Source organism: Camelus ferus, chromosome 17, assembly GCF_009834535.1.
Source record: "Camelus ferus isolate YT-003-E chromosome 17, BCGSAC_Cfer_1.0, whole genome shotgun sequence".
NCBI lineage: Eukaryota > Metazoa > Chordata > Mammalia > Artiodactyla > Camelidae > Camelus > Camelus ferus.
The window spans coordinates 7743715-7814855 of NC_045712.1; the positions used below are offsets into that span (position 1 = coordinate 7743715).

Here is a 71141-nt window from a genome sequence, read left to right on the forward strand (position 1 = left end):
CCGACTCCCTTGGAAGCCTTCTCTAAAGTTTCTGGACGGGATTTTGCACACCTTCTTGGAGCTCTCCTACATTCCTGTGTGTCTGTCAATTCACTAGCACCCTTGTAGAACAGTTCTCTTTTGATGGGTCTGTCTGCTTGCTTGGAATGTTTGTTGCCTAAGGGCATAGACTTTGTCCTAACTCTCATTGCATCCCATGTGCCTGGAACAGGGTCTGGCATTAGTAAGTGCACAATAAATTCTCACTTGCTGACTGACTGAGTAACGGTTGCTTCACTGTTTGTTAAGTGAATGAATAAATGTTTGCTGCCTGATCACTATTAAGTGAATGCATATACAGTAGGTGCCCATTGCTGGAATAAATGAATGAGATAATAAGTTCTTTATACATGTTGGTTGAATGAATGAATATAATGGTAGCTATTAATAAATGCTTGCTGGATATATTGATGAATATATGAATGGCTAGCAGGTGCTCATTAAGTGTCTATTTGCCTGGCTGGGTCAATGAATGGCTTGGCTGGTAGAGGCATGGTTGGGTTCCTTTGGTAGATGGATGGATAGGTAACGTTCAGTGGTAGAATGAGTGGATAGATAAGTTGGCTGATGGATGGATGAGTGAATAGGTGAAGAGACGTGTGGGTGGGTGAGTATGTGGGTAGATGGGTGCATGGGTGGGTAGGCTGGTGTATATATAGTTGGATGGATATGTGAGTAGATGCATAAATGGGTGGGTGGGTTGGTGGGTGTATGGTTAGACAAGCAGGTAGGTGGGTTGGTGGGTGGGAGGCAGGGCCATGACTTTGGCCTTGTTAGCACGGGGCATGCCCTGTGTGATGCCACTTTGCTAGATACATGCCGCAGAGCAAGTTATTCGCGGAACCCCAGGGCACGGGGCATCTGCAGGCAGCACGGCAGCCCGAGGGTTCTCTGGGCCACCAGCTATGACTGGGGAGACCAGGCATCTCAGCATCGGGAGTGGGGAACTGTTTTAAATGTCAGGATGTCAGCCAGCCATGGGACCGGGTCTTGACGTTTGTCATGTTCCTGAAGCACTTGTTTTAATGACTAATTATTTTCCCTCTTCTGACATGGCTCCATTGGAGGAGAGCAGGGGTGCTTGGCTGGAAGCTGGGGATGTGAGCTCAGCAACTGAATTCACTAACGAGCCAGAAGTGAATTAACCCTGATCTGCCAGGTGTGGAGCAGAAGCTGGGGGGCCTGACTCCCAGGCCCAGCCAGGTGCCACTCAGCTGGGAGTTCCTTCCAGGGCTGGCAGGCACCTGTGAAGAATTCAGAACATCTAAGCCAAAACCCAGGTGGGCATCTGAAAAATCTAGGAAAAGGCCGATTGTTGGCTTGAAAATTACTAGATTTTGATCTAAATGACATGATTAACCATATGTTTTTTTTAAATACTTACTATGTATGTATTTAGTATACATTATATAAATAAAAGCATTGTATAAATACTTCACCTGAATTATCTCATTTCATCCTTGTGATGGCCCTTTGAGGTGGACTGTTAATATCATCATCTTTTCCATTTTACAGATGAGGAAATTGAGGGACAGAATTTGTTACAGTGGTTTTAGAACATGCCTGAAGATTCTTTGATGCTCCCTTCAAGAGGTGAAGCCGGGTTCCCTTTGCCTTAAAATATGAACTGGGATTAGCAATCGGATGCTGAAGATGAGAATGAGGTAGAGACTGCTCCTGTGACTTCTGAGACTAGATCAGGATGGTGGTACAGCTTCCTCCTGGCTCTGTCTTTCTTGAGACGTGTGCCTTTGGAGCCCTCAGCTCCAAGAAGGAAGTCGGGCTGCCTTGAAGTTGCCATGCTGGATGGAGAGTCCATGTGGGGAGAACACATCTACACAGAAAGAGCCCCAAGGACCTCCAGCCTTCCAGTCTCAGCAGTTCTGAGTCTTTCTCACCCTGGGACCAGACAGGTGAGTGAGGAAGCCTTGGAGGTGACTCCATCCCCAGCCCATGTCTGACTTCAGCTGCAAGAATGGTTCTCAGGGAGAACCAACCAGCTGAGCCCAGCCAGCCCCCACATCATGAGTGACCACGATAAAATGAGTGTTGTGAAGTTTGGGGTGGTTTTTTATGCAGTCCTGACTGGAGAAATGGTAAAATCAGCTGCCCTGGGTGATCCAACCAGAGAATGGGGGAGCCGAGATTTGAACCGGACAGGCTGGCTCAGGAGACATACGCTTAACTGGGAAAGTGGTCCAGCCCTGCCTCCATAGTCTTACTTCTTTAATCTACCCATTGCGTGGACTAGTCTCAAACTTGTAGGTTTGGAAGAAGATTGAATTAAACAATTTGTTCAGTGCTTGGAACACAGTCAATTAATAATCTTAGTTAAATTCACCGACTGCATCCTTACAGATACTCAGCCATAAACCTTGCCCTTATCTGCAAATTGCTCTCTTTCTCTCACATCACACACCTAACATGTCTCCAGAGCCACTTGGTGCTACTTTCTTTGGATCCAGTAAACCATTCCCTCTCCCGTCCTCCCTCCCCCCAATCCCTCTGTTTTACCTAGTGGTCCGAGCCCCCACCCTCTCCTGCCTGCCTCACTGCAGCAGCCTCCCAATTAGTTACCCTGCCCAGTTCTGGCCCCTTCAGTCTCCTCTCAACAAAACAGCCAGAGAAATTCTGATAAAATTAAGTCAGACCTCTCACCTCTATCCCAAACCTTCTGGGACCAGCCCATTCTCTCAGCATAAAAAACAAAGTCCTTTCAATGGCCCTCAAGGTGCTACATGATCTGCAACTCCCTCCCTATCAAGTACCTCCCTGATTCATCTCCTGAGATGCCCACTCGGCTCTTGTACTCATTCCAACCACAGGAGCTCTGTGCTCTTCCTAAAATAAGCCGGTGTCTCCTGCCTCAGGGCTTTGCATCTGCTGTTCCCTCTGCCTGAATTGCTTTGCCCGCTGATGTCCACATGGCTCACTTCTTCACCTCTTTCAGACAGTGGCTTAAATGTCATATTCTTTTTGCAGCCACTCCTCACCACCTGTTTAAAATGGCAGCACCTCTCTCTCCTTCCTTCCCCTTTTCATTCTTCTCCATAGCCCCATCACCTTCTAACACTTGAATCCTTGTTTTCGTATCTCCCTCCACTAGAGTGTGAGCACACGAGGACAGAGATCTTGGTTCATTTTGGTCGCTGCCCCTGGGAGAGTGCCTGGCACGCAGTAGGTGCTCGATAAATACTTGCCAAATGCCTGAATGAATGGCTGTTATTCTCAGGTGGGAAGCTACTGAGCTACTCCAGGTGAGGACAGACTGTGCCCCAGAGGTGAGGGGCTGTGGAGTCTGGTGCAGGGAGGGAGGGGTGGTGGTGAGTCCTGGTGCTCTGGTTCACGCGGGGAGACTTCCATCCCTGGGGACGTGGTGGGAGGAGCCGACTGTGGAGGGAGGGGAGATGGCGTATTGGTGCAGGACAAGGGGGCGGTGCTGCAGGGATGTCCACGTGAGGCCCAGGTAAGTGACAGAAATGAGGACCGGGGGTGTGTGGAAAGTCTGGCATGAGAGCGTCCTGGGAACCCCAGGAGAATGGAGCCCCGAGGGACGGGACAGTGAGAACAAAGAACAGTGGGAATAGAGGCCCTCACTTTAATGTCCATGAGAGCCAGGCTGGTCACATTAGGGAGGAGCATGGCCTGTGGCAAACGGAAGTGCCCACATCACTGCTGGAAGAAGATGCAGCCTCTCTCGCTCCCACTGGCTGGTCACCAGGTAGGAAGACAAGCCTGGGCTTGTTAAGAGCTCCCGGTTTGTTGAGGGAAGCTGGAAATCTGGATTTTTATGTGAAATTTATTGTTGTTTTGGGAGAGTTTTTCCAAGCTTCGTGAAAGTACTATATGGGCCAAAGAATCCACATCTGTGAGCTGGATTCAGCCCATGGGCAGTCAGCTGACAATCTCTGGGGAGAGTGAGGGAAAGGGCCAGGATGGGGGTTGGTCTCAAGGGGTGCTGTCGGGCCGAGGGCCCAGGAGGCTGGCGGGTGTTCTGTAGGCGGCGGGCTGGAGTGTTGAACGTCACAGGAGGGACCCTGGGTCTGAGTACGGAAACTTGGCCCTCACGACATCACAGGGGGTTTCTCACAGAGCAGGTTTATGGAATGGCAGGGACAGAAGCCAGACTTCACTCGATTTCAGAACCTACTGTTGCTGTACCAAGGGGAGACAGATGGCAGTTTCTTTGCTTCAGACCCAGGCTGCCCCTGGAAGAGAGTGGGGCTGGGACCCACCAGCCAGTGTGAGGCCAGTGTCCCCGCCCACCTGAAGGGCGGCTGAACTGTTGACGTCCTCCAGAGGCCTCCTGCCATACTGTGAATCACAGACACTTTGAAATTAAACGTTAATGATGCTCAGAAGAGAAGAGTCCAGTTTGTCACTCCCACCCCCAACTCCTGTACCAAGAACAGGTCTGGGGAGGACACCGCATCCCTCCACTGGGAGTTATTGTGAGAGCCTAAAGCAGCATTGCTGCTAGAACTTTCCACGTCAATGGCTGTGTTCTCCATCTGGGCCGCCCAGTAGGTGAGCACCGGCCACAAGTGTCTTCTGAACACGTGAGATGCGTGACTGTGGCTGGACAGCTGGATCCCTTATTTAATTTAATTTAAGGCAATTTAAATGTAAGTGGCCTCATGGGGTTAGCAGCTGCCCTAGTCTACAGTGCAGGCCTAGAGATTTGGAGGAAGCTGTGTTGGTTATAAGGACAAAGTCTGCTGGCCTCTGCCTCGGTTCTCCTCCCGCGCCTGGAGTAGGGGATGTGAGTAGGGAGCCGGGTTTCCTGGTGGGCGGGGCATTCACGGGGGGCGTGGCTTCCCCCTCATGGGTGTCCGGGGTGGAGAGCCAAGCAGAGGCTGAGCCCGTGTGCCCACCTCCCTCGGCCCCTCTCTTTTCCATTTCTCATCGGCATCCCTGACACTCTGGTCGCCATCAGGCCCAGCAGAGAGCTGGACACTGGCCCCGGGCTCAGCAGAGAAGCCCGTGTGTGTCATGGGCCTGCGCCTCATGCTTCAGCTCGGTTTCCTGCCCCAGGGCTCTGCCTGCCTGGGCACCAGCCCAACTCATAATAAAAAAGCCACTTTTAGTGTTCTTTCCTGATCTCTCCTGGGAGTTTGTCTTCCAAAGAGACTTTGTGGCACAGAAGTGTGTATGGCCGGCGGGGAGGAGAGAGGGTGGCCCTGGTTTGGCAGGGTTCTAGCATTCCCGAATCCCCAGAATATTTGCGTGTAATTAGGTCTTAAGCCCCTAACAATGGTATTTTCATATTCTTTTCTTGTGGTATTCTAACCAGAAAAAGAGAACTTCATGTATAATATATAAACATATTCCCTGTGTAAAAGATTACAAGAATTCAGAAAGTTTTCCCTACAGGTAAAACTGCCCATGACCATCCTCCTAGTCTTCCTTCTATATACACACAGACACAAACATACACACACAGACACACATATACACACACATACACACATATACACACACACATACACACAGACACACATATACACAGACACAGTCACACAGATACACATACAGAGATCCACACGCATACACAGAGACACATACAGACACACAGATATGTGCACGCACAGAAATACAGACACACAGACACATACAGGTGCACACACATGGATACACAGGTGGGGTGTTTTCCCTCTAAAAGGGATCATACTGAATCTGTTTTTCTGTGACTTTCTTTCCTCACTTACCATATCTTAGGGAATGTTTCTCTATCAGTTGATGGAGACAGGCCCTGTTCCTTTTGACTGCTGCATAGTATTCCACTGTAGCCACGTAGTGTCATTTATTTAATCACTCCCTGTTGATGGGTTTTTCTCTCTAGGTTTCAACAGCACGAACTCTGCTGCAGCAAACATCCTCACACACACAAGCAGACATGCACACATGTGACAGAGTTGTCCAGACTAGATTACTGTTTAGGATGTGTTCCTTCCTCCCTTACTCCAAACTTTGTGACAGGACGATGCCTCCTTGTCCCACTGACTTGGCCACAGGCTTGGCCACAGGACATGCTTTGCCCAGTGGAGCAGGGACAGGGGTGATGGTAGCCTGCGCTGAGCCTAAGCCTTAAGTGTCCTTGAGTGTTTCTGCTTGTCCTTCTTGTACCTCTGCCATCACCACAAGAAGGACATTCCCCAGGGAGCCACGGATCCAAAGAGGACAGGAGACATGGCCTGGACCAGTCCAACCCCAACTGAACTGCAGCTAAGTGAGCTGAAAAATAAAGGCTTATTGTTTTGGGCAGCTCAAATTTCAGGGTTGTTACCCAGTAAAAGTTGCCTGACATAGGAGTGAAAACTGGGAGAGCTTTTAGGATCCATCAGAATGTTTCATGGCATGCCCTCTGACCCATGTTTTGCTTCCAGGTGTCCAGCCTTCTGAAACACTCCACGCTGAAACCTATGAACAATGATCTTTAGGCGGACGCCCACTTGGTAAGAGCCTGTGTCCCCCTCCCGTTGAATCGATAGGGCTGTCCAGGCATAGAGCTGTGAAGCCACTTAGCAGCTCATCCTGGGCGCCCATGGCAGGTGGGGAGCCTCTGGTGCTGGCTCCCCTTCTACTCAGAGCGACAGCCCCAGGGCCAGCAGCCCTTACCGTTGTGCATGTTTGGGCACCACCTGGCCTGTCAGGGAGACTTGCAGTTTTATCATCTTGGGAGCCTTGTCCCAGCAGGCCCCGCGGCCCCGCACAAGCAGTTCCAACCCCCGGAGGGCTGCCTGAGGGCTCAAGATTGGCCGAGAAAAGTCATCAGATAGAATGCCTGGGGAAAGAAGAATTTCCCATTGGATTGAAGTTGACTGTTTTCCATTCAGCTTCCAGACAGTCAATCTCTTTTCTCCTAAGAACTGCATTTTTCAGACTCCTTTTATTCCCCTGGTCCTCCAGCGGCCTCTTGGATGGGATCGCAGGAAGTCTTCCTTGGGGCGGGGAGATGCTGAGGGCTGCAGCAAGGGGTCTGCTAGCTGGAGTCCTCCTGCCTCCTCCCTCAGCCCCTCGGCAAAGGCCTGGGGAAGAATATTGACTCCACCACAAGAGCCTGTGGACACCTCCGCTGAGAAATTCATCTTTTGTTGTGGGGGAGCCCAGATAGAATCTTGGAGCTGGGAAATAGATCTGTTTGCTGGCTGTCCCCACTCACCTCTCGGTCCATCTCTCACTGTTAGCTCAGTGCTGATAATTCTGCCGAGTTGGAACACTCGCTGGGCTTGGCAGTAAATTCAAAGGAGAAGCAGTTTTTCCCCAGCAGAGACTTGTGTGTCCATGGTTATTAGTGGCAGATGCTATTGCTGGAGTCAGGGCGGCAGGAGTCGAGGCTTCATGCAGGGGGTCGGAGCCATCAGCATCTCATGCTCAGCCAAGGTGATGGGCATCTGGGCATCCGCCTGCAGTGCCTGCCCCAACAGGGAAAGAATAGATGAGCCGAGAAAATGGTACTCCTCAGCCATCCTGGACGTCCACAAGCCAGTCCAGAGGGACCTGCTCCATCTTTCCGTATCAGGCCGTGGAGGAAGGTCTTGTTCCATGTCACACTGTATTCCACTGTAGATCTGCGATGTGACAGCTGTGATGGGGGAGGGGGCGGCCACTGATTCCATCAGTGTGGGCACAGGGCTGATTGTCCACAGGCTGGTCAGCGACTTGGGAGGTGGCACGTATCACAGCGCTCAGCCTCGGGGCCAGACGCACCCTTCCCTCTGCTGTGGGGTACAGGGAGTACCTCATTTCATCCTCAAAACACTCCTGTGAGGTAGGTAGCATTATCACCATTTTACAGATAAGTAAACTGAGGGACAGAGAAGTTAAGAAACTTGCCCAAGATCACACAGCTAGTAAATAGCAGAGCTGGGATGCAAGCCCAGGCCTGACCCACCCCAAACACCGCCCCTGTGTAACTACTGCCTCCTTAGATGGCCTGGTTCTTGGGAAATTTGTGACGTCATGCTGTTGATAGGGAAGCTAGGAGAACACAGCTGTGCCTTAGACCCTGGGCCTCTTAGGGTCCCAGGTATGACAATGACCCTCCCTGCCCACATTTAGCAGCTTTAAGTAGCCAAGGTAGGGCTCTAGTTTCAGTCAGCAGTCTGATCTGAAGCCCATGGCTTTTGGTTTGCTTGCTTTTGCCTAAAATAACCAGATCATTGCAGCTGAAGGAAATCACTCAGCCTGAGTTGCAGAAGCCAACTGCCTCCCTCCTGGACTTGGCCGTCCCGAGGGAAGCCTTTGCTTTTCCTTTGCCTGCTCTGGGCTGATCACTGTCAAAGCCATGATCCTGGACCCCAGTGTCAGCTCTTGTTCCCCTGCAGTCAGACACCCCAGGCCTGATGCGGACAGACCCTGGATGGGGGCACAAATGTTGCCAACTGAGTTCTTCCCAGCCCGGACCTCCTGAAAGCAACCTGGAGCTCGGGGAGGCAGGGCTAGGGGGGGCCCTCTGCCTGGCAGCTCTTGGCAGATGTGCTGCCTGGGCTCCCGCACGCTCGCTCTCTGCACCCAGCACTTCCAGGCTGGGCCAACACTAATATTTATATTTGAAGGCAAGGCTGCGGCTTGAGGCTGCTTCCCGTCCCCGTGGCTCTCCTGGGCCCAGGGGACGGAATTGCAGAGTGGGGTGTTGGTGACTGCTTGTGTGGGCTGAGCGGGAGCCATGAGATGGTGGGCAGGGAATTAGGCCCGGGGCCTCGAATAACAGAAATAACCATGGTGATCATAATAGCAATTATTTAGAAAGTTCCTACCCTATGTCAGATGCTGAGATAAATCTTTCCCATGCATTTTAATTTTAGTTCTCAACCTCATTCTTTAAGGCAGGCCTGTCATAGTTTTACAAGCTGGAAGACAGAAGTATCTTGCCCAAGGTCACGCAGCTAGTAAGTAATGAACCGAGGTGGCCAGCTGAGCATCTGGGCCTTGGCGATTCTAAGGCTCAGGGTCTACAGGGGCCAGGGAGTGGAATGTAACAAGTGAAGGCTGGTTAAGTGCAAGGCAGTAGGGAGTGGTGGGGACTAGGGTGCACTGGAGGGGAAACCCCTTATTAATTCTCAGCTCAAGCTAGCTGTTGCCACAAGGAAATGTGGACCCAGTGGGGCCAGCTTGTCTGATTTTTAAGAGGAAATCTTGGCATGTTTGTCTCTATAATCGGAGGGGGGAGAATACATATTTATACATCTACAGGTTTTTATTTGAAGTATTCTGATTTTTAAATGTTGGCAACACATTCCTTTTCTTAAAAAAACACAGTAGGAGCCAAGTCAAACATGGCTTCAGGCTCTCACTGCAGAGCCCGGCTTGTTCACTGGGCCCCTTGCTCCTCCACCCAGAAGGCAGGAGTGAGAATTTGGCTCAAAGGCCCACAGTCTGGACGGTCACCCCTGAGCCACCTTTGGGCTGGGTGCCTGGGGGCAGTGTCACCCTTAGACACAGAGACACAGGGCCACCTCTATCCAGCCGGGCCCCTCCCCATAAAGAAGAGGAGGGTCTGCTGGCAAGGGGCCTGCCCACCCAGAGCTTGTATCCCCTCCTCTCGACCAGCCTCTGGGTCCTGGGGACCCCAGAATTCCCTCTCCCAAAGGCCTGTGCCCACTTTGGGGACAGTGAATCTGTTTTCCTTTGCTGTGAAAAACTACCGAAGCTGCATAGTATCTTATTATCACCTCTCGCGGGTCTGGGGTGGGTCTGGGGCCAGCTGGGTCAGCGCAGCGGCGTGCTCTCAGGTCTCTCCTGCCGTCCAGTCCATGGTGGCTGGGGCTGGAATCATCTGGAGGTTCTTACCCACACGTCTGCGGTCCATCTGGCTGTCGGCTGAGGCCTCGGCCAGGGCTGCCGGCCAGCACATCTGCATGTGGCCTCTCCAGGCTGCTTCCTCCTCATGTGGCAACTGGTGCTCAGAACAGTTGTCTGCCCAGGTTCAGGGGGAGGGATGGCAACTCTCCCCTGTGATGGGGGCAGGGAGGGCAAGATGACACAGTAAGAAGGGCCTGTGGAGTGGGAGATGCTTCCGTGGCCGTTTTGGAGAGTGCTTTCTGTATCCATCTGCACATTTGTCTTCCCTAGGTGACTCTGGGGATGGGCCGGCAGCAGGGGAGGCCAAGGGGCGGCCGCAGGGGCTGGGAATGGATGGACAGGCCGGCTGCGCACACGCCAGCCCATGGGGCCCTCTGACCTGCCCTTGTCGGGGGCAGGCTGCCTGGAGGGCAGGGCAGGCCTTCTGGATGTGCTTTGAGGAGTCCCCACCGAGAGCTGCGTGTGGACAAGGCAGAGGCCAGCTCCTGGGGGATCGGAGTGACGGCCCCCGCTGAGCAGGAAGGGCGGAGGGGAGGAGAAGAGAGACAGAGATAAATGACCCCTTGTGTGTCCACCAGCCTCCTGGCCGACCGGGCCTGAGTGAGTGTGGGAAGGAGGGTCAGCACTTGGCTTGCTGGGAGTCGTGAGGGATTCCACATGGTGCTTCCTTGCAAGAACTTGGTTTTGCTTGGGGCATGAGACAAAAACATACACAGGCCAGCTACCAAACAATGAAAGGCACTGGGCAAATGTGGGTCAAACTGCAGGCCTTTGTCACTGGTTCTCCAACCTGCCTGCAAATCAAAGTCACCTGGGGGAGACTGACGACCTAGTGAGCCAGGGCCCTGCTCCACTCCATTCTGAAGCAGGCCTCCCTCAGGGGCCAACGTGTGGGGATTTTTTAAAAACTTATTTTTTATTGAGGTAACATGAGTTTCTAACATTATAAAAGTTTCACACGTACAGCCTTCTATGTCTCCTTCTGTAGGCACTACAGCGCGCTCGCCGCTGAACGTCGAGTTTCCACGCGTCACCCCACAGTTGATACCCTTCCCCCGTTCCACCCTCTCCCCTGCGCCTTCCCCTCTTGGTAACCACTCCTCTGTCCTCTGTATCTGTGCCTTTGGTTTGGTGTGTGCATTTATTTTGTTTTGTTTTTCATATGCCAGGTATGAGTGAAATCATGGAGCATTAGTCTTTCTCCATCTGACTTACTTCACTTAGCATCATGCCCTCAAGCTCTCGCATGGGGATTTTTAAAAGCTCCCCAGTGATTCTAATTTGCAGCCGAGTTTGAGCCAGTGGAGACATAGCTGGAGGGGAGAGAGTCCCAGGCTTTAACGAGGGAACGGCTTGAATAGACAGAGAAGGCATCCCAGGCGGGAGGAACAGCTGGAGTAAAAGAGATGGGGTGGGAACATGCTTTGCAGTATTAGGGAGAAATATCACATGAGGTTGGACACTCTGAGGTACCAGAATTGGTGACAGTGACAGTTTAAAAAAAAAAAAAAGACCGACGTACGCCAGACACTGTTATGAACTCACTGATTCAACCTCATTCAATCCTCACTACAACTCTGTGAGGTAGCTATTTTAATTCCCGTTTTACAGATGAGAAAACAGAGGCTCAGACAGACTATCTGATTTGAATGTACCCACGTGGTGGTGAGCATGGCAGGGCAGTGTGGAGGGCAGAAGGTGGGAGGTGTGTGTGCAAGAGACAGGAGCCTGTGAGCGAGGGAGCCAGTAGGGATGGTGGGGCAGAGTCCTGGGGGAGGGAGAGCAGCTCTGGTCACAGCTCTGGGGGCCGGAGCAGCCCTGTCCAAGCTGTCTCTCCCTGTCTGCATGGGGTGGATCTGTTGAGGCCTGGGCAGCCTCCCCGGCCCATGTGGCCTTCCTAAGCATCTCAAGCCTCCTGGCCTTTGCACGTGCTGTTCTCTTTGCCTGGAGCTGTCTTGCCATCTTCTCCACCTGTCTCACTGAGCATCCTTCCATGCACAGCCGAGATACCACCTCCAGGAGTCAGACAAACTGAGTTTTGAGTTTGAACTCTGAAACTTACTGGTCCTATGTCCTTGGGCAAGTTATTCAATCTCCCTGATTCTCAGTTTCTTCATCTGTAGAGTGAAAAAAGTAAAAATAGTCCTTACCTCAGAGGCTGCTGGGAGGGTTAAACGTTCTCATGCCCGTAAAGCTCTTAGCAGAGCATCACGATTGATCGCTCAGAACTAGCTCCCGAAGTCAGCACCCGTACCGCCCTGGTGCCTTCACATCTGCAGTTATAGTTGCTATTTGTCTGTTTCCCTCTTGAGACTGTAAGCTCCCTGTGGGCAGAGGCTGTCCTGGCCTTCCTGGAACCCTGTGCCCAGCATAATGGGAGGGTCCTTGGCAAATGTGGGGACTTCTGGACTTGATCTAGAGGTGACCTGATCTAGGTGTGGTAGAGATTGCCAAACAGTCACGCCCAAGATGTTACCTCTTCTCTCTTACTTTTTTTTTTCATTTTATTCAAAGATTTCTTTCTTTTTAAAAATTTATTTATTTTTATTATTTTGGGGGGGAGGTAATTGGGTTTATTTATTTTTAGAGGCAGTACTGGGGATTGAACCCAGGACCTTGTATATGCTAAGCATGTGCTCTGCCACTTGAGCTATACCCTCCCCTTCTCCCTTACTTTTTTTGTTTTTATTGAGTTATAGTCATTTTACAATGTTGTGTCAAATTCCAGTGTAGAGCACAATTTTTCATTTATACATGAACATACATATATTCATTGTCACATTTTTTTTCACTGTGAGCTACCACAAGATCTTGTATATATTTCCCTGTGCTATACAGTATAATCTTGTTTATCTCTTCTGCATATGGCTGTCAGTATCTACAAATTTTGAAATCCCAGTCTGTCCGTTCCCACCCTCCGCCCCCTTGGTAACCACAAGTTTGTATTCTATGTCCATGAGTCTGTTTCTGTTTTGTATTTATGTTCTTTTTAAAATTTTTTTTAGATTCCACATATGAGCGAATCTCATATGTTATTTTTCTTTCTCTCTGGCTTACTTCACTTAGAATGACATTCTCCAGGAACATCCATGTTGCTGCAAATGGCATTATGTTGTCAGTTTTTATGGCTGAATAGTATTCCATTGTACAGATATACCACAGCTTCTTTATCCAGTCATCTGTTGATGGACATTTAGGCTGTTTCCATGTCTTGGCTATTGTAAATAGTGCTGCTATGAACATTGGGGAGCAGGTGTCTTTTTGAAGTAGGGTTCCTTCTGGATATATGCCCAGGAGTGGGATTACTGGGTCGTCTGGTAAGTCTATTCCAAGTCTTTTGAGGAATCTCCATACTGTTTTCCACAGTGGCTGCTCCCTTACTTGTTGATGGGAGCACTAAAATATACATTTAAAGGATCACACCTTCCAAACTCTTGCAGCCAAAGTGATCCGGTGATGCAGTCTGACTCATCAGGCTGTCTGAGTTTGGGTTCTCAGAAGCAGAATCTTTAAGGCAAAGATATAAGAGCCAACAGTTTATTTGGAAGATGACTCCTGGAAGGATTCTTACGGAAGCAGAGAAATAAGACTAAGAGAAAAGGCCAAACGCAGGTCCTAGAAGTGAGAGAGTTACTGTTAGGGGCAACTGGGGCTCAAGTCGCACCAGGAGCCTCTGAGAGGTAGTGTAGAATAGGCCCCAGGCTTTCCCATCTGCTGGTGGGAAAGCTGGAGTATTTTCCCACCAGCTGCTGTGTGTTATTGGTTGAGGCTGCTCCTGGGCCGCATTAACTCTGGCACTTCAGGCCTGCTCTGTGTGGTAACCTGAGCAAGCTACTGGAGCCAAAGGAAGTTGCTTGTAGAAGGAAATTCTTGCTGCCTGACTGATGAGTGTGCCAGGGACATGGGAGGGACAGGCATCAACAGTGTCTGTTACAGAAGTGTAAGATGTTGCAAAGGACTTCCTGAAAAGCCCCACAAGGGGCTGATTTAGCTGATAAGGGCTCTTTTGCTCAAGACCTCCCATTTTCCTCTTGCTTAGAATATAGGTTAATGGCTGGAGCTTTGGCAGCCATATTATGTCCATGAGGAAAAGACCAACAGAACCATCAAGATTGTTCTCTGTTAGAAAACAAATTATTACTAGACATAATGTCATAGAAGGGAAAAAAAACCCCTAAACTTTATAGTTTAAGGTAGCCATTGACATTTGAGTTTCATGTTACTTGCAGTCTAACCCAATCTTAGTTCAATAAATTGTACATGTTTAAAAGTGAATGAGTAAACCCTGGGCGGGGGGTGGGGGGTAGGGGTAGGGTAGAGAGCACCTTTTGTTTACAGAGATGCCCAGAAGGTTGGACGATATTCCTGGACGATGAGGCTGGATCATGATTATTTTTGCTCATTATTTTATCCTCAGTCTGTGCTGAGGGGACTTGTAATAATTGTTTCCTGAACAGATAAATGGCCAATGTTTCTCAGGGAGGAGAGGGAGCTGCAGATGCTCTAGACAGAATTTATCTGCAATTACATTTATGGAACATCTTTTCATATACCAGATTGTATTCCTTTTTTTTTTTACTAAGGGGGAGGGGGAAGAGTTGGGGAGGGGAAGGAAGGGAGAGCAAATGAGCTAGGATCAAGTATGGGCAGACCTCGGAGATGTGCAGACTCAGTTCCGAACCACCGCAATAATGTGTATGTCACTGTAAAGCGAGTCACACGAAGTTTTTGGTTTCCCAGTGCATACAGAAATGATGTTCACACTCTCCCACAGTCTGTTAAGTGTGCAATAGCATTATGTGTGAAGAAACAATGTGCATATCTTAATTTAAAAATAATTTATTGCTAAAAAATTCTAACCATCATCTGAATCTTCACGAATTGTAATCTTTTTGTTGATGATGGGGGTGGGGGTGCGGGTTTAAATATTGCTAGAATTACTAAAATGTGACACAGAGGCACGAAGTGAGCAGATACTGTTGGAAAAGTGGCGTTGATAGACTTGCTCGATGCAGGGTTGCCACAAACCTTCAATTTGTTTTTTAAAAAGCCCAGTATCTGTGAAGCGCAGTAAAGTGAAGCACGATAAAACGAGGTATGCCTGTATTAAAATCAAGTAGGTTAAAGTTCTTCTCTCTGAACCTCAGTCTCTTCATCTGTAAAATGGAAATAATAACCATACTAAACTGAAATTTGTTGTAAGGATTGAACAAGATAATGTGTGGCCAGTGATTAGCGGAGTTCCTGGCACATAGTAGGTCCTCAATAGAGGGTACTTTCATTATTGTGGTCCTTGTTATTACTAATGGGTACCTCTCCGGGGCCCTGGGGAAGATAAATAAGACATGGTCTTTGTCCTCAGATGCCTGATGATCTGATAGGAGGGACTCACTGCGTTATGAGAGAGGATATGTAGAATTATTCCCATTTTATGGCTGGGGAAATAGACTTGGAGAGGTTCTAAGATGTACCAGAGATCAGCTGACTGGTTTGTGGAGGGCTCCTCACCAACACCATGCGGGAACCCGGGAGGAATACAAGAAATGCTGTTACTTTGCGACAAATTCAGCAGAGAAATTCTGTGACTTACCCTTGCACTGAGGACCAACATTTGGGTCCCGGTGCGCCGCTCTGTGACGGCAGCCCCTGCTGCATCTCATGGCACCTGGTTCCCTCTTGAAACTTGAAAATGCACTTGTTGAAAGGAGTTGAACTGGCATGGAACGACTGAAGGAGGTGTCTTTTAGGAAAGCTGTGGATGGAGATGTCTCCCAAATTTGCATGAGGCGCTTTATTTTCCAGCTTAGTCCCTGAACAAGTTTCTTCATTCTCAGGGCTGTGCCGGTGCTGCCGATGGCAGAGTTACTCTCATCGAGACCGCAGACCACGGTGCACTGTCTGTCGGTGGCTGGTCCCACAACCAAGGAGGAAAGAGAAGACTTCCCCTCGTCACCTGGCTGGGAACCTTCCCCAAGTGGGTGAGGATGTTTCTGAAATATTTTTATGGTAATCGATGGCATTATTAAGATTCATTGTGTAAATAATGCTCCTGTTCGGAAGCTCAGGTCTGAAGCACCTCTAACTTCCCTGGAAGCGGCTTCCTTTGAGCATCAGAGCCCTGCCAGTTCCCACGGTCTCCATCACAGACTTGTGACCATCGCACTCTCTCAGATAAAGGGACTTTCCTAAGGATGAAGGTCTGGGAGGGGACAAGGACAGGGGCAGGGGGGTGGAGAAGCCTCTGTCCTCCAGCATCTTGTCTCCTGAGAGAGGCCGCCCTATGGTTTTCCTATGGTGACACATACCCACAGGCACAGCTCTACTTTTCGGGAAACAAGTAAACAAAAATCATCCTCTTAAATCTTGACAGAACTCTTTGGAGAGCATGTGGTGAGAGGTGATGTGCTCTTTGCTTGGGGTGTTCCTACCTCGCCTTCTCTTTCATGCTGCCCGGTGCGGTGCGTTTTGTACTTACTGCCTCGGGGAGGGGATGACTCAGCAGAAACTGAGAGCAAAGAGTGTCAGCTCTTGGCTTTGGAGTTTCAAAAGCTTAGGGCTCAGGGGGATGGGAGGGACTGAGGGCATAAATAATAGATGTGGGAGAAGGGTTGGGAAGAGAGAAGCTTCTGGGCAGGGGGAAGGGAGAGAGATGGAGGGATACAGTGAAGGGCAGTGGACATGGGGCCATGTGGGCATGGGGAAGGTGGGGGTACTCAGCTTCCAGGTACTGCCCGGCCCCCTGAGTTGTCAGCCAGCGATGCACCAGGGAGCTCAGTCAGGGCCTCCAGACCCTGCATCCTCTTTCTGTGGTCATCATACACCATCAACACACAGAAACTATAAACTAGAGGTGGGCGGGGCCCTGGACACCTGCAGGGGTGATAGTGATGGAACAGACACAGCCCTTTTCCCCGGACCCCACCCCAACTGGACTTGCCAGGATGTACTGGCTGGGGTGCCACTGGGCAAACCTCACGGCTCTTAGAAGCTCTTTAGCTTACAGGGCAAGAAGGGAGAGATTGGATGGTGCATGGCTTCATGCACATCCCTGAGGACCAGCTGTATCTCCACTTTTTCTGTTCCTCTCTGGAAAGCTTAATGGGGTGCAAATCTAAGAGAGAAGCCCCTCTTCCTGCCTCCCTTGCAGAAGCTCTGAGGACTTGGTCTGTTTTCTCAGCCCGACACTTCTCCCCTGGGGACTCTCCTCCCCAGCCGGCCGCCCCAGGGGTGGAGTCTCCCAACGGCCCTGCCTGGCCCTGCTCCCCACCCCCAGCCCAAGTCCACAGGCCTTTTCATTTAGAAAGCTCATTGTTGCAGGAAACAGATGGGAGTAACAAAAATAATAAACAGTGAGAATTTCAAAGGTTCCGGAAGCCTCGAGTCATGATCTCAGGCCTGCAGTTAAAGACTTCCTTTGAGATAAGTCCTGAAAATGATTGTAGCCACTGTTACTTGAGCTCCTGTGATGGTCAGGCAGGTACAGGCCATATCATGAATCGTGAGCAGCTGGACTGGTCTGTAATCCTCACAGTGGGTCCTGCGGAGGGAGGCATTACTGCCATTTTTTTTTTCACAGATGCAAAAATTGAGTTCAGAGAGCAGGCCATGTGGTTTGCAGGGTCCAGTACAAAATGAAAATGCAATACTCTTGTTCAGAAATGATAAGAATTTGAAGATGGGACATCAGAGCATTAAACCAAGAGCCACGGCCCTTTGGAGTGTGGGGCTGGGTGTGACAGCACAGGACTCGGGCCCACGAAGCCCAGCCTGTCGGACAGATTAGGCAGCCAACCCCAGAAGACCCAGCTGGAGGGAGGAAACCCAGCTCTCAGTGCAAGGCCTCGGACAGCCTCAAACTGAATTTCGCTGTCTCCTGTCCTTTACCAGCAGGCACCCCACTCTCTGCCTCCCACCCACCACAGCTGACGAAAGCTTGGTTGTGACCCTTATATCCATGACTTACAAAGAAGAGTCAAAAGCAGAGCCTGACTGGAAGACACGGACACCACACAAATCCTGACGTCGTTCCAAGAAGCCCTTTGGCTTGTGCTGAAATGGAAGGGAAAGAGACGCGGGGCAGGCTCTGCCCCATGCCTGGCCTTCCCCATTCAATTAACTTGACAAGTAAACATTTTGAGACAGATGATTCTCATTTCCAATGCAGTTTGAAAGTCCCTGAGGGCAGGAAGAACATCCAGGCTTACCTACATCAGGAAGTGGTGTCTTTACTCCAATTTATGTGGACTGTATTTTAAGGGACCACTGCAGGCTCAGCCCAGGGAGATAAGCCTCCCTGATAGAACACGTATGTACAATACAGGCTTTACAAATGACATTTGATGCAATAGCTTAAAACATGTTTATATGAGTGTATATCTGTATTCCATGATCACGGTGATTCTCAACTGAGGGAGTGACTTTACCACCCCTCCTTCCCCTGTTGCAGGGGACATTTTTGTTGTCACTGCTGGGTGGGGGGAGCCGCCACTGGCTTCTAGTGGGTAGAGGCCAGAGATGCTGTTTGACATCCCACGATGCACAGAGCGGCCCCCACAGCCAAGAATGATTCAGCCCCAAATGTCAGTCATGCTGAGGTTGGGAAACCCTGGCCAGCAATCATAATCCATTTTGCTCTTTTCAAGGAATGAAACAGATCTCTAAGATTGGAAGCCCAGTTTGTGAAAATCTACCCCTAGGGAAAAAAGGTTTGAGAGATGCAACCATTATGTAACTAACTGGACCCCAAATCAAGGGTCCACTGAACCTCAGGTAATCCTCACAATAATACCAAGGAGTCTGAACTGTTACCCCTATTTTGCTGATGAGGAAACTGAGGCTTAGAGAAGACAAGTAACTAGGGAAGGACTCCCCGGAGGTTAGAATCACCCAAAGATGCTGCCACAGAGTCAGGCAGAATAGTGGGGGGTTCTTTTGGCCCTAAGGGATCCACTTTTGTCCCTTGGCACCCCACCTGCTTTAGTTACCACACTACCTGGGGCCCCCACTTCTCTGTCTCTGGCTCAGGAAATCCCTGCTCTGCATTTGCTCACAGCAGCTTCTGCTTTTCTTGCCTCACATCCACCCCACCTCTACTTCTAAGTGCATTGTATTCATTACATCTGGACTTTGCTTTCAGGGAACCACCTTCCTCCTAGGAGCTTGGGATAAACTGACCCCAGACTCAAGAGTCTGAGGATGGCGCAGGTAAACCAGGTGATAGCAACCAGTGCATGAAGCTTCTTAGACCACGGTGTTTGCTTTGGGATGATCCAGCCTGAGCCAGTGAGGAGCTCTGAGAGTTTTGCTGCCCTAATGCTACCCAAAAGGACTCAGCCTAAGAGGCTACCAGATAAAATACAGGAGGCTTGATTAAATTCAAATTTCAACTAAAGAATGAATTAAAAAAAATTTTAAGTATAAGTATATCCCAAACATTTAGTGGGATATACTTATACTAAAGAACTTAGTAGGATATACTTAGACTAAAAAAGTAATTCTTGTTTATATTAAATTCAAATTAAATTAACAATCTGTATTTTTTAATACAAATATTTACAATATAATATTAGTTTCAGGTGTACAGCATAGTGATTGTACTCCATGAAAAATTATTACAACATAATGGCTATATTTCCCTGTGCTGTACAATATATCCCTGTTGCTTATGTATTTTATACAGAGCAGTTGGTATCTTTTAACCCCATACCCCTCATTTGTCCCTCCCTACTTCTCCCCTCTGGTAACCACAAGTTTGGTTTCCGTATCTGTGAGTCTGTTTGTTTTGTGTCTACATTCATTCATATCATTTTTAGATTCCACATATAAGTGATATCATATAGTATTTGACTTTTTCTGCCTGACTTATTTCACTGAGCACAATATTCCCTAGGTCCATCCATACTGCTGCAAATGGCAGTATTTCATTCTTTTTAAAAAATATATTGTCTATATATACCACATCGTTATCCATTTGTCTGTTGATGAATACTTAGCTTGTTTCCATATCCTGTAAATTGTAAATGGTGCTGCTGTGAACATTGGGGTGCATGTATATTTTCGAATTCATGTTTTCATTTTTTTTTCAGATTATAACCAGGAACGGACTTGCTGGATCATACAGTAGTTCTGTTTTCAGTTTTCTGAGGAACCTCCATACTGTTTTGTGTAGTAGCTACACCAATTTACATTCAAACCAAGACTGTACAAGGAGTCCCTGACACTCTTTTTATTTGCTTAATCTGGCCACCTATCAGAGGAAGCTAAAGAGGAGATGGCTCGTGGTGACACCCTCTGAGCCCTGAATCAACCTTACCTAAAGCCAGTTATCTATGGACTTACAGCTGCAGAATTGCCAAGGGATTTTCTGGACCTTCTCGAAGCTTGGCCTTACAAAGCTTGGAAAGAAAGCCTCCTAAGGGTGTCGTTGTCCCTCCCAGTGCTCAGTGTCAGGGACAAGAAAGCCTTATTGAATAACAAGTTTCTAGGCTTAGCTCCCTTATAATAAACTGCTTTTTTTTTTTTTTTGAGCATCTACTATGTACCAGACACTATACTGGGGCTTTCACTTAAATTACTCCCCACTCTTCAAATGTCTTTGAGTTAGGTAACATCACACCCATCTCACAGGTAGGAAAACAGGTCTGGAAAGGTAGCATCCTTTCTTTTAGAACACAGGCTGAGAAAGTGAGATATGGAGAATTTGAAACAGATCCTCACACCTGCAAAGCCTGTCTCTTTACAGCTTGTCACCTCCTTGCCCCCACACCTTGCCTGCCCGGCAGCCCTCTGGAAGGAACCCAGTGTTACCCATGACCCTACCTTCTTCTCTCAGCCCCCAAGGACCCCCATTCATTCCCACCTCCTGCTTGAAACAAGCCTCTGAACATCTGGACACCCTAGGAGGTCATTTCTTTGACAACCCTCGCTTAAGGGCTCATGGAAATTCTTGCCCCAACCTCTGTGCTGTGAGCACCCCAGGTACACAGGCTTCTGGAGGCCAGACGGGCTGGTGGCATCTGCTTCTGATTACCCCGAGGAGGGACTGCACCGCCAGCCACTGGTAACAGGAGCCCCTGGCCTCTGATTTATGACCCATTTGGAATGAAGCCGCAGGAGCAATTACGTGTTGGATGGAGCCTGGCGAGGGGTGAGAGCTTCACAAAGCCAAGAGCGGATCTTGACTGGCTGTGGTCCCTCCCCAGGTGGATGAGAATCACCTAGTGAGTTCCTTCTTATTTATGTAAGTTACCGGGCTCTTATGGACCTGCCCATGTGCCAGGTACTATTTTAAGCGCTTCATGAATATTCACTCAGTTAAATCTCCTTTGGGGGAGATGCTATTAACATCCCATTTTATGGTTGAGAAACTGAGGTCCCCAAAGCATAAGTTGCTGTAGTCACATAGCTGGGAACATGGGCTCAGCTGGGTTTTGAATCCAGGCACCAGGACCCATGCTCCTCACCACAGTGCTACCCACAAACAAATGATCTTAAAAACGTGAAAATAGGACCAGATTCCTGCTTAGAACTGGCAGTGGCTCCCATTCACAGCATAAAATCCAATTTCATAAGCTGTAAGGACCTCCATGAGCTGCCCATTGTTCTCTTTTCTTGCTCACCCGGTTCCAGACCCTTCTGCCTCTTCTGGATTCTTTTTGTTCATTGACTTCTTTCTTAAAAAAAGAAATTTGAGATATAATTAATGTAGCATAAAACTTATCCATTGAAAGTGTACAGTGCAATGGTTTTTCCTTTTCTTCGCAGAGTTACCTATGCCCACAATCTAATTTTCATCATCCCTAAAAGAAACTTCATCTTCATTCCCAGTCATTCCCATCCTCCCTTCTCCCCAGCCCTCGGCAACCAGTAATCTTGCTGTCTCCCTAGATTTGCCTATTCTGGGTATTTCATATCAGAGAAATCTGACAACATGTGGTCTATTGTGACTGGCTTCTTTCCTTTAGCATCAGGTTTCAAGCTCCAGCTGAGTGTCAGAATCCGGACTTCATTACTTTTTGTGGCCAAACACCATTCTGTTGTATGGATATACCAAGGTTCACTTACCCATTCATCAGCTGGTGGACATTTGTTTGTTTCTACTTTTTGGCTTATGAATAATGCCACTGTGAACGTTGGTGTAGTTTGTGAAACTGAGAAGAAAACCAGTAACCCGATAGGGTGTTGTGGAGGAAGCAAGAACATTGTGGCTTTTGCGAATGGGCACTTTGGCTGGAAACACGTGGGTTGTGACTGCTTCTGAGCTCTGTGACAGTGAGGGATTCATTTTATGTTTTCTGTGCCTCTGTTTTCTCAGATGTCAAATGGACGTAGCAGTGGTACCTTCCTAACTGGGTGGTTATGAGGGTTGTGTTCTTCAGAGAAACAGAACCAACAGGAGTTTTATATCTGTAAGGAACATGATTCCTTTACATGTGTAAGGAATTGGCTCTTGTGATCACAGAGGCTGAGAAGTCTTATGCTCTGCCATCTGGAGACCCAGGGAAGCCAATGGTTCTCGGAACTGGGGGGTCCGATGGTCTAAGTCCCAGTTGAGGACAAGGAAGACCAGTGTCTCAGCTCAGCAGACTGAGAGCCAGTTCCCCCTTGCTTGGCCCTTTAGTTCTATTGAGGCCTTCCAGGGACTGCGTGAGGCCCGCCCACACTGGGGAGGGCTGTCTGCTTTACTCAGTCCATCGAATTAAATGCTAATCTCTTCTGGAAACACCCTCACAGGAACACCTAGAAATAATGTTTACTCTGGGCACCCCAGGTCCCCATCAAGTTGACACAGAAAACTAAACGTCACAAATGATGTGTGAAATAATTTATGTTGGTTGTTTTTATGTGGATGAATATAATGATCAGGAGAGCAGAGAAAAGTGAGGAGGATGGACAGGTAACTCGGCCAGAAGGGAAAGTGAGAGGGAGACAGCGAGGGCTTCTTGGGGGAGGTGGCATCCAAGCTGGGGCAAGTAAGAGGTAGCTGGGGGAACATGGCATCCCCTCTTCCTCACCTCCAGGTCAGATGGAAGAGCCCAGCCAGGTGGACAGCCATCCCACACCGCAGCCTCCCTGCTGGCAAGTCTGACATTTGAGGGGAAGACTCCTGGGAGAAGAGGCAACACAAGACTGGTTAAGCTCAGGGCTCAGGTCAGACCAGGTCACCAAGTGTACAGATCCCCTGGCTTTCCGACTGTCTACCTGGGCGCCCCTGGGCAACATACTGAACCTCTCTGAGCCTCAGTGTCCTTATCTGTGAAAGGGGATGGTGGTGACAGGACAGACAGCATGGGAGAGTTGTGAGAATTTAGTGAGGTAATGCAGAGAAGCAGTGGGACAGGCTGGGTGGGTGGGGTCAGTGTCAGCGTCAGACGTGGCTGAATTCCTCACGTCTATTGTCTTCCCAGAGTGATGACAAAAGTTGGCAAGTATTTTAAAATCTGGGGCTACTATTTGAAGAGCTGGAGCAGAGACTGGGACAAGGGGAGTCCAGGTCAGACAGGAGCCCCGCTGTGTGGTCTTGGGGAAAGTGAACCACCCCTGCTGAGCCTGGGGGGGGAAGCGGCTGACGGGTGAAGGGGAAATGAGATAAAGAAGGTCAAGCCCTTGCTGCTTCCTGTCTCCCTGGGAATCCCTAAGAACATTCCCCAGCCTCCTCCTCTGCCCTCATCCCTCTCCCAGGGCTTAATTGGGCAGCTGCAGTCACTCAGCACTTAACCTTCTTCCCATCTGCCCTCCAGGGAGAGAATTAACGTTAATCCCCCAGAGCTGCTTCCCTGCCCTGTCGGGGAGCCGGTGAGTGCGGGAAGCCGGGAGCCAGCCCAGCCCGGGCCTCCCAAGTCGCGCAGCCCAGCTCTGGAGCCCAGCATCGCGACCCCTGGTCCTGGAGGACAGCCCTGCAGCCAGTAAGCCCCCGTCCTCGTCACCCCACCTTTGTCCCTCTAGCCCAGCACTGCCCGACAGAAATATAACGTGAGCCACCTAAATAATTTTCAATTATCTCGTAGGCATATTTTAAAAAATGAAAAGAACCAGGAAACTTTAATAGCGCACTCTAATTAAGCCAAAGCATTCCAAATGTGATCTTTTCAACATAGAGCCAATATGCACAATTATTAACGAGATACTTTACTTCCAAAAGTGGCGTGTGTTTTACGCTTTCACAGCGCTTCTCAATTTGGATACTAAGTTTTCATGGGAACACTTGATCTCTATTTAGGTTTCACAGAATTTATAGCTGAAAAAGAAGCTTCACCTACCCAAGTTGTTCTCCACCCAGAGGAAAGTTTTCCAATAATTGAATCAAGTATCTGTCTTTTGATTTAAAAGTAAATTAATTAAAATTAAATAACATGAGCAATTCAGCTCATTAGCCACACTAGCATCACATTGCTAGGGCTCACCTGTGGCCGGTGGCCCCTGTACTGGGTGGTGCAGCTCTGGCTTTTGCACCCGAGTGTCCATAGTGAGGCCGGAAGCCCCGTAAAAATCCCGGCAGGGCCCCCAAGCAGAGCCACTACTCTCGTGCCGGCACCATCCGGTTCCCTGACCAGGAAGCTCTATCCCACTTTCTGCCTCTGAAACGGCTAACTTACACCTAAAATTCTATTGGTTCCCTGAGCTCACTTCTGATTGGTTATTATTCTCATTTCTGATTGGCCCACTTCCCTAACTTCTGATTGGTCCATTTGTAGTACTTCATTTGTATGGAGCTCACTCCTGATTGGCCTATTTCTACAAAGCTTGTTCCTGGTTGGTCAACTTCTGTTATACTTTATTTGCATATGATGTTGCAGAGTGTAAAACTGGCAGCCTATAAAGGCCTGTGTAACCCTACAGACGGGGTCCAGAGCTTGGAGTGTTAACTTCTGTGGGCCTGCTGGTGTAATAAACCTGAGTTCTCCTGTTCTAGGAGTGTTGTTTGGTCTCTCGCCCGGATCTAGATTGCTGTCGCAACTGAGCTGTAACATTTTTTGGCAACAATAGCAGCTTCTCAGTGGAGTCCCAGCAAAAGCATGTGGAGCCGCAGAGCTAGAAGAGATAGAAACTGCCTCCAGTTTGCTGTGTGTCCTTGCGTAAGTTGCTAGCCCTTTCTGGGCTTTTCTTTTCCCGGATGTCACTCTTTCATTCAAAGAAACTGAATCCTCAAGCTCTGTTGTAGGCTCTGAGAGTTGCCAGGAAGGAGCTCACGGTTCTCCTTTCAGAGTTTCGTTCTAGCCTGGGAGATGGTAATAATAATAATAAAGGACAGCTAGCATCCATTGTGCCCCTACTGTGTGCCAGGGGCTGTTGGAAACCCTCAACATTTGTCATCTCCTCTGACCCTCATGGTAACTTTTTGGGGTGGAGGCTACATGACGTGGGAAAACTGAGCTGCACAGAACAGTTAAGAAACTTGCCCAAGGTTGCCCAGCCAGGAAGAGGTGGCTCTGGGATTTAAACCCAGGCTACCTAGCTGTAGTGAGACTGCTTTCATCACCCCGTCTGCCTCTAATGAAGAGAGTGGCAGTGATGGGTGCTGGGAAGAGAAATGGGGGCACAGAGGCCACCCTGCCCTCCAGCTCCACAGACGCTCCCTCAAATCCATAGCAGATTGTCAAGGGCCAGTCCCGCCCTGGCTTTGGGAGGCTGAGGGGGGCCCCGAGGGCAGAGCGTGCTGTGCTAGAGTCTTTGAGGTGGTTCCAGGCTCTGATCTGCTGGGCCCCTGAGCTGCCTGGCCCTGCCAGGCAGGTGTGTCATGCGGACTGGAAGCCGGCGGCCAGCAGCTGCTGGGCTGAGCCGGGCTTGTGCCAGGGACCGCAGTCTGGAGAGCGACCAGCCCCCAGCACGTACTGAGCACAAGTCTCCTTCTTCCCTCGTCCCCTCCCCTTTCTTCCTTCCCGTTTGTTCATCTCCCTCCCTCCCCCTCCTTTTCTCTACCCCTCCCTCACTCCTTCCCATCCATCCAGCTGCCCACCCAGTATTTATTGAGGATCTACTGTGTGCCAGACATCGTGTTAAGCTCTGGGGACACTGCGGTGACTTAGTTGCTCCTGTCCTCACAGAACACTATGGACACTTAAGATGGTAACCATAAGTAAAACCGCAGATCAGCTTGGAAATGCGATGTGTGCTCTTGGAGAATAACACTGAGATGGACTGTGGGAATTCGATCCTCTTTGTCCACGGAAAGATAACCACAAAGTTAAAAGGCAATTGGAAGATTGGAAGACCATTTGCGCCCTCTGGGAAGCACAGGGAACCCACATCTGAGTATGGGGCGTGCCGGGCAGCGAGCACCACCCCTTCATAGCAGGGCCCACTCTCATCTTTTCTTTCTCGTTTTTTTTTTTTCTTTTTAAATCTTTTTTTCTTTCTTGTTTGCTTTACTTTTTGGATTCATCTTCTATTCTACCTAAAATAATAGTGCCCTGGGAGTAGATGAGGGCATTAACTTCCTGGCTCAGTGACTCTGAGGTGAGGTCCATCAAGAACAAATATATCATAGGCTCAATTCCCAGGAATTCCAACGTGGAACATAGTAGGTGCTCAGTAAACCTACTCCGTAGGTTTGGAATGTAAATTAATGAAAATTAAATAACATGAACAATTCAGCTCATTAATCACAGCTAGTGATAAATCTGTTAATCACTATCCATTCGGTGACAATTTATTGAGCACTTACTGGGCTCTACGGGTTGGCGCTTCAGTGTTGGACAAGAAGGAATTCCTGACCTCATGGGTCTAGAGATGAGTGTGGGTGACAGGCCACTAAGCACAGGTGCTTTAGAGTGATGAGTGTGAAGAGGCAGGACAGGTGCTGGGGAGCCTCATGGAGGTCACCTCAGGGCAGACTGTGGGGGACAGGAAGGGACAGTGAGAAGAGTGACACTGGAGAGAGCCCTGAAGCATGGGGAGAAGTTAACTAGGTAACAAGGCAGGGGCAGTTGTTCTAGGCAGAGGGAACTGCTTGGGAAATTTTAGTTCTTGATACACACACAGACACACAGAAACACTGGGCATAAAGTACAGCTGGCCTTCCGTATCTGAGTTTCTCATCCATGGATTCAACCAACCATGGATTGGCTCTGTAGATGCAGAACCCACGGATATGGAGGGCTGACTGTAGTCTGCCATTTTATACAAGAAACTTGAGCATCTGCAGATTTTGATATTCAGCAGGGAGAGTGGGGGGTAGTGTTCTGGAACCAATCCCTCTGTGAATACCGAGGGACAAGGGACAACTGTAGTTCCCTCTTGCAGGTATTTGAGTCAGAGAATCCCAAGAGATGGGAGTGAAGAGGTAAATGGGTCAGATTACAAAGGGTGTAACAAGCTATGCCAAGGAGGTTGGACATTATTCAAAGATCAGTGGGAAGCCTTTGAAGAATTGTAAGCCAGAGAGTAGCAATTTCAAATTTGTGTTTTAGAAACATTGTGTTGGCTGCATCCTGAATAACGGAATTGGAGAACCTGGAGATGGAGAGGTCGGTTAAGGTGCTGTTGCCAAAATCCAGGGGAGAACCTACTGTGGCTTAAAACAAGGAAATGGCAGTAGGAATGGAGAGAAATGGAGATCAAGGTAAAGATCGAGGTGAATGGTCCTTGGGATTCCTTCTTCAGGGCAGGAGGGATCCAAGATGACCCAGCTTTGTGGCTTGAGCAATCACAGGGTTGGGGTAGCTGTTAGGGATGGGGACACTAGGTGGGGAACTGTTCGGGAAGAGGAAAGGTTGGATGAGTCTGGTGTCCTTGTGAATCTCCAAATGGAGGTTTTCATGAGGCAGTTTTTTGGGAACTGAGATGGAGGTTTAGGCTGCAGATCTAGACATGGGAGGTGCAGGCAGGCAGACAAGACTGGAAGCCAAGGAGACTGTGTCACTTGAGGAAAGAAGGGACCAAACAGTTGGTAATGGGTTGGGTGTTTGGATCAAGAGCCAGGAGATTCCTCGGTTCTTGTTTGTCCCTCGCTAGTTGTGTGAGTTGGGGCTGGTCACTCCTCTCTGGGCATCAGACTCGCCATCTATAAAACCCACGACTTGGATAAGATGGGTGATCTTCCACTGTCCCTCAGAGCCCTGGGAGTTTCAGGGAAGTCCGTCAGCAGCCATGGCAGTGGCTGAGGTGGCACTGGGTGATGGTGACTTGGGGCTGCTACCTCCTCTTCAGGCTCAGCAGTTCCGCCTCGATTTGTTTTGTAATTTGGCTGCTGACTCAGTTTTTTGATTTGAAGCAAGGGCTCCATGAGTCAAGAGAGGTGAATGAGGAGATGGCTTCTCATGTTCCATCTGGCAGAGGGTAGAGTCACACCCAGTTGGGAGTTTCCCTGATTCTAGAAAGAGTAACAGCTCCGTGAGTTGGAGGGAATTAACAACTACAGACCTTCCAGCATCATTCAGTGCTGGCTCCAGATCCAGGGTAAACGCATGATCCCTGCACCCAGGAGGTCCCCTTGGCCTCATCTAGAGGATTAGCACCACCAGCCCAAGCACTCCAGGGATAACAAATGAGATTCGGCTCAAGTGGCCCTTGAAATTGATGAGAAGGTTGTGTGGAGCTGCTCTGAGAAGGATTCTGAGGCAGTGTCTTGGTGAGGATAAAGTGCTGTGATTGATTGGTAATGTCTGCCCTGGGTGGCAGATGAGTGGTAGTGGTGTGTTTGCTTTGTATCTGCTACTTTGATCTAACCTTCACTCTTAACCAGGACATGATTTCTTTCACCCCTTTCATATTCTCCAGCTGCTCAATTGTACTTCCTCTTCCTTCTCCTCCTCTCGTCGTTGAGGACTTCAAAGGTTCATCCTGGCCCACTTCCCAGTGGACCAGTCACTTCAGGAAACAAATGGGCTGCTCTCTGGAGGAAGCCAGATCACTCAATGAGTTCCCATTTCTCCAGAATTAGCTGGTTAGTCATGCTGACCAGGGGCAGTAGGTGGGCTCATGGCCAGGGAAGTACAATGCTGCTTTGCTGAGACCCAGGGTGTGGGCCTTCCTTCTGAAGGTATTCAAGGCCACGTTCAGGAGGCTCTTGAAACCACCCTTGATCCTGTTTGTTGTATCGTAATGGGGGCCTGCCCGCACTCATGGTGAGCGTGAAGGCAGGAGTGAGAAAGGGGCACTCCTTTTCATCTCAGGAAATTCAAAACCTGCCATTATCCTTAGCGTTTAAAAGAAGTAATCTTGATTATGTAAGTAAACCATGTTTCTTGTAGAAAGTTAGAAATACATGGATAAGCAAAAAGAAGGAAATAAAAACTACCTGTCATCCCAGTACCTTGAGAAGAGTCCTGTTTCATCAAGTTGGTGTGTGTCTTTCTAGACCTCGGCAGCATGCAGACCAGTCCCTCAGAGTAAACGGTGGCTATACCCCGGGGACCCTGCTGTGCCTGGCATTAACCCTCCAGCTGCTGGATCTGGATCTGTGGTCCTGGAGGTGGGAGGGGGCACACGCCGTGTGGGGCTCAGGCAGCAACTTTTTACCAAGCAGGCTGGAAACACTTTAATTTTTAACAGCTTGAGCTGGTACTTTATGGATGATACCAGCAGTGTCCATCCTCACTCCTCTGAGGGTGTGATTGGACACTTCGGCTGATTGCTATGATTTGGGTCTCGGCTTAGGCATAGGGTTGGTGGGTGGCATTCCCAGACATCATTTCTGTTTGTATTTGGAGCTTTGTTGCTCCTGGAGGCTGAGCTGGGCCACACATAACCCCTTATCTTTTAAAATTAATGATACTCCCCCCCACCCCCCACCCCACCGCCCTGCCTACAGAGACCAAGGACTTCCCTGGGAGAAAATAATCCAGGATTCTGGCCTTCACTGTGGGACCCAAGTGTAAAAACCTTCTCACCTTGTGGGCTTGGCTGGCTTCCATCAAGTCTAGACTAGTCAGAAAGGACCACAGGACTCTAGATTCTAGATTCCCTTATAAGGGAAGGGAGAGCCTGGACAGAGCCAGGACTCCAAACCCAGGCCCAAGGAGCTGAAGGTGAGGGTTCTTCTGAGTGAGGTTTGAGGCTGATACTGGAATTCACCTTGGCTGAGCAGGGACCCCACAAAGCAGGGGAGCATGTGAAATGCACAGGCTCTCACGCTTTGCACCTCAGCCTATGTTGTTGTAGGGCCCTTCCCAGCTGCAGGAGCCTTCTCACCATGATCTGAAGGGCCAGCGAGGTCCCCCAGGCGTGAGGTCCAGGTGCGGTCAGATTAGGGAGGGCCACAGATCCGGCAGCAGCAGCTGCAAGGGGCAGTCTCAAGGGCTGCATTCTCTCCCTCTACCAGGTGGCAGGATATACTGGACTTACTTGACATGTAGTTTAACTTAGTGGTTAGGAGTACTGCTTGGGTTTAAAGCTCATCTCTACTACTTATTAGCTGTGTGACTTTGGTCAAGTGACTTAGTCTCTCTGTTCCTCAGTTTTCTCACCTGTCAAGTGGGGGAGACAGTATTAATCTTACGGAGTTATTGTGAGGATTAAGTTAATTAACATATGTAAAATTATATATAACTGATTGTTAGAATTAATTGTTGATGTGTACATACATTTCTGAGTGGTTTTGAAACTGCAGCATTTGGGAAGGGGAACCCTGGGAAAAGCTAGAAGTTCTTATTAATTTGGAAACTGGGGCTTTGAGCTCCTGTGTTTTTAAGTGAGTGGTTCTCAAACTTGAAAGTGCATCAGAATTGTCCATATGGCTTGTTAAAACAAGTTGCTGGGTCCTACCTCCAGTAGGTCTGGGGCAGGGGCCGAGAATCTGCATTTCTCAGAAATGCCCAGGTGATACCAAGCTGGAGGTCCACAGGTGGCACTTGGCGCAGCACTTGACTTTGAAGTTGTTGTACGTGTGTTTCATTTGTTCTCCCAGATATGAAACTCATCCCATGCTGGTTATGTCTCTCTATTTACTAAAATGGGGTCTTTCCCAACATTTGGTAACCAGCTGTAAACTTGACAGGGGCAGAGGCCGTGACCTTACTCCACCATGTATATGTAGCTTCTGATACATAGGAAGTGTATGTTGAAGGGAAGAAAGAAACATGCTCCTTGCACTCAACAATATTCTTGTGTACATTTTTCCTGTTAATAAGTATTCTTCCCCAACATTGTTTGGTTGGTTGCATAGCTTTCCCTTGTATGGATGTAAGCGAGGGAACGGCTTAAGCTAGCTGGAACAAAAAGGGGAGATGCATTCTAAGAGGCGGAGTGCCTCAGTGACTGGATCCCTGGACGGGAAGCTAAGAAGCCACGGAATGATCTTTCCCGTTGCCTCTCTTCTGCACCTCCCTGCGGCCGTTTGGTTCCTTTTCTTTGGCTTTTGTTGCAACTCTGTCCATGTGACATTCAAGAGGGCTGCCCACACCTCCCAGATCTCTTACAGGTCCTGCCATGTGGCTAGTCAGTCTGTCCCTCTGCCCCTTACTCTGTCTCCTAGTTACCCCAGTTGGGACTCTGATTGGCCCATCTGAGGTCAGGTGCTTACTCCTCATCCAATCAGGGAGAAGGGCCACATTGTTCAAATATGGCTGCCAGGTACCGGGGCTGGGATGGGTACAGTGAAGTGGGTCATGATCATCCCCAGATGATCCGGCCCAATTGCCTTCCATTCAGCTCTCCTTCTCTCTACTTAAACCTGATTTCATTTTCAATCTGGTGGCCGGGCTTTGGTTTCTGTGGACTTTTCTGGGCTCTGAGCAGGGATTTGACTGACTTAACCCCATCTCCCATTCATTAGTGATAATGACCCCTGGCAATATCCGAGATTTGTCTGGTGTCTTTGAACATTTAATCCATGCAACATGATTTCTAGGGAGGCGGGAGGTTTCACCCAGCAAGGCCTGTTTAGCACTAGCAAGTCTGTTCATGATCTAAAATGCAGCTGAAAAAATAAATATAATTAAAAAGATAACTCAGGCCAGCGTTCCCGGAGACTGTTTTACATGGGTGCATAATGAATGCTAAGCTTAGTGCAGCAGTGCCAAAAAACAAAATAAATTCTTGGAGTTGGTCTGTTTCCTGCCTGCAATACATTTGCTTGTTCCAAACAAATATATTTGTCAATACAACACAATTAGGTAGGCTGAGCCAATCAGACCATCAAATATCTGGAGAAGCAGAATGTGGCTTCCATACACCCTGCTAGATGGAGCGAAGGCCTGAGCATATTATGGCCAAATCAGTGATGGCCCAGGCAAGCCTTGCAGTCTTTGCCAGGACAAGTTTTCTCATCTCTCCTGGTTACTGAGAGAATTCAACCACTTTTTTCTTCTTTCTCAATATTACTTACAACCCTTGAGGCAGCACTCCCTCCCCACCCCCTGCCTGCCCCAAACTTTTAGGTTAATTTGCTTTCTTTTTTTTTTTTTTTTTTTTGCCAGCGGCTAGAAACAGTTGCTGACATGTACAGTTTTTAGGATGAGGGCCTGCCAAAATGGGGTTAATAACGAGTTTTGATAATAATAGCTACCATTTATTGCACAGAGGTCAGGCTTTTGGCATCCATGCTTTTTCCTGATCCTCACAACAACCCTGGGATAGGCATTAGTAGTTCCATTTTATAGATGAGGAAACTGAGGCTCAGGGAAGCCAAATGGCTTGCCCAGCTCCACACTGCTAGTTAGTAGCTGAGCTGAGAGAGTCAAACTCTAGTGTCACTGAGGCCACAGCATTTATTAAAGCTATTGATGTTAAGAGACATAGAACCCAACTCAACTTGGCTTTAAATGATTAGAGGATTAAATGGCTTTTGTGAACTGATAGCCTGGATATGGGTTTCAGGCAAGGCTTAATCCAGCCATTTCACTGATGTCCCCAAGGACCTGGTTTCTCTCTGCTCTGCCTGCCTTCATTCTTAGGCTCCACACCCCTGGGTTGACAGCCCAGTGCTCTGAACTCTTCCCTCGTGGAAGGAAATCACTGCAGCAGATACATCCTTTCAATCCTCAGCCTGGGGAAGAAAGAACTTCCCTCCTGGGAGCTCCCATGGAAGAGAGAGGAACGTCAACTCTCAAACTCAGGTTTGGTATCCTGTTTGCTTGACTTGAGTTAGTTGCCCAACCCTCAACTATCGTGCCTGGCTGAGGGGTGCGACGTGCTGATTGTGGTAGGCTGGAGTTGGGGTGATGTCAGTCTCACGCAGGCCACATGGCTGAGCAGGGGAAGGGGTAGCGTCCTAGAGCAAACCTGGGTGCTGTCATCAGAATAGTTAACCAGTTAACTAATCAGAACCGATGTGGCCACAAAGACCCCCTAACCATTTGCTACTCAGAGCAAGCTACTGGTTTAACAACATTGGCATAATTTGGGCGCTGTTGGAAAGGCAGATTTTGGGGAACTTCCACTGATGTACTGAATCAGAATATTCATTTTACCAAGACCTTCAAACCTTTAACAAGATTTAGCAGGTTGGGGGACCCTGATTTAGCAGAGTTGTGTAGCAGGTGGGACATGTTTGTGCATCAAACACGTGGGGTCCCAGTCTACGCTACATCACTTAGCTGTCACTTAGCTGGGTGACTTTGGGCATGGGGGTGATGTTTCCAACCGCACAACGTTGTTGAGGAGAGTAAAGAAAATAACTTTTATATGGTGCCTGGCATGTGGTGGGTGCTTAATAATCGTAGCTCCCTTTTTCCCACCCCAAATGTTTATAAATGAGGAGCCTGACTCAGGTCGCCGTTTGCCCAAGACACAGAACTGGACCTCGGGTGCCCTGAGCGCTAGCCTGGGTCTTTGCTTTCCTCAGCACAGCAGCGATTCTAAGCCCTGGCTACCCATTGACATCACCTAGGGAGTTAAAAAAATCTCAGTGCGCAGGCGTCCTCCCAATTAAAGTCGGTCAGAATCTCTTGGGGGAGACCCAGGCATCAGTACTTTTTCATTCCTATGGGCAGCCAAGGCAGAGAACCAGCAACTCCTGTTTTCTTGCCTCCTAAATTAATTCCACCATAAGAAGGCTCTGCTTTGAACACTTGTGAGTGGCTGGCTGCAAACTCACTGCTGGGTGAGGATTCCTGCTTTTAGACACTGAAGCATGTGCTCTGGCTGGACTCTGGGAGGGAATGCAGGGGAATTTGTGCTGGCTGATTCCGGCTCGCGCTTCTCAGACATTCAGCAAAGGTTCAGCTTTTGAGCCAGGAAGCCAACCGGCTTGGACCCTTGCCCTTGACTCCACGGATTCTGTGGGGCTGGTGGGAAGCAAAAAGACCATCTCTGCATTGAGCAAGAAGGGAATAGACCAGACGGTGTGTTTTAGATCCCTTGGCATCTGAGGAAGCCCCCAGATCCTTCTCAGAAACATGTTTTCATTTAACACAATAGGACTAAGGAAAGCAAATGTTTAGAAATATAATTTTCAAGATATTAAAAAGGAAAAAAATTACAATTTAAAATAGATGTGCTTTATTAACACATTGAAAAAACAGAGCTCTTGCAGTGAGTTTAATAACTGCCAGAAGTTCAAAGTCGTGGTGAGCAGGCATAACATTTTGAGATGTCTGTAGCCACTATCCTGCGATACAAAAGTAGCTGCGATTCCCAGTGGAAACAAATTTGCAAGCACTGCTAATCCTAGTGTGGGATCTTGCCTACACTTACATTGGAGGCAGATGCTGAATTTTGGTTAGAGATCAATGAACATAATGATCTAATTTTTTTCCATCTGAATCTGCTGACCTTATGAATTCTACCCATGGACTTCTGGGGTTCTGTGACCCCAGGTTAAGAACCCTGGGAACAGAAGCTGAAGGCACATCTCTGGCTGCAGCGGTGCTGGAGAGGAGGTGCCCTGCAGGTAACAGCATCGCTTATCTCCATGACAACACCCAGCCCAGTTTCCTGCTAGGTCCCAGATGCTGAGGCTCTGGGGGTGGGGGGGCGGAAGGTGTGTGTTCACGAGTTAGGGGTGTAGGAAAGCTTTAGAGGGGAGACTGCCCAGGCTCTCCTCCCTCCATCAGCTCTGTAATCTGGCCCTGCTACTTAACTTCTATGACCTCATTTTCTTTATTTTTTAATTTCTTTTTTTTTTATTGAGGTGTAGTTGATTTATAATGTTAGTTTGACCTCATTTTCTTGATCTATAAAATAGGGGTCCTAATACTCACTTAAAGCGTTTCTGTGCTAATGAGTAAAAAAATGCCTCATATAGTAGAAGTCAACCTGCTAGTTAAGTCTGCTGGCTGTGTGACCATGGACAGGTCCCTAACCTTTCTGTGCCTCAGTTTCCACCTCTGTAGAAGAGGCTGCTACTAGTGCCTGCCTTACTGTGAGGACACAGTGCCTGGTACCATGGGCGTGTTTAGTAACCTTGACCTTTATGGCCATTAGACCAGGGCAGCACACACACCACCCACCATACATAGTGGCTGTTGAGCTGAGGGCCTCAGACATCCCACAGGATCCAAACAGAGTGGCTTTAGAGCCTGCTTCCTTGGCCAGACTTCTTGGCCTGCTTCCTTGGCTGGACCATGTGGGCTACCGGTTTGCAAGGGGGCAGCCCTGGAGGATGCTCAGTGACCTTACCTCCTGAGGCACCAGCCTATCCCTGCGTGGCCTGTGGGGTGGGGTGGGGTGGGGTGGGGAGGAATTTGGTGGAAATCTTGGGCGGGGAATGGGGAGCCGCTGCAGACATGCCCTTTTTCCAGTTCTCCCCTCCTCCTCTGCTGGGCTGAGTTTCTTAGGGCTCTGGCCTCTCCCAGCGTCTTGGCCCTGACTCAGCTGGGCCTTGGGGACACTTGGAGTGCTGACCAGGCCAGACTTCAGCCACAGGAACTGGGTTTCTTAGGAAACACCTCAGCTGTGGGCATCACCCACCCAGCCTCTGTCTGGAGTCTGCATGCATCTGTATCTCTCTGCCTCTCTCCTTCTCTCCCTCCTTCCTTTTCTTTCTCTCTCTCCACATATGTCTGACACTCTATCTTTCCATCTCTTTCTATTCTTCTCTGTCTCTCCCCCTCTGCCCATTTCTCTCTCCACGTGCCCCATTTCCATCCTGTGCATTTCCATCATCTCATAAACCCCACAGCCCTCTGGTGTGTTCATGCCGACTCCCGCCCAATTGATGTAGGGGCATGGGTTACTGTGGAGGGCAAATGCTTCCTGAAATTTCTATTCACCCCTCCCCCCAATCCCTACTCTGGAGGCAGAGGCTTGAGAGGCAGAAATGGGATGGAACATGTAGTGTCTGGGGGTCAGGAGTGTACAATAAACCTTGGCTCTTAGAACTCCTTGAAGGCAAGACTGTGTCTGGACTGCCTTGAATCACCAGTACCTGGCCTAGGCCTGCTCCATAGCTGATGGTCTGTAAACATTTATTTACACAAACAGGGACAGCGTGAAAGAAAGCAGTATTTTTTATTAGGTAAAATACACTTACGACAGTGTGGCTATTGGTACCTCTTTGTAGATTTAGATACTGAAATCTGTAGTGAATTCCTCCAACCTCATTTGCTCCTTTAATTCTAACCTTCCCAACCCCCCACCATCGCTGCATCCTCACTTTCCAGAACACTCCAGAATATGCCAAGCTGTTTTTGTGCTTTCGGTTCTCCCTACTCACTCCTACCCCTTCTTCACATTGCCTCCTGGATGTCCCATTCTTCACGAAGCTTCCCTGACGGCCAAGCTGGGTGAGGTTTGCTGCATCTGTTCTCCCAAAGTAAGCCACATGCACGCATCCTTGCTCCTCTTCTGTTGATTTGCCCTGCTCCCCACTGGCCTGGAAGCTGCCCGAGAGAAGAGAGTGGGTTTCTCTCCCCAAATCCTGGGCCTCGCACAGAGCCTGGCAGGTACCACACGTCTGAGCAGAGGAGCCGTGTTGTGTTGCGATGCTTGGGAGTGCCCAACCTCTAAGCTCTCGTCCTCCACTCTCTCTAGTTTTTAGCTGTTAAGAGACAATCCTGTCCAAGAATAAAAAGACCACACAAACTGCAGGCAGTGAAGGCCGGTCTGGGAAGTCACTCCCAGGAGCGCCAAGCTGGCTGCCGCCTGCTGCCTGCACAACAGTTCCCTGGCCTTCAACTTGCACTTTTGACATATTGGTTCTCAGCCAGGCTGAGCCCCAGGCAGAGAAATAACTACCTGTTCAGACCAGTGGTTCCGCCCTCACCCCCCATCCCCACCCGCTGCCACATTTTTTCAATAGGAGGAGGGGAAATGAATTAATTATGAGCCGCGTGTGTTCACAAGCATGCGTTTGTTGGAGAGCTCCCGCCCTTGAAATGTACAATCTCGGTTGCAAATGAAACTCTCCGTCCAGCCCCCACCCCTGTGCTCCTAGGGTTTTCCTGACAGCACCTCTGTGGGCCCTTGAGTGTCTGCCATGCCTGGGAGGCTCCACATTCCTCCGGTGGCCTAGAGGGGCTTGGAGGAAATCTGGTGGCGGCCCCACTTTGCAGGGGGTGGGAGGGCATGTCGGAAACACCGATCTTAATCTGCCCATCTCCGCTGGAGCCTCCAGCAGCCCGGAGAGGAGGGGCTGAGATAAAGCAGCAAGAGGCAGGCAGGAGATTACAAGCCGCTGTGTTTATCGCTGGTCTCGCAGTCTCCTGTCTTGTGGGTGGGTGGTAGTTAGCCAGCTGGGCGGCGGGGGACAAGGGCCAGTGCCACCAGCACTCCAGCCCATCAGGTCCCTGCCTGGGGTCACTGGGGCCAGTGGTGATGAGACAAAAATGATCTTGGATTGTGGCTTGAATATTAAGCTTTGTATAGCAGCTCACGCGCCAGTGTTCAAGGCTCGGGAGTGTTAAGTGTTGCTGTGATGACAACAGCGGCCAACCTTCCCTGTGGGCTTGCTGCCTTCCCTGCTCTCAACTTCGTGTTTTTCGCGTGTTGCCCTATAATCCTCACAGTGGGAAATGCTGTAGATGCTGTTCTGATCCCCGTTTTCCAAAGGAGGAAAGTGAGCCTCGCTGGAGGTCAGGAACGTGCAAAAGTTCTCACAGAAACAGTCAACAGCGGAGGTGGGCTTTGACCTTGCATAGTCCAACTTACATGCCTACCCTTTTCTCGGCTGTTCCTTCAAAACGGTGTTGGCCACAACGGACGCTGCTTTTCCAGGCCTCTTCCGACAATTTTGGCAGATTGCCCAGCTCACTTCTCCACTCCAGAGTATACTGTGTCAGCTCACAGAGTTTGGACCCACCTGGACCCTGGCTCCTGTTGCTCTTTTCACAAGAAATTCTGTTACACGCATGGATTTTGTGGTTTAGTCATTTTCAGGAAGACATGAAGAGTCCCTGGGATGGGGGAGGGCATTGTGCCCATGATCCAGCCTCCCATTATCTTATTCATCACCCCTGCCCCCTTCCAGGAGCCCAAGCTGTTAGGTAGGGGTCATCGGTTGGGAGCCTGGGACCACACAGGCTGGGATCCAGGGGTCTAAGCCAAGTTGACCCAAATCCCAAGGGACAGAGTAGCATGGAGCAGGCTTGGTCATTTGTGGCCGTCTAACAGCTAGGAGCCCTGTCCCTACATTTTGGATAATTTCCCCCCTTTAAAGTCCTGCCTTAAGGAAGAAGACACCCATCACTGAAGTCCCTTACATTGTGGAACACAACCTGCAAGGTCTTGCAAATTTGTGGCATGCGAGGGAGCCTTCCGTTCAGAACTGAGCCCCAGAGGAGGTGGCCCCACACAGGGAACCTGACTTCTGGCAAGCGCGTGCTTTAGGAATTCTGCCCTCTGGGGACAGCAGCGTGGAGCTCCTGGCTCTGGTTCTGAGTCTGAGGACTTCCCATAGTGACAGAAGAGTGATGTGTTCTCAGGGGTGGTCCCCACAGTGTGGCCGGACATTGCTCCTGGCAGCCATGCTTGCAAGTGTCCTTCCCCAGCCCTCCCAGGGATTCTGCAAGCCAAATGATTCTGAATTAATGCTTTTCTGCATAAGTAAACTGGAGTGGGTTCTGTCATTTGTCCCTAACATCCCTGTCCAGTGTGGGTCTGAGTGATATCTGGACTTCACCAATCATAGTCGAGCTTTCCTGGGAGGTTACATTGAGGCTGACATGCGTTATTTACTGGTGTACCTGACACGTGTTATTTCTGTAAATCATCCCAACAGCCCCAAAGGACAGAGTAGGGAAGGGATGGAAAACTGGGTGGCAGGCTCAGGTCCGTAGACATCCAACACTTGCGTTTTTCAACTTCTCCTGGAATCATCGGACCTATAACATCCCTCGTGGACCGTGATGGGTGGTGATCACCTACCTTATTTTGGTACAAAAGCCCAGGTGAAGATTACACTCCCTCTTTTTGCCTCCTTGGCACATCTCTCTGCTAAAAGAAAAGAAACCCAGGCTTTAGTGCATCAAATTAAGGGAGGAGGAGGGTTGGAAGTGGAGAGAGGATTGTTCTTAGAGAATCTTCGTATTTTCTACATTTGGCTAAATCAAAATGACATCACGTAGATTCCTGCTATCAAGTATGAGTCTCCCCTACGCAACACACTATCCAGAGGCCACAATCAACACTGGGGAGCGCTATAGAGTGAGCTCAGAAGTAATTATTTTTGAAAACTTTCTGAAGCCGGCAGTACTGTGGACACATCAACGATGCTGTCCATTTTTAGATACACTGGCAATTTAATAACAGCATGCAGAAGATAAACAAAGAAATAAGAGCTAACGTATGTTGAGAGCTTACTATCTGCCAGGTGCTACATTCAATCTCTTGTTCATTTATTATTGATTCAGTGCTGTTACAATTTCCAGATGAGGCAAGTGAGGTCTACAGAGAGGGTGCGATTTGCCTGGGGTCACATGGCTGAGAAGTGGCAGAGCCTGGAGTACGAGTCCAGAACCTTGCTCTCGGCTGTCACGCTGGAACACCTCCCGAGCAATACCACCTTAAATCCTCCCATTGATTTTAAGTCACTTCTTGATTTCCAAAACGTTACAAAATGAAGAAGCACGTGTCTTGGAGGTGAGGAAATACGGAAGCTCTCAGCTTATGCGTGGAGGAGCCCTGGGAAGGTTTCCAAAACTCACCACCATCTCCCCCTCCTCCCTCCTGGGAGGAGAAGGCAAGGCTGGGACGTCTCAGGGGCTGATGGCTCCGCAGAACTGAATCCTCCATCTCCCTGTGAGGCTCCCATCTGGTTGGACCGCATCTACCCTCATGATGGATGCCAGTGTGATGAGTCTTGATGGGGCTAGACTCTGCCGTTCCATGCAGGCCTTTTCCTGGGGTAATAGAGTCCCAGGTTCTGTGCTGCGTCTAAAACCCCAGAAAGCCCTGTCGAGGGGCTGAATCGCACTCCCCTTCTCTTTTAATTATTCAGAAACTGACACGCTGACTGGGAATACATCACTCAGAGTACATGGCTGGTAAGATTGAATATTAGAGGAAACTCTTTTAATTAATTTTTAATGCGTTCTTTAGAACAATTCTTCATACCTAACCACACACTGAAACAGAGCACTTAAAAGGAAAATTAACGTTCAGGATCTCAGGGGCTTGTAGGTCTGGACAGCCCCTACTTTGCTTCCCTCTGAGCTACATGTCAGGACGTGCCAGAGATGACATCCATGGCACAGAAGTAGAGTGACCATATGTCCTGGTTTTATTGGGACAGTCCCAGTTTATGGCTGTCGTCCTCACGTCCACATTAACAGTGCCCCCTTTTCCTCCCCAAGGTGTTTCAGCTTGGATGCTAAATTATATGATCACCCCACCTTAAGGCCACCACTCCCCCTTCCTTTGCCAATGACAGGTATCACTAGTTGATCACAGTGCCCACTCTTTGCTGATTCCACATGCATCCTCCAAGGCATTCTCAATCCAACCCTCCAGGCAGCCTCTCCAGTGATTAAAGTTGGCATTAAGGTGAACCAGATGAACCCTATTTTTCCTTGCTGAGAAAGCAGTTTACCTTAAGTCCTTATATTTTTATTTCATCTTTATTTTTAAGACATTTTTGCATTCAAGCCCTTAATGTTGTGACTTACTGTTTTTCAGTGGGAGTGTTATTGTCATTTCATGGGGAGCAATTTATTGTGGGTGGCCCTCTTAAGCATTCTTGGCTATCTAGTATATTTAATACCCCTGGACCCATGGGCATTAAATGCCAATAGCACAGTCTCCTCCACTCCACAGACCTGGTCATGGTGACAACAAAAATATGCCACACCCCCACCTCCCACCCCCATTTCCAGAGCACTCCCAGGAAAGTACTTCTGCCCTGAGATGGAAATAAATGTAAGTACTAAGAAATATACTAGTCTGGGGAGAGGTTATAGCTCAGTGGTAGAGCGCATGATTAGCATGCATGTGGTCCTGGGTTCAATTCCCAGTACCTCCATTAAGGAAATAAACTGAGTTACCTCCCCCCACTAAAAAAATAAATAAAACTATACTAGTCCAAAGGATGGTGCTCTGGTCATCTATTGCCGCACAATAGCACCCTTTTCTTCCTCCCTCCCAAGGATTTGGTGATTTGAAACAACAATAGTTTCTTAAAATTTTGCTCACAGTTTGGCCTTTTCAGCAGGACTGGAGGGGGGCAGCTCAGCTGGGCAAGAAGCTCTTCCCAGAAAGTTTGCCCACACAGCAGACAGGTTGGTGCTGGCTGCCAGCTGCAATCCCAGCCCGGGCTCCAGCCAGAGTTTCTCTCTCCTTCCTGTGGGCCTCTCCACGGGGCTGCCTGGGCTGCCTCCCAGCACGGAGGCCAGGTTTCAAAGGGGAGGAAGCAGATGCTGCTGGGTGTTTTAAAGGTTACGCCTGGAACTGGCTTCTAGTCACATCTTGCATATTGTACTGGTTAAAGCCATCCTGGGTCCAGCCTCAGGGGATGAAGAAAATAGACCCTGCTTCTCAAGGGGACAGTGACAAAGGACTTTTCATTCACCACACGGCCCTTCACATCATCTCGAGAATCACAGTAGTCTTAAAAAGCAGACTGGGCAGATCCCATGAATTTCCTTACTTCGTGTGTTTGAGACCGAGGTTCAGAGCCTTGGCGTGGCTTGCCTGTGGCAGATAGGTGGTTTGTAAGCTGTGGACTTGGAACAGAGGGAAGGGGCGTGGCAAGTTCTGAACCACTCCTGTGATTTCTTCGGAACTAGTGTAGTGAGAAGCAAAGCAGATGGAATCAGAGGGTGTCACTTGGGTGAGGACCCATTTCTTGGAGGCCCCACCCTGGCACGGCTCTGGCTGTGTTAGACACATCAGTGGTGCCTGGGTTCCTGCACAGTCCGGAGCCTCCGCCCCTTACTCTTCACATGTCTGTTGGGCATCACCAGAGGCTGGATGCTGTGGGAGACCTGGGGGATGGTGAGGTGAATGAAGCAGCAATGGTGTGAGTGTGTCCACAGTCGAGAGATGACAAAGATTTTACTGCACACTCTGAGGGATGGCTATGGCTGGGAGGACAGCTCTGAAGGGACAGTACAGGGTGCTCTGGGCATGCATCAGAGGGGAGCCGATCTGTCAGGACATCAGAGAAGGTGTCTCCAAGGAAGTGACCCTTCAGCTAAGATCTGAAGGATGGAGAACAAAGAGGCAAAGAGAGACGGGCGGGGAAGGATGTTCCAGGCAGTGTGACCCACAGGCCATGGTGGGGGTCTGCAAAAACGAGAAGGAAGCCCCGGGGTGGAACCGCAGAGAGGGGCATGAGAGAGGGCGGCGGAGGAAGGAAAGGCCCCGGGGGCAGGACTTTGTGGGCCAATGAAAGACACTCTTTTGCTTGTTATTCTTGTAAGTTATTCTGAGAACAATGGGGAAGCATCTTGTTTTGGAGAGATTATTCCAGCTGTAGCTTGGAGAATGGATTGAGGGGCGGGAGTGAGTTTAGGGAGAGCAGGCCACCAGCCCCCACTGAGAAGGAAGCCAGAGACAGTGTCAGGCATGCCCTCCGAGGTGGTCCTTCCGGCTCCTTTCCAGGATGACCCCCCCTACCGCCGCCTCTGCCCCATCCGTGGGGGTGTATTGATGGAGATGACAGCTCTGCTCTGAGGTGTTAGCAAGGGGTCCCCATTCCAAGCATATTGTCCTCATCCATGGGGTCCATGATGCAGGGCCAGGACTAGGGTGAGGTTAACTGAGCAAGGCATTGATTCTTTATTTTAATTTTTTTTAATTAAAAAAATTTTTAATGGAGGTTCTGGGGATTGAACCCAGGACCTCATGCATGCTAAGCATGGGCTTTACCACTGAGCTATTACCAACCCCCATTTTAAAAAATTGAAGTACAGGTGATGTACAGTGTTGTGCTGGTTTCTGGTTCACAGCATAATGATTCAGTCATACATGTATATATTCTTTTCATATTCTTTTTCATTATAGATTATTACAAGAGACAGAATATAGTTCCCTGTGCTATATGGTAGGAACTTACCCTTTATCTGTTTTATATACAGTAGTTTGTATTTACTAATCCTGTACTCTTAATTATCCCTCCCTACGCCTTTCCCCAAGGCACTCAATCTTATCTGTGCTGTGCACCCCTAAGAGTGAGTTCCTCCTTATGTTTTGTGCCTGAGATGCCTCCCTTGCCTCCCTCTTGTCCTGGCCCTGCCAGGATGGTTTATCTCAACTCACAAGTCTGGCAGGAAGAGGGGATTGGTGGGGGGATGGCAGGGTAGGGGGTAGGGGGCAACATGCCCCAGCTTGAAATGTCTCGACCATTGGCTTGACCTATCACCCCTACACATCCTGTTGGCCAGAATGGAGTCTGTGCCGCATGCAGCCGCCAGATCCTGGGCAGCCCTGAGGCTGGCTGATGTTCGATGTGAGTTCTGTAACCATAGAAGGGGAATCAGAGGGCCCTGCAGCACGCGGTCAGATTAGAGAGGCTTTATCGCGTGGTGGTTTGGGAAGCTGGGGTTGCTTCCAGGCTGTCCAGCCTGGATTCACTGCCCAGTCCTGCCAGCTCCTAGCTGAGTGGCCTTGGGCAAGTTGTTTACATTCTAAGCCTCCTCTCTTCATCTGTAAAATGAAGATTGGGTTAAAATCTATTGCACAGAGTACTAGAAAAAGTTGAATTTGATTCTCAAAGCATAGGCTGAGAGAGAGCCAGCAGGTCATCGAGTCAGCTCCCTGATTTTAAAAATGAGGACACTGGGGCTCAGAGATAGGCAAGGTTTGCCAGGATTACCCAGTGAGTGGAGGGTTGGGGCTGGACCCCCTCAGCTCCAGGGAAGCCCGATGACCTCTTGTTCTCTTGGCGGCTCCTGCATGGAGCGGTTCCAACAGACCCACTCCAAGGAACAGGATGCTCTGGGGAGGGCACTCCTGTGGGAAGTGAGTGGGCTTCCTGGCCTGCCTCGAGGTGGGCAGGGACAGGAGGGACCCTGGGAGACTTCTGGGCTCCGGCTGATTTAGGAAGGAGCTGTTCCTCCTCCCATCCTCCCCAGTCCTCTGTCCCTTTTCTTACCCTCCTCTCTTACCCCTCTTCATCCTCCTCCCCTCCTTTTTTCCTTCTTTGCCTCCATCTCCCCTTCCTTTTCTCCCTCCTCCACCCTTCTCTCCTTTTCCTCTCCCCCTTCCCTCCATGTGCCTTTTGTCCCTCCCTGGCATTGGTGACAACTGAGGAAGCTCATGATGGAAAGCCCCCCATTTGGTGCCTTGAGGCACAAAGGGCCTTCGGACTCCTGCACCGTGGCTCCCTCCTGCTGCGTGCTGGAGGCTTGGAAAGCAGGTGAAGCTTGCTACCTCCCCAGCCCTGCACCCCTCATCCCGTTTGTCAAGGGGCCGGGCTCAGGGACTCAGGGCTCAGGGGCTCAGGCCTCAGGGTTTGGATGGGCCCCTTCTCTGGTGCACCCTCCCTGCTTTTTCCTCGTCACCCTCTCCATTCCCTCCCATTCTTTCTCCTCTCTCCATCCTCTACCTGGCTCCCAGCACCCCTCTGCTGAGAAGTTCTATGTAGAGAAACTCAGGATGCTGGTGAACTGGGGAAGTTAATCCAAGCTCTCCTGGGTGCTCTTACGTTCCTTGAGTGAGTAAAGTCGCAAATTCTTTTTGGCTTTGGCTTTGCATTCAACCTGTGGGAAGTGAACCATGGTTTTAATGGGATGATCTTCCTCCTTCCTCATGGGCTTCTCCCCCTCCCCACTTCCTTCCGTTCTTCTTCCTTTCCTTTCTCTCCCTTCCACTCCCTGCCCCATTCTGTCCTTCTGTCTTCTCCCCAGTAGATCAACTTGCTTGCCTTTCAGTTTTTTTTTCTTCCCTTCTTTTTTAAAAAAATAATAAAATATTAGCAAACATCATGCTACAGGGACTGAGATGAGCACTTTGAATGCATTCGTGCATCTAACCCTCTTAAGAATCCTGTAAGCTATTTCTTTTTACTTTTTATTTATGGTGACTAGAAAATGAAATATGACATATGTGGCTTGCATTTGTGGTTTATGTTATGTTTCTGTGTGATGGCATAGGCTTAGGGTGTTTGGGGCTTCGAGAAACAAAAAGCCTGATTCAAGTGTTTTAAACAATAAGGAGTTTATTATTTCACAAAAGCAGAAACCTGAAGGTAGGATGGTCTTGAGTTGGTTAATTTAGCAGCTTACTACATCAGCAAGACCCAGGCTCTACCCATCTTTCTGCTTTGCCACCCTCAGCACATTGATTTCCTCTTCCTCATGGCCACAAAGTGGCTGCCAGAGCTCCAGGAAGTATATGTAGAAATGACAGTAACCAGTAGAAGAGAGAGAGCTCTTCCTGCATATTTCTTTCTGCTTATCCAATGCTCATCAGCAGACTTCTCCCATCACATCTCATTGGGCTGAAATGAGTCATAGAACAATGCTTACACTGATCCCTGGTAAGGGGAAGAAATCACCATGAATAGTTGAGAGAAATCATATTTTACTTCCTCCTGCTGGGGCTCCACATCTGCCTCTGGGAGCACCTGTCCTTTAGGAGGAAGGTGAAGACCTTAACACTGGGACTGTGAACAGGGAAAGAAGGGGCTGGAGTGGTATCGGCATCAACAACATTGTCTCCACTAAGGATGCTCTGGTTTGGCAGAAGCACCTCATTCCTTTGCCAGGCTGAGTGTCCCCTTTTGAAGGTAGTGATAGATGCTCTTACCGTATATGGTGTTGATATGGGTGATCCAAGGGCACTGGGGACATAATGAGAAATATACATTTGGCCTTTGTCTCATTCCTGTCACACAGCTCTTAAAATCCTTGGACTCTCAAGTAATAAGAGTGTTTTTTGCATGCCAGTGAGATGACTGGTGGTTGTGGAACCTCCACAAAATCTCCCAAATAACAGGATATGGAGAACAACTAAGTTGGCTCTGAGTTGGCGAGCCCATCTAGGTGCTGGGGTGGGGAGTAACCTGCCCTGAGCATGGAAGATCTGTGCACACCCCACCGCCGTCTTGCCCTGTGTGCCTCTTCCACCTGGCTGTTCCTGAGCTGTATCCTTTATAATAAACCAGCGTAGCCAGTAAAACACTTTCCTGGGCTCTCAGAGTTATTCTAGCAAATGTTCAAACCTGAGGAGGGGCTTCTAGAAACCCTCTGAATTTACAGCCAGTGGGTCAGAAGCACTGTTGACAGCCTCGGACTTTTGACCAGCATCTGAAGTAGGGGTAGTCCTGTGGGACTGAGGCTTTGATTCCTGGGATCTGACACTAACTCCAGGGAGACAGTGTCGGAACTGAATTGAATTACGGGATGTCCAGCTAGTGTTAGAGAGGCAGGGAAGTGGTCTGGAAAAAAACAGAGTGTATTTGGTGTCAGAAGTGTGCGAGCAAAAACAGCACAGAGCACGGATCCTGTTTGTCCAGCATCTCTATCCTGGCAGGGCTGTCAATGGCAGAGTCTGAGATAGGCACCTGACCCGGAATTGCCAGGTAGAGGGCCCGAAAGAGCATGCTTATTTCTTTACCAGACCAAAGTCTCAGGGAACGTTCTGAGGGCCCAGCTGGAGTGGGTGGGGACGGTCTGAGTCTAACGTCCCCCACCTCTTCATCATGGGCAGCTGTGCTGTGTGAAGATCATCTGGATGCCTGACCGATACTGACAACAGCTACTGGGGTATATTAACTTCTCACTAAATATGTGATGACTAAATGTCTTTTTTTTAAGTTAATTTTTTTCCATTTCTTTCTTTCTTATTTTTTATGGAGGTGTTGGGGATTGAACCCAGGACCTCCTGCATGTTGAGCATGCGCTCTACCACTGAGCTATACTCCACCCCTCTAAATGTCTTTTTAAAGCCTGTCTTGGCAAGAGCTGGCAGCCTGGACTAGAAACTTCACCTGATCTCCTGCCCCTCTTTGCATCCTTGTGAGTCTCAGATTTTTCTAAGAGCAAATCAATCAAAATGACAAATCTGAGTTTTAATCCAAAATTTTGGATTTTGAGATGTTTGAGGTAATCTGTTCTGTGACTATGAAGCATTCAAGCTTTCGTTGCTTTTCTGTTCAGGACCTACTAGCTGGGGAGACAAAGGCAGACTTAGCTCTGGGAGGCAGGTGAGCATGATGGCTAAATACTTATTCTCTAGAACCAGATCGGTTGGGTTCAAATCCTGATTTTACACATTTACATCTTGTGCCTCAGTTTGTTCTTCTGTAAAATGGGAATGATAGTAAAGGTGCCTGTCTCACTACGATGTTGTGAGGATTAAATGAGTTAAGAAATAGCCAGCCCTTAGAAGGATGCCTGGCCCACTGTAAGCTCTCAGAGTCAGATCCGTGACCTTAGATATGCTATTTAGCCTTTGCCACATGCTGAATTTCTGAACTCAGGGACGGCAGCACAAGTTAGATGGGTGAAAATTACCTTGTAGGTGCTGGATAAAATTGACAGAGCTAGAATTTGGGGATCACTGATGTGAGAATGGTGGGGTTCTGATGCAATAGGTGGACCTCCTTATACTCTTACTTAAGCAACTTCTCAAAGCAGCTCTGTCCTTTTCCCACTTTCTCTTTCCTCCTAGATAATGAGTTGCTTGCTTAAACGGCCTTGGCCGAGAGCTCACGTGACACCATTCTGTTAAAAATCTCTGCATCACTGTAGTACAGTGAGAGACATTTGCGGTAGATTTGAGGGGGAGGCACCAATTTCAAAAGCAAAAACAGATAAAGTCCTTTTATTCCCCGTTGAATGAGAAACTACTTCCAAGACTCAGTGTCAAATTGTTTCCTCACTTTCTCTGTCAGCCGTTTGCCAGAGACCCTGGCAATGAACCGCTGCCTTGGAATAATTGTGGTGAAGATGTTTCCTGTTTGACTTGAGTTTAAAGGGTGGATCGTGTCCTAAGGAAGCACGTTGATCAGCCGAAGGTTTGTGACTTTCTTAGAGCATCTGTTTTGGGTAACGACAGCTGAGTCTTCATTCCACGAAGGTTCCCCCCTGGAGACGCAGAGGCAGAGAAGGAAATTCTCTCTGCGCTGGTCCTTTGGGGAAAGTGAGAGGGACTGTCTCCCTGCAGAATTTATTGCTCCTTCCACAACCCAGCCTGCCCTCCAGGTGGAGAGACGGGCATTATTTCTGCTTCCAAAGAACCAGGAGATGGGAGGCTTGTAGCCATCCCAGGCTGTGTCCCCTTGGCCAAGTTGCTTTCCCTCTCTGATTTGCACATCTGTAAGAAAACGTTTAGGAAAAGCACCCCAAACTTGGAAGTGAGGCAAAAGGATGATGGAGTATCCTGTGCTCGCTTCGCTGTACCAGACCACCGGCTGACAGACCTGCCCAAAGATTACCTAATTCTTTAGGTCTCAGGCCAGATCTGGCTGCCGCCTGTTTTTGTAAATAAAGTTCTGCTGGAACACAGCCTCGCCCATTCGTTTATGCTTATGGGTGCTGCTTTCACTTTACCACGAGGCAGAGTCCAGTAGTTGCAACAGAGACCAGATGGCCCACAAAGCTGCCAATTATTTACTGTCTGCCCCTTTATAGAGAAGGTTTGCTGACCCCTGCTCTAGGGGAATGTCGTGTTATCTGATTTACTGTTTACTACTGATTCAGGCCCAGGCTCTGGAAAGTGTGATGCTAATTTGTGGAAGATTGATAACTTGCAAATGATTTTGGTCCAGTGGTCATGAAAATGGTTTCTGTCCAATATAAAAGATACCCCCAAAGAAAACGATTTTATTGACCTGTAGGACATTCATCATCGCCGTGTCTAGCTTGGCCGTGTTTTTCCAGCATTCTCTCTGTCCTTTACTGACTTTGGTCTCTCCCACGAGCCTTTGAACTGGCTTTCCCAGCCGGCTGGTTCCCCTATTCACAGGTGACAGAAATTTCTGCCACGTGCTCATTTTCTGTTTGTGTGAGAGTCATGGTCTGAACTTTTGGGAAATTACTCTCTGACGTGCCCAGTGAGGGCACTGGGCCAGATCTGCAGTTAACAAACTGTGCTCTGGGGAACCCCAAGTGTCTCCTGGAGGTGGATCCTAACGAGATACGGGAGGTGAGACATTCGGGTCCTCTGCCTCTTCCCCAACCAGAGATGCTCCACTTATCAACCTGCCTTGTATTTTGATGTTTCAAACATAAAATTCCTGGAGAAAAAAAGCATTTTGCCACCAAAAAAGTAAAAACCGTTCCCCAGGATAAGGTGATGGGGAAATTTTCAAGTTCCCGAGAACTGTGTGTGGAGCAGACAGGGTTGGGCTGGGCCCTGGTGGCTGCTGGTGGCTGCTGGTGTCTGCATGTTCCTCGCCGGGTCTGTGACAGGCTCCCGGTCTGGCTGTGGCCGGCTGGAATGCCATGTATTTATGTTCCTTCAGAGGAGAGCAAGGCCTCCAGGGACGCGGCTTGAATCCCCACAATTTCCCCAGGTCTTAACAAGGAAAAAAAAAAGTGTGTCTTTCCTTCCTAATTGTGTTTCTTAAACAAACCGAATGGGAGTTGCACAAAGCATGGTCTGTGGTGCCCGATTATGGACAGTTTCTCATGAGAACATTCCAGAAAGCAGCAGGTCTTGGTGCCTGCCAGAGGTGCTGAGAGGAGGGGGTGTCTGGGCCCCTGGGCCCCTGCAGGGGTGCAGTGGGGGTGAGAGGAGAGGAAACTAGTCCAAGTTGTGTGTGTGTTTCCTCTTTTATTTCGGGGCTTAGTTATGAATTGCTGCTCAAGGGGAGGGGAGAGTCTTGGAGCTCAGTTCAGCCACCGTCTTTCTGGGACAAGCCTGCCTTTTCCCTGGCCAGCCAGGGCTTCCTGAGAGCAGCTCCGCGTGGGATAACTTTGATTAGCACCCAGAGTCTGAGCCATGGCTGTTGGGCTTAGTGTGGGTTAGATGAGCCTCTTGTCTGGGCCTTTCCATGCTTGCCAGATTGATCTTTTTTCTTTTATTTAATTGAGGTGAAATTCACACAATAGAAATTGGGATGAATTTCACGTAATAAAAAATTTACATAATACAATTCATCGGCATTGATTGCCTTCCCCCAAGGTTGTAAAATCATCATCTCTATCTAGTTCCAGAACATTTCTATCACCCAAGAGTAAGTATCTGTTAAGCCGTCATGCCCCATTCTCTGCCCTAACCCAGACCCCAGCCCCTGGCAACCGCTAACCTGCTTCCTGTCTCTACAGATGTACCTGGATATTTCGTATAAACGGAATCATACCATGTATGACCTTGTGGTTCTGGCTCCTTTCACTCAGCACAGTGTTCTGGAGGTTTTTCTGTAGTGTGTGTCAGTGTCTCGTTCCCTCTGGTGCATTGTGTGGCTAGACCTCAGTGTACCGGTTCGTCCGTGGATGGGCATTTTGGTTGTTTCTGTCTGCTGGCTGCTGTGACTAGGGCTGCCATCTAGTCCCCTCAGTCCCTCAGCAGCCCGAATGCGCACATAGTGACAACCCCCACCGCAAAGTCACCCCCAGGTATTTCTGGGTGTCCCTGGGGGTTTTCACATGACTGAAGTTCTGTTCCAGATGGCTGGTTGCATCCTCTGTGTCAAGGCCTTCTGGGGGCACACAGCTCGGCCACACCCAGGTGGTACCGTTGGAGGCCCTGCACCCCCCGCCTGCCGAGTGCGTCCTGTAATGTGCTGGGTGCAAGGTCTGTGTTGGGGCAGGACCTGGTGACCCCTGGTTTCATTACAGGATGGGAACCTTGCTGTCCTGTGAGTGCATTTCCTTCCTCTCACTCAGCTCACAGGTCTTTTTTCCTGGACTGGTCACTTTCCTCAGAAAGGAATCTTCTGGTCTCAGAGAGATCTAAGAAGGGTGACAACTCACTACCTTGGGTGACCTGGGACTGAAAGTCCATCATCCTGGAAGCTGCCTCAGTCCCAGGCAAACCAGGACAGTGGGTCCCGGAGGTTCGACCTGGTTGAGGGGAGTGTCATCGTTCAAAGTGTTGAGTTTCACCTCGTCCTTCTATTTTGAATCTGACAGCTGAAGTGTGGCTCCCCGTGGTGCCCCTAAGCCCCAATCCAGAGCCTAGTTGCCCGCAATTGGCTTGAGATTAAGCCTCTTTTCTTCCACTGGACTAGTTAGTTATCTTGCTGGTGGGGTTAGGAAGAAAGCTGGAGATCTATCTAAACTGTTTTTTTTAAAGATTTTTTCCACTGATTCTCTTGCGTTCAACTTCACAGGTCCCTTGCTTTCAGGGCTACCTGGTGCCTCTGGTTCTGGATGTTTTCTGGGTCCTGAGGACACAGATTGACTGGCTTCCTCTTGTTTCCCCTTGGTCGTGGCTAGAGCTTTCCAGGCTCTGATATGTCACAGTTCTCACCCACCTGCTTTTCAGCTCCCTGCATCACCCCTCTCATCCCCGCCATAATTTTTTTTTCTTTTGACATCTCTTGCTTATTCCTCCCTCCTATTCCCTTTTTCCTGGCTGGCTTCTTTATGACTTTAAATCTCCTTCTTCTCATGTTAGTGATTCTCAGGGAGGAGCAGAGAAAAACATGTTTTGCCTGACATTTTAAACAGGAAGTCTCATTTCCTGCACATATGAGGGCGACCGGGGTCTCCATGTTGGCTCAGCCTCTTAGCTAATTGGCCTTGAACAAGTCCATTGATGTCTTGGAGCCCTGCTTCCTGTAAAGCCTGGGTCCCCGTTAAAGTAAGAAGAGAGGAGTGGGACAGTGATCACAAACCAGAGATCACGTGGGAGGTGCTGAGCGTGGGCCAAGCGTGGGTGGCCATAAGTAACATGTTCAGGCCAAGTTCTGACAGGGTCTTAAATTTCCTCCCCCACCCTCTTGTAGGAGCTCAGAGCCCCTTCATGTCCAAAGGGGACACACCGCCTCCCATCTTCCACCCTTCAAATTTATTTCCCCTAGGACTTCAGAGTGAAACATTCATCCCCCATCTACCAAGGGGGTCACCCGCCCACCCTTTCCTCCTCCATCCTAGCTTGGGCTCAGCTTGGACACCTGTCCTCAGCTTTCCAGCCTCACCTCTGCCCACACACGCACTCATCTTTGACCCTCATGGCCCAGCTCAGAGTCATCTTCTCCCAGGAAGCCTTTCCTGGACGTGACGGCCTCCACAGAGACCCCCTCCTCCACACTCATATTTGGGGGCAGGCAGTGGAGCCCAGAGGCTCAGTATTCAGGCTCTCAAGATGTTGCCCACCTGGGTTTGAGTCTCGGCCTCCACCACTTACGGGCTGTGTGCTACCTCGGGCAGGTAACCGCACTGCTCTGAGCCTCATTCTCCTCATGAGTGAAACGGGGATTGATAATGGTACCTAACAATCACGCAGGGAGTCCATCATTCCAGAGATGAAAGAATATGATGTAAGTTGAAAAACAAAATATAGTGGCCTGTAGGTATATGTAAATACTCAATACAAGTTTATTTTTTATCTCTGCTTCTGCCATATTTTGATTTTGATTTGATTTCAGTGCCAGGCTGTCTCTAGGGGTGGGGACCCGTCTTCTTCCCCTCTCTCTACCTTGCAGCCTGGCCTCAGTGGTCCAGGAGTTGGTCAGAGCACTGGAGCAGGAATCTCAAGTCCTGTTTGTCTTGTGTCATTGGAGGGGTAACCTTGGGCAGGTCACAGCACTTCTCTGAGTCATTACTTTTGCAGGCAGCTGGGGGACAGATTCCTGCTGAGGCATGCAGAAAAGAAAGTGAAAAAGAGACTGGAGATTTAATGTATGTTTCTTCCCTCTTCCAGTAAGTTCATCCTCCATGAGCTGGATGGACTCCTCAGGGTCCCTGGCTCTCAATCTCCTCTTTACGTGAGAATAAGCTGGGAGGATTTCAAAAGTATTAATGCCAGGGCCTGACCTTGGAGGCAGGAAGCTGGAACTTTGGAGGACGGGATCTGATTCAAGAGGTTTTTAAAAGCTCCTAGAAGCTGCCGATGCTTTTGGACCCAGGCCTGCATTTGAGTAGCGAGGCTCTGTACAATCCCCTCATTCTTCCTGGAAGCATCGATCCGGCTCCTTTGTGCCAGGCAGAAGGAACGCTCTCCCTCGACAAATCCCCACTGAGCTTCGCCTTGAATTCCACAGAACCCCTCCGTTGCTGGACAGCAGCTCTGATGGTCAGCGAGTTCTGCTTCTCATGGAGCTGAAGACAGCATCTTTGGAAAGCCTATTCCTTCATCCTCCTTGAGGGTGGCTCAGCCCAGCCCAGGGAAACCACCTCGCATCTGAGCTGCCCTTCCTCCAACTGGCTGTAGCAGGGGTCAAGCATCAGGGTCACTTGGAGAGCAGGACTCCAGGGGTCACCTCGTGGATTTCACAGGGCCTTGGATCCAGGACAGAGGCCATCCTCCTAAACAGGCATTAATCTCATGTTCTCCAAATGTGCCTTCACTAGAATTTTCTGGGCAACACATTCCAAATATAACCTACCACATCGGAATCTCCAAGGGAGAATCTGGGGACATTGTCTATTTAATACTTTCTCCAGATGAAGGTTATGATCTAGCAGGAAGGGAAACACCTTGTAAGTTGATTAGATTAGCTGGTTCCAGTTACAGAAGGTCCCAGGGAACAGACTCCAGGATGGGAAAGAGCCTGGGGCTTAGGGGGTGGGGGTGCTGAACAGGCGAGGGCAGAGGGAGCGCAGGCCTGGATGGGCTCCCACCGGGGCCTGGCCTTGGCAGTTGGTCTCCCTGGGAAGATGCTGGTCTGTGGCTGTTGTACCAGAATCCTTTGCTCCTTCTTTGCCTCAAGGGGTCCTTCCCTTTCATCCTCAGTTCTCAGGAGGATGGAGGAGACAGTCAAGACCATTTACGTCTCAGTCACGTCCCGGGAAAAGAGTCACTCTTGCAGGGATCAGTTCTCTGTTTTAGTTTTTTGTTTCTTCTCGACTCTCAAAACAAGAAAATTAATCCTTAATTAAGTGATGCGGTTTTCTGTACTAGCTTGCTAGGGCTGGGACAAAATATAGCCTGGACTGCTTAAACGCAATGGAAATTTACTTATCACAGTTTCGGAGGCTGGAAGTCTGAGATCCAGGTGTCGGCAGGTTTGAAGCCTCTCTCCTGGCCTTGTCGCGACCACCTTCTTGCCGTGTCTTCACACAGCCTTTCCTCTGGGCATGCACATCCCTGGTGTCTCTGTGTGTGTTCCAATTTCCTCTTCTTATAAGGACACCCGTCAGGTTTGATTAGGGCCCATCCTAAGGGCCTTGTTTTAAATTAATTACTACTTTAAAGGCCCTAATTCCAAACACAGTCACATTCTGAGGTACTGGGGTCAGGGCTTCGCCATATGGATTTCAGGGGGAACACATTTCAGCCCATAACATTCTCCTAGGGCTGTGCTAAGTGGGTGGCCGGTGGCCATGTTAAAGGAGGCCTGCGTGGAGCATTTGCCAAACAGGAGGAGGGGAGAAGCACAGAAGCAAGGGCTGGAGAGTGTGACCACACCAGCTCTCTCACTCCAGTCACCTGACCCTTCTGCTCGCTGGTTGTCAATTTCCAGATACTCTTCCATTTTCTATTTATTTCTGAGAGTATCCTGTTCTTGTTTCAAGGATCTGTTATCTTTTCTTTCTTAGGGTGCTTACAAGAACCTTTTTCTGCTCCTTGCATCCTCTAAGTCTGAATTTCCCCCTCTGCATCTGTTTTGGTTTCTGTCTGTCAAGGTGCTCTTTAAATGTCTAGGGGATACAGCTGTCTGATTGGAAAACCTGTTGGATGGGCATTTTTTCTAAGGACCTCAAATATCAAATTCTCTCAGTCTTGGCTTTTGGCTCAGTCATTCTCCCTGGATCAGAAATTTCTGATGATCTCTGTGTGTGCACTTGTGTGTTGGAGGTGGCTGCAGGACAATGATGAGCTGGACAGTGGACATTCTGGGGCTGAGCTGTGGGAATGGTTCTGAGCCATTCATTTACTCCCTGTTTTCAGTATAGCTCCTCATTCTTACCGTTGGTGGGGGCTGGTGTTCCCAAGCTAGAGTCTTTGGCGTAGCCTCTTCTGACAGTCGACTTCCCACTGGCAGCTGCAGAGCTGGGCACCTGCCTGGCAGTGTGGCCTGGGGAAGGGAGCTGGGGGCTCTAAGCTCTCACTGACTTCCAACGCACCCTCCTGTTTCAATGCCACCCCATGCACCTGTCTCCAGAGGTACCTGGTGCCTCCAATTTTCGAACCTCCCAAGATTGTGTGGTACATCATCTCTGCTTCTTACTGAAGGTACTTGGCAGGGAGGAGGAAGCTGAGATCCAAATCTCTTGTCGCTTATCTGTCCATTCTCCATCCTCCTAAACAGGGTGGACATTTGCTGTTGTTCCTTCTCCTGTTTACTTTCTTCCTCTTTGTTTATAGCTTTGTTCTTCCTTCTTCTTAACTCTAGTGAGTTTTGGGGCCTGAATCGAGGTTAACATCTATGTGATCAGCTGGAAGTTGACCTCTCTGCTAAGCCTTCATCTTCTCATCTATAAAATGGGCTAATAATACTTTCTGCCTCAAAATTTGTGGGAATTAAGTGAGATGGTGCCTGTGGAATGCCTCGAATGGTTCTGGCAAAAATACCCAATAAATACTGAAAACAACAAAATAAAATTATTGACCCTATCCAAGAGCCCATGGAAATTCCTGGAGAAAAAAAATGAGGTAATTAGAATTCCCCAGTGGCCCGTGTAACTTAACATTCTGTTTGCAGGCTTCTGGCGCTTGCCTTTTCCCTCTCATTACTGAAAAAAGAAGCACAATTTGGCATTTACCCAGGAAGAAAGGTAGACTGGAGTGGTGCTCCTCAGTCTTTACTGTGTACACCAATCCCCTGGGCTCTTATTAAAATGTCGATTCTGACTCTCGTGCTCGGCGGCGTCTGGAGCCTACACATTGCTCTTGGCCCTGCTTCTCTGAGGACCAGACTTTGAGTAACAAGACTCTGGATGGTAGAAACGTACACAGTCGACCAATGAGGAGCAGGTAAAGGGAAGATATCCTCCTTCAGCTCCTTTGGGTGGCGGCCTTTCAACGGGGCTTTCCTCCTTCAGGATGGAAACCCAAAGGGAATAGTGTGGGTTCCTCTAAGTGGCCACAAGATGTCATAACGTCATTACACGAATTCTCCCAGAAAAGTTCAAGTTTGGGTGTCAAGTTACATTATTTAATTAGTGCTGCTTCAGGAACCAGCCCCTGGGAAACCTCCCCTCTGGGGTCCAGGAGAGACGTCAGGTCGACAGCAGGATCTTCATCTTACCCATCTTCTTCCACTTGCCTTGTTCTTAGTGTCACAGAAGAGTCACTCGGACACTAGCAATGAGACCAGTCAGGAGGGGAGACTGACCTTCTTAGAAACACCAAGTGTGGTATTTCCACAGGATGGTTCCCAGAATCACAATTTGGAGGGTTGCTTTGCACCAACAAAGATCTTCCTGCACACATCAGTTAAGGAGCTACTTTGTGCTGTGTCTCCATCCCAGTCTTTCGAGAAGTCCATTAGCATGTCAAAAGCTTTGATAAGACCTGCAGGGAACCGGCCTGTTTAACAACAGCTGCTCCAGTGCTCCTCAAACCTCCTCAAACATGCCAGTCCTCTCCCTTCCATGATGCAGGGAAAATCTAGAAAGCCCCGGCGTAATCTCCCAGACACCCAGGGTTGCACGTTTCGTATTGGAAATGGAGGCTGACTTAATGCATTTCAGGCTCTAGGTGGGGCGAAGAGAGATGGGTTTGAAGTCACATGGCTAAAATTGTCAGCTTGCTCAGAGATGGCTTGGGAAGAACTGCCAACTCTACTGTGATGATGGCAACTTCATAGTAGAGTCGTCTGTGTCTCTTAAATCTCCCCAGCTGTTGGGTGGAACCCCATGAAACTGCTGTTTGTGGAGGTCAGGCCAAATCTCAACCATCTCACGTGGTTTCACTTAGGCTGGCAGTTGACAAACAGGGCCACCTCTGTTTCCGTAAATCAAGTTACACTGGGATGCAGTTCCCCTCATTTACCCACACGTGTTGTCTACGATTGCTCTCCTGCTGCAGTGGCAGGGCTGTGGAGTGGCCCTGTGGACCTTCTGGCCTGTAAAGGCAAACTATTTAGTATCTGGCCTTTTGCAGAAAAAGATGCTGGCTTCAGTGTAGGTGGAAGCTTCTAGAAGAGAATCCACAGATGAGCCATTTTTGGAGCTTCCCCGCGCCCCACCCCCAATACCACAACCTGAAAACAGTAGGCGCTTAATAAACGTTGGATATGGCAAAGCACCATGAACCTCCTTCCTGGAGAAGGATGATACCTGATCTGCCATCTGCTTCTGCAGACCTCTGGCTTCTGTCTCGTGACTCACTCTCTGATGTTTGGCAGACAAGCTCTTGCTGCCGCCAGTGAAGGCAGCTTCCTCTTTTTTGGAGGAAAAAAATGTCTTCCAGAAGTCTCCGAGAGCCTTTGGATATCAGTCAGCTAACTCTTAGAGCCGTGTGGATGAGGATGTATAAATGAAGCAAACATATGGATTATATTTCCCTCAAAATACGCATAAGTCTCCAAAATGAATTGGGAAAGTGCTTTGCATGGTCGCTCCGTTGCTTGGTCGTTTCCAATACTGTGTAAGGAAAGTTTGATATGTTTGATAAACCTCGAATGCAGTGTGGAATTAACCTTTCTCTCCCCAGACAGACTGTGTGGAAAGCTCGGAGGGGGCAGGCTGAGGTCCACCAAACTGAATTACTCATTTGAAAACCCTTCTTGGGTCTGATGCAACAAATGGTTGGCAGCTGCTTTTGCCTATTTGGGGGTATTTTTTCAGTCCCCTGTGGAGAGATAGAAGGGGGGCAAAGATATAATTTGCTAGGGTGGCATTTTCATTTCCCCTCTGATGTATGCCTGGTGTGATTAAAAAAAAAAAAACTAAGTGAAAAAAATGATTACACATCACCCACGTTCATTATCAGGAGAACAAGAAGAGACAGAGGAACACAGAGAAGAAAGTAATAACAGTCTGGTGTCATTTTACAGTGATGGGATGGCCACATGGCCCTATGCTTAGATATTCGAGCAGAGTTGGAAGGGAAGGCAGATTTAGGAGAAAAATTGCAGAAGAATGATGTTTCTTTTTAGCGCAAGATACATTTGGAGACTGAGAAGACAGGAGTATCCTGAGGGTGGGAGTGGGGAGCTCAGAGGGTGGGATCTGAATTTGGATCCTGTTTTCAGTCTCTCAAGTTGGTAATCCAAAGGATTCTGCCTCTTGCCCTAAACTTCTGTGCTGTGCAGCTATGGAGTGAGCCTGGAATTTGGCTCTGAGGACCAAGAAAATGTGAATTACTTTAACTTTTTTGTGGGCCTATTAGACTTTCAAAGTACTAGGCATCTGGCAGCATCCTTGAAGGGACAGAGTTGCTGGCTGAATAGGGTCATTTATTGCCTTGACCAGCAAAAGTCTCATTTGCTCCAGTAAACACAGGAAGTGGGAGGTGGCAGAGGCTGGCTTGACCCTGAGTTGTGTCGCTCATTCCAAGTCGTGCCTGTGTGATTCTTTGGTGCACATGGAAGACCCTGCCGAATAGTTACTCTAACTCAGTTTGCAGGCTCCTTTCCCTTGCCCCTCCCTGTGTGAAGGATAGAAACCCAAATAATTCCTTTTCCTGCTTCCCTTGCAGCTAGGGCAGTTGGCAACAGTTCTAGCTTGTGAGAATCTGCTGGCTGGGGCCTCTGGGACGTCTTTCTCTTTCCTGCACAGAATTGACTGAGGCTATCCCTTTTTCCTATGGCCAGTTTATTTTTGACTTGAGCATGGATGAGATGTCTGGAGCTGAAGCAGCCACTTTGTGTCCATAAGAGAAAGGCCAAGAGAATAATAGAGGTTGGCCCTGAACTCATTAAAATCTATGTCAATGACTATCTACCCCTAGACCTTCTGTTGTGTGAGAAAATAATCCCCTCTCTGTTTAAGCCAGTGTGAATCTGGTTTTCTATTATTTCCAGCCAAACATTTTAGCAGATACACCACATTACCTGCCCAGCTTGGCACTGAGACCAATGCATATTATGGTGACTGCATATAAGCTTAGTTCTGGCAAAATTAAACTTGACAGGGTGCTTTGAATTTGGTGGCTGTGTCTGGGTCTCTGCAGGAAATTGGTGATATACTCAAACAGGGTATTTGAGGAGAGATTAATAAAAGGACCATTTACAAAGGTATCCAGATAGTTTAGGGAAACCACAAGGGGATTGGTCAGTGCCCCAGGGCCACTAGCCTGCAGCTCTCGCACCCCTAGGCTAAAAGGGCAAGGGAGTAAGTGATGATCTGAAGCCAGGGAGAAAGGGGCCAGGTGGAGGAGGCAGTCTGCCAGGGGTATCACCTGGGGCAGAAGGATGCTGCTCGTTTGTGGTGGCCCAGCTTGGGTCTTACTCTCCTTCCACCTTCCACCTCCCAGTGTCTTGCCAGTGCTAACAGGAAGCCAGAGGGCAAAGGAGCTTGTGGATACGCTCTGTACAGGGTGGCCTCCCGGGACAAGGAGCAGGGTGAACAAAAATGGCTGGTGGATCTGGAGGTCTCCAGCTCGCTGGCCCACCGACGGAGGGTCTGAGGCCCCCCCAGTGGAGAACTACCACTCAGGAATCCAAAAGCTGCCCTTAAACTTTGAGGGCTCTTTGATCTCTATCTTCTCCCCAAGAAGAGGCCACCTTGTTTCTGGCTGGTGGCCCCCTGGCTGCGCCTCCAGCTCTGACTGGCCTCCAGGCTTGGGAGGCCCTTTGTAGAAGCAGCTTATCTCTGGGCTTAACCCCCGGGCTGGCACAGTTCGGAAAGTTAATTGGGCACTGGGAGCTGCGTACAGTGCTCTGGAATCAGACTGGTTTTTAAAATTCTAACTCTATTTAAATGCCCCTGGGGGCTCAGCCTAGTTAAAAACAAACCCTGAGAAGACAGGAAAGCAAGGAGAGCTCCCGTTCCCGAATCCGGACCCGGGCCAACTGCCTGCTCTTCAGGGTCTGGTTTTATCCATGCGACACAACACACCTAGACTCCACCCAGTCGGGAAGCAACTTGCCCCAAGGCTGGAGGCCAGTGAGTGGCAGAGGGACCTGCGCTCCCCGAGCTCCCCTGGCCCTGCCCCTTCCACACCAATGTCATCTTATAGGAGCGCAGGGTCCAGGGCACCTACTGAGCAGCCGGTGCTTTGAAGTTTCACCTCACCAGGGAGTTGCTGTCATCTCCCTTCCCCGAGGAGGCTCAGAGAGGTTAAAGGACTTGCTCAAGGCCACAGAGCCAAGTGGCATCTCCAGGAAAAAACCCCAGGCCTCTTGATGCGAAAGCCTGCCTTCTTTACCAGTTAGGCCTAGGTCTAGTTTCCTCAGGGCAGCCCTGACCTGCACGCCAGAAGCAGCCATTAGTGGGGTTGCCTCCTCTGGGCTTTTTCTGGCCTGAACTAAAGTTTACTCGGCACCCAAAGAATTCAGGAAAAGTCATCGTCATTGCAGTGGAGAATGGTCATTAAGTGCACTCAGAGTCAGGCAGAACAGGGTGACTACTTGAACCCCGTGGGCCTCAGTTTTCTCACCTGTAAAATGGTGCTATAACTCTTAGGTTGGATCCCCCTAGAAGCTGACCTTGGGACAAGGATTCTAGCACAAGTAGCTTATTGGGAAGGTGACCCCAGGAAACACTAGGAGGGATATGGGGGTTTTGAGACTGGGAAGGAAGGGGCATTATCAAGCAAATGACCCTGCTGGGTGACCAGACCTTTATCCCATTGGAATTGAACCCAGTGGGGAACCATTGAAGACCACACACAGAGTTGTCCGGCTCAAAAGAGCAGAGGAGCTGGGGTATTGATCCACCAACTCCATCCCTCATTGGCTAAGGTTGCTCTGGGGGTGGGGTTATTAATTCTCTGGTACTTCCAGCCCACTGGTGAGTGGGCAGAGCCAGCTTGAGTAGGAGGAAGTCTTTAGAAAAGTGACACAGAGGTTGGCAAATGACATCAGCTGGAGTACATTGTACATAAGGTGGAGATGGGGGTGCTCCCAGTGTCTGATGCAGACCCCTTGGAGTTGTGAGGAGGCCATAAGGTACTGCGTGACACCTAGTAAGTGCCCATTAAATAGTGGCCATTATTATTACTGTTATATTCATCGCCATCGCTGCTACTGTGACTACTCCCTCCTCGGAGCAGATCAAGCAGCCATTTAAAGCTTAGTCTCCCTCTGACGATTTTGATATCAAAGTGTTTTGAGGACCATCCAGCAGGAGAAAGCTCTGTGCTCCTGGCCCAGGGCATGCGAACTCTAGCCAGGTGTGTTTCCCAAGCACAGGAAAGAATTTGCCTCGTGGGAGGAAATTGGGCCTGGCGAGATTCACGGGACCAGGCTCTGTTTTCTCCAACTCTTCAGAGAAAAGAAAAAAGCACCAACCCTCTGCCTCGGGAGCCACAAGAGCCTGTTTTCCCTCCAGCTGGCAGCTGATGCCAGCGCGTGTAGCCAGGACCCGCAAGCAGCTGTCTCCTCCTCGGGCCCCCTGCCCTCCTGTTGATCCCCTGAAGGCCCAGGGACAGAGAAAGGCCCTCTTTGAAGCCATAAGAGGGTGGAGTTGCTTCCTCCAATTGCCCTCCTTCCTTCCTTTGTATTTTCTGTTGCTTCCTCTTCCGCTTCCACCCCCCTTCCTCCCCCACCATCCTCTTTCCTTGTCACCCTTTCTCCCCTGGGCTCCTTGGGGAGCGTTTCCATCAGGATTATTCCCACATCTACCCCTTAGAAGCCCTGCCTCGGTTTGGAGTGTGTGGAGGGGGGCTCTTCCCTCCTCCTCCCTTTTGGGTCTGTTCCCTCTTGTGTTTGCTTTGATCTCCCACTGACGCCAACAAGTGGACAGGCCCACCCGCTGCTCCCACTCAAGATGGTTGAGAAGAAGTGTTTTCCTGTTCTTGGGGCTGCTGCCCTTGCTGCCTGCAGGAGGGAGGGGTGCCGGCTGGCCTGGGAGCCTAAAGAGCCCCGCAATAGAAAGGGCTGGCCGGCTGCCGACTTGCTGTTAGGAAGCTGATGGCTGATGCCTGGCTTTGCTGCCTCCTGAGGGTTGGAGACAAAGCAGCAGGGTGGGATGGGGTGGCTGCCGGTGAAATAGGACAGGTCCTCAAGAAAATGCAGCAGGCTGTCTCGGGAGGGATCTCTAAGGGCCACTGTCGAGAAGCTTCTCATGCATCTGCATTTCTGGACAAAATGCAAATGAGAAAACAGGCCAGCAGGACACTTGGGTTCCAGTTCATGTTACCACCTGACTATGGGGCCTGGGGTGAAACACCTAGTCCTGTGCTAGCATTCTCCAACTCCTAAACTGGCTAAAATGATATTTCTCCCACTTAGTTTGGGAGTTCAGGGGATCAGCCCTTACTGGATAAAAGGAACCACCTAAACTTAGGGGCTCATAACACCCAGCGTTTTGGGCTGGGTTCAGCTGGGCAGTTCTTCAGCTTGGACTGGACTCACTCATGCACCTGGGGGGCTGGCCATTCTAGGTCCGCCCAGCTCAGACACCGGCCTGCCATCCTCCCAACAGCTGGACCCTGGTGGTGTCGAGTCCCAGAGAAAACCAGAGTGCACATGGCCTCTTGAGGCCTTGACCTCGACCAGTCACATTGTCACTGCTGCATTATTCTTTTGGTCAAAGCAGGGCAGCCTAGCCCAGATTCAAGGGGTGGAGAAACAGACTCCACCCCTTCATGGGAGAGGCTGCAGTTCCATTGCCAAGGGGTGTGAATACAGGGAAGGAAACAGCTTGGGCCATTTTTGCCAACAATCTGCTACACCCATGAAATGACTTCAAAGTCACTTGGAAGAGCAGAAAGTCCCTCATAATGCAAAGAAAGAGGCAATGGGCAGAAACTCAGCTTAATCCTACTCCCAGAGCAATGTGTTACTGATCTATTTGCATAATCCAGTCATTTTTCTAGGCTCATGTGATGGTGTCCTGACTGAGTAGGAACCCAAATTTGAACGTCCAGGTGAACAGAATTAGACAAGCACTCTTTTTTTTTCTGGTTGTCTGTGATCCCTGAGAAATCTAGGCCTCCTGACTTGTCCACCTTTGAGTTTGGACATCCTGTACTAACAGGATAGGGCTAATGAATTTAGGTAGCTTGGATGGTGGTCCAGTTTCAGGGACCCTCATCATAGGGGAGGGAGTCTAGCTTGGTACCCCAGATAGTCTGACGGAGCAGAAACATCAAAGGGAGGGGGAGTTCTGGATACTGTGTAATTAACACCAGCACCTGCCCTGGCTCAGGGTGGCCTGTGTGTCTTCTGGGTGGAAGGAGCCATAGTGTCACCTGAAGAGGAGCTATTGCTCAGCTGTTATACTTTGGGGACTTAAGCCACCTTGCTGTGCGACCCTTCCACGTGACTGTCACATAGAGGGCATTCCACTCGTTTCTCCCACCTGATGATGGGAATTGCTGGCCACCAGGAGCTGGTGCCAGTAGAGATCTGGGGCTCTGGAAGATAGTGGATTTTCAACTCCACCGGCATCAGCAATGAGAACCCAGTTTCACTGCAAAGAGCATTGCCCGAGGCTGCAAAATCCCATATTTACTAGCACCGTGGTGTCAGAGTCTCATTCATGGGTCCAGAGAAGCAGTCTTGGAGCCCAAGCTGGCCTCCGAAATGTTGGTCTAGTGTCACCCTCACCAGCAATCTCCTGGACTGCCTGCTTCCCTTCTGCTTTTGCTAGCTCTGAACATGCTCATTAGAAGAGAGAAAAAAATCCTGCATGGCTCTAAGTGCACTCTCTTTATGAACACATGCTTAGAAGCAGACGTGTCCAGAAGCCATTCAGACTGGGAAACAGTTTGGAAGACAAGCAATGGCAGCCCCATGGTGGGACATGGCCAACCCACTGCCATCCTGCGCAAGAGGGTCATTATCTGCATGTGTTTTAATGCTCGTCAGGCAAGTCCTTCTCTCTTCCTCTCCAATTACCCTGCATGGGTACGGGGTACTTTTCACTCATCAAGGTCTGGCCAACCCCAGATCCGTTAATGACTCTGTGCAGGGCCTTTAACCGGCAGGAGGTGTGCCCTGGCAGTGTGGCGCCTGCATGTGGCCAGTCCAGATGGGTGGCACGTCCCCGCCCTCACCGGCTGCCGGAGTTTGCTTTGTTTTTGTTTATATTGGCTCTGTTTCAGTGCAGCCTACAGATGTGGTCAAACTGGAGGGGGGAGGGGGGCGGGGCAGGGTGGGGACTGCAAGCCAAAGGGAGAATAAAGGAGCCAATCATTTCTGATATAATTTGACCTGACTAGACCTTCTGGAAGAGGGGCAGTGAGAAAAGCCAGGCTCGGGTGGGACCCCTGCTGGCCTGTCTTCTGGGTCTCTGTCTCCATCCCACCCAGAGAGGGGAAAGCCCCAGGCTGCCAAGGAGCCCCATAGAGCCCTGCGTGGCTCAGTCGCAGCAGCTCTAATTTCCAGGCCACAGGGCATGGCTTGGCTCATTTGCCTCCTCTTCTTTTGGGACGCTGTGGGACTGGCTCAGCCCTAATGAGAGGAGACAGTTGAGAGAGGGAGCCAGTTTGACAGAGACCTGACTTCCCTGCTCCTGCTCCGACTTTTCACCTGTCAGGTGAAAAGGATCCCAATTAACCACCTCAGCAAAGCAGAGCCCACCGCCTCCCAGCCCATCCTGACACCTGCCGTCTGGGGCGGTGGAAACAGAAGCAGGACCCTGGGGGCCGCAGGGGTTGGTGTGGGAGGAGTCAGGCCCCAGAAGAGGCTGACCCCTCCCTGGGGTTTCCTGGCCTGTGGTCAAACCACTCAGAAAGCACAAAGCCTTGGGACTGTTTCTACAACATTCAGGAGGCTACTGATCTCTGGCTCCAGCAGGCTTTGGGGGAGCAGCCATAAATGAGTTAAGAACATCCCTCCCTCCCTCCTCTGCTGACCTCCCTATTATTGCTTCAGCTGGTGGGCTCCCTTCCTTCTGGGGTTCCCGTGGCTTTTCCACAGGGAGGCACACAGGGCCCTGCCCCTGGCTCCATCTGCCAGATGCAGATAGTTGCTAAAGTTATTTAGTGCGTCCTCCTGTCTCCTTCATGTCATTGGCGTTCCCTAGGCAACTGCTGCAGGAATGCAATCAACTTCTAGGGGCTTTGTGCACAGAACATGAAATGGCTCTTGCTCACTTCTTGTTGGGGGGCATCTGGGAGTGGTGTCCCCTCGCTGGGCATTAGTCATCCCTGTGTCTTATTTGAAAAGAGAAGCAGTAAGAGAAATCTGATCACACTGCCCCAGAAGTCGAGGCAGTGGGAGCTCAGTGTTCTTGGCTGAATTTCTCTGGGTGGGCATGAGAAGGGCTTCGGAGAACAGGCAGTTCAACTCTCTGATGCGCTCCCACCAAAACCTTCTGTCGGCGTGGCCGTGGCAAGAGAGAAAGAGAGGATACTCTCTTTTCTTTCTAAAGACTCTCCTTTGTTCTAAGGCTACTTTTTTTCTTAGAGAAGCATGAAATGTCTCACAAAAAATTAGAACGCATAGATAAGGATAAAAACAAGGGAAAAACTCGACCCCAGTGACCCATAATCCCATCATGCAGAGTCGATGACTATTAACATTTCTGATGTGCATATAACTGTATAAAAGTTTTTAAACACAAGCAAGACTTGTGCAATATTTTATGACTGTGTGAAAAAGGCACTGCAGAATAAACTTCTTTCCTTGTCAGTCACACACACCCACATTGTGTCAGATACGTGCTGCTGCGTAACAACTTACCCCCAAGCCCAGTGGTTTAACATGTGGGTCTCAAACATTTTTAGTCTCAGGATCTTTTTATACATTTGAAATCACTGAAGACCTCAAAGAGCCTTTATGTCAGCTGTATCTATCAAGACTTTCGTATTGGAAATTAAAACTGAGAACATTCTGAAATCAAGAATACATAAGCATATATTCCATTAGCTATCAAAGTGATGATGTCATCACATGTTATATAGCCTCTGGAAAAGTCCTCTGTACATTCATGAAAGAATGAGAGTGAAAGGGCAAATAATGTCTTCCTAGTATCAAAAAAAGTGTTCTGAACTTTAAGACCCTTAGGATCTCAGATTCCTCATTGGAGTCCCCCCTGGACCACACTTTGAGGGCTGATGGATTTAAAGAATTGTACTTACTATTGCTTACAAGTTGTCAGATCAGCTGGATGGTTCTACAGAGCTTCACCATGCTCACTGATGTGCCTGCCATCAGCCTGCCTGCCATCAGGTGGCCCTGCTGACCTTGGTCCAACTCTTCCATGTTTAGTAAGTCAGCTGGTTAGAGGCTGATCTAGGATGACTTCAGCTGAGACACCTGGGCTCCCGTCCATGCGGTCTCATCCTCCAACAGGCTAGCGTGGGCGTGTGCACATGGTGGGGGCAGGATTCTGAGAGTGAGAGATGGAGAGAGAGCGCCAAGCAGGAAGATGCAGCTACCAATCCTAGGTGAGAATCCCCACCATGTGGAGGATGGCAAAAATCATAACAACGCCCACAATCAGAAGTTGTAGCCTACAGACGTGGCCCACTGCCACTTTTAGAGGTTTGGAGTCATCAGGGAGGACCCAACACACAAGGCACTGGTTGGAACAATGCTTTACTCACAGACAGAAGAAGAAATGCAGCAAGGTCAGTGTGGCCAGTGTCCCATGGTCACAGGTAATGGACTGCATGGACCCTTCTCATGCTGCTGGTGAAGACCCTGTTCCCTTCCCTCGGGTGTATGCTGGCCAAGTACCATATGATGCACATGCTGCGGTAGGTCATGTGATGGCTGCTTCCCCATCAGAGAGAGGGGGAGGAAAGGAGGGAGAGAATGAGAGAGAGAGAGAGCAGGAGAGCTCAAGTTCTCTCGAGACCTAAGCTCAGAACAGGCACGCTGTCACTTTGTATTCTGTTGACCAGAGTGATTTGTATGGTGGCCAGGAGGGTGCAAAACAGACCCCATCCCTAGAGAAGAGTTGCTGCAAAGTTATGTTGCAAAGAGCACACAAGAAGAGAACAATTTGGGCTATTTTTGCCCTGAATCTACACAGACTTCATCATGTTTCATGGCTGCATCATTTTCTAGTGAACAGACAATGCTATAATTTACTCCAGCCCCAACTGCTGGATGTTGAGGTTGATTTTAATTTTCTCCTAATATAAATGAGGCTGGAACAAGCATCTCTGGGCATTTGTCTGACTCTTCCTGAGGACAAATTCCTAGAAGGGAAATTGCAGCAATCAAAGTTCTGAGCATTGTTAAGGTTCTCATGCCTACTGCCAAATTTCTCTCCAGAGAGTTCCCACTGGCTTATGCTCCCACCAGCAAGGAAGGTGGACCCTGCCTGTTGAGAGACTGATGTCTGGGCGGATGTCTCTGTGTGCACGGGTGTGGGGGATCACTTATAAAACATGGTTCTCTATACCTCGTGTAGTCAAGGCCTGCGGTCATCAGTGATGAACTTGACTGAGTAGAGAGCTGCTCTCAGCATTTCTCCAGAGATGTGACCACAGCATGAATAGAATGCTGTGAGGGGCATGGTAGCCTGTTCCTAGACGGCTGATTCTGTTTACCTAAGTGCCCTGCTTTCCTTTCTAGCCCCTCACTGACCTTAATTAGTTACTCATTAGAGATTCAAGATGCATCTCTTCCCAAAAGAAAAAGAATGTGTTTTATAGATTATCGAGAACAGTGGAATGGGCTGTCACTCAGGAATGGACTCCTTCCTGAGCCCCTGGGGAAGCAGGCCATCCCTGGTTGCCAAGTGATGATGCTTTGAATATGGACCAGCTGACTTTGGGCAAAACATATAAATCAGAAGTTCCTCCCAGGAAGCTGTGTGTCCTTTCTGCACGATGCCACCTCACGTCCTCCTAGTGTTCCTCAGTCAGTGATCAAGCTCAGTCTATGAAGCCCTGTGTGAGTTTTTATTTCTCACCTGTGCTCCACATGCCTCCTTGACCCTGTTTCTGCCAAACTGTGTTCCCTACAGTCTCCAGAAGAAACCAAGATGAATGGGTCTGACTTCTGGGTTTCTGCTTCTGCTGTTCCCTCTGTCAGAAATTCTGTCCCCACCGTCTGTCCATCCCATGTTTCATCCAGCCAATTCACAAATATTCTTCACAACTCAGCCTAAAGGAACTTGAAAGGTTCACCTTTGAATCTGGGTTGAGCTCCAGGCCCTGAACTGATTCCTCCTGTGATAGCAACTCAGGCTGAGATGGGGAAGTCCTGAGTCTCGCTATTTCCTAGCTGTGTGCCATTTAGCTAGTCAATTGACCTCTCTGAGCTCCAGTTTCTCTCTTCTCTAAAATGAGGTTGATGTCGGGCTTATGTATCATTCCCCATTGCTCTCAGGGTCAAATGAATTCATAGAAGTCCGTGTCATTTTAATTGCTACAAATGCAAAGCTCTGTTGTTATTTTTTAAAAAGTCCTACTTTGGGTTCCTCTAAAAAAAGCAGAGGATGAGATGAGAGCTTGTGTGCAGATAGTTTCTTTTGACAGTGATTCTTGGGGAAGGGCGTGGGGCTGGGGAGCTGGGGAGACCAACAGGAAAGGCAGGCAGGGCAACCCAGGGCGCACTGCTGAGTGTCCCGCTGTGGGCATGTGACCGTCTGAGGGGCAGTGGAGGGAGGTGTGGTCCACTGGGGACACACCAGAGGGGAGTATTGGCTCCCGCATTAGATAAAGTTGCTCCTGGGGGTTGCAGTTTAATGTTTGCCTGGGGCCACGTGGCTGCAGTGAAACCCTTCGGTGAGCAGACCCCTGGTGCAGCTGAAGCAAGGTGCCCTGGGGTCACCACGGCTCGGGACAGGACAAAAAAGTGGTTGGCGAGAGTCTGAGATGGCACATAAAAGTCTGCCTCTGTCATCTCTGAATCCCCACTGGTGAGCACAGTACCTGGCACAGAGCAGACACGAAGCCAACAGTAAATGAGGAAGGAGGAAAATTTTCCCATTGAACTTGTTCGTGGCGGTCAGCCTCTGGTCTCAGTGGCCAGAGGCTCTCATCCATGGTGCTTCTATGCCTCCCTAGAGCCTGGAGGGAGAAGTGGGTCTGCTCAGGGAGTGAGGCTGGTTGAGCTAGCCTCCATGGAGGGCCGGGTTAGACGAGGCTTTTCCAAATGCCTCCTCCAGGGACCTTGTGGGAAAAGTTGCAGGGAGGGGTGGGGTGACCTGGGCGTCCAGGAAACATTCCCGCTTCCTAGTTTCTGAGAATCATCGGAATCAGCAGCAATCAGTGTTTGCAAAGAACAGCAATTGCCAAAATGTATTCCATGGGCTTCGGGAGTCCCATCCTCACCGCATCTTCATCCAGGGCAGCTCAACTCTGACTTCTTTGATATTTTGAGTTTGCATCTGTCTCAGGTGGGATTTGGGTACAAGCAGCAGAAACCAACTTTTCTAACGAAAGAGCAAAGGGGTTTATTGGAAATGTATGCAAACCCAAGATCTGTGGGCAAAGATGTTTGGGAAACTGAGTTGAATGAAGTAAAACAGGTCTGTGTATTCCAGGACTTTTCAGCATTTTTAGTGTGTCTGTGCGAGCCTGCAAGGGGTATACAGTTGGCAAAGCTTTCTGAACGTGTTTTTTTTTTATTCCAAGATAGGCCGATGGGAAGATGTATCAGCAGTTTAATAACAGCTTTTTAGGATTCAAAACAAAAAAGGCAAACTATCACATCAGGTATACAAATGGATTTGAAAAAGCAACCTGATTTCATAATCCTGTTTGTTTTAAGGCAACAAGTACAGAGTGCGTCCTATGTGCCAGCTGTTATTTTAAGAGCTTTTATGTGAAGTGACTCACTTAATCCTACCTTTTGAGGCTGGTGTGTGGCCATGAAGGGCCTGAGAATGGCTTCTCGGATCTCCTTCTGCAGGGGGTGGGACTGACTGAGGGCCCGGTGGCAGGGCTCTGAATCCACCTCTGCCTTGGGCAGGGGGCTCGTTTCCCACAGGCTGTTCCCAGTCAGTGACCCAGCACATCAGGGAAAGCGAGGCAGGCCCCTTGCTGGGAGATGCATAATTCCTGATGGTAACTTGGGCTCAAAACTTTGGTTTGCAAAACTTCCTTAGAACTGCACTGCAATCTAAGGCTTTTTCTTCCTTTCCTCTCTCTCCCTCTCTCTTTTTTTCTTTTTTGTGGGAATTCAGTGTGCATGGAAGTTTCACAACATTCCCAGCCTCCTCTGGCTCCCCTCCACCCTTCTTCACAGCTGTTTCCCCCATATACGGGTTGTATGTCTCATCTCATCTTGGTGCCTGCTTTTTGGAGAACCTCAGCTGACACAGTTAGATCTTTTACTTTATTCCCAATTCATGGATGGGAAAGCTGAGGCCCACAATGGGTTAAGTAACTTGCCTGAGGTCACACAGCTAGGAAGGTGCAGAGCTGGTAATCAAACTCAGTTTATCAGACTTCAGAGTACACGCTCGTAACTCCATCATTGCACAGCCTTTCATTTAATTTTAATCCGTGAAAAAAAAAGTGCATTGGAGGATCTAGAAAATGAAGTTTTGGATCATAGAACTCACTTTTCTGCAGAGCATCTTGTAGGATGAGGATTCAGGGAGCTATGACCTGGGAAAGGCTGGCACAGTGCTTTGCAATACATACCTGTTGTTACGGACCAGCTGTCATCAACGAACGGGAAGAGCAGAGGACCGAGCCTCCTGCTCTGAAGGAGCCCTCCACATCTGCCGTGCATGGCTGCTGACTGTGCCTTTGGGGAGTGTAGGAAAGACCAGTCATGCTTTTGATCTCTGCATGGCCTCTTAGCTTCATTCCTCTGTCCACTTGTCTCTCAGGTTCTAGTGAGCCCATCACGGTGCTGTGGTGGGAAGGCCGGTGCCCCGGAAGGCAGGTAGGAAGCTGGGGTTTCCAACCATCGCTGAACAGTGAGGGAACTTGGGCAAATCAGCGAACATCTCTTGCCTTGCTTTCTTCATTTGTACCAAAGGGATGGGATGAGATGGAGCGTTTTCAAATGGAGTTCTTTCAGGCCCCAGTGGCCCTTTGGAGAAAACAAAGAAGCCACTGTAAGCAGGTATGAGAGG

At 49.3% G+C, this 71141-nt stretch overlaps 2 long non-coding RNA genes across 2 annotated transcripts; one reads left to right on the forward strand and one right to left on the reverse strand.

Moving 5' to 3' along the window:
- Positions 1–3163: 3163 nt before the first annotated feature.
- On the forward strand, positions 3164–21571 carry LOC116657077. Its single transcript, XR_004312011.1, has 4 exons — positions 3164–3296; positions 6426–6494; positions 15678–15821; positions 19929–21571. It is a non-coding gene; the product is annotated as an uncharacterized LOC116657077 (long non-coding RNA).
- On the reverse strand, positions 21418–24299 carry LOC116657078. The gene is made up of 3 exons (XR_004312012.1): positions 24102–24299; positions 22857–22948; positions 21418–21511 (listed from the first exon to the last, which is right to left on the reverse strand). It is a non-coding gene; the product is annotated as an uncharacterized LOC116657078 (long non-coding RNA).
- Positions 24300–71141: the final 46842 nt, after the last annotated feature.